The sequence below is a fragment of the Loxodonta africana genome, chromosome 3 (genome assembly GCF_030014295.1).
Source record: "Loxodonta africana isolate mLoxAfr1 chromosome 3, mLoxAfr1.hap2, whole genome shotgun sequence".
Taxonomy (NCBI): domain Eukaryota; kingdom Metazoa; phylum Chordata; class Mammalia; order Proboscidea; family Elephantidae; genus Loxodonta; species Loxodonta africana.
In genome coordinates, this window is record NC_087344.1 from 28,041,092 (window position 1) to 28,110,258 (window position 69,167).

A 69,167-nucleotide genomic window follows, 5' to 3' on the forward strand; every position below is an offset into this window, starting at 1 on the left:
ATGATAAATCTTAGCATAAATACTAGGGCAGGGTCAAGTGGTTGACTCAGGTATGTACTTGGGTCACTAACAACCACTTGATGGTCATAGATTGGCAGCCACAGTGGAGAAGGAAGTGTACAGTGCTGGGGGGAATAAGGGTCATAAAGGCTGAGGAACTAGCCATATTGTAGAGTCTCATCTTATGCGGGGGTTAGATTTCAAAATCTGAGTGCAGTGCAGTGGGTTTCTCTTTATATATGGCCTTTCTGGCCCTGGTTTGTAGTTCTACCAAGATGATTTGTTAGACAAAGGGATCAGACAGTTTACTATGCAAATAAGATGCATAAAATTACTATGCAAATTAGGTAAAATTCTGTATGCTAAGGGGATTGGTCAGTTTTGCCATCCTGCTAGGGTTCTAAAGGTCATCCATAGAGATTGGAGGTGGATCTCACTACCATCGAGAAGAATCTGGAGCAGAGCATGTCCTTTGGATGCAGGGTCCCTGCGCTGAGAACCTCATAGACCCAAAAGCCGGAGAGCTGTAACACTAAAGACAGCACAGGACCGTGCAAGACAGCACGAGATGGTAGTAGTATGAGCAGTGAGAACCTGGAAATCGGTGTGAGACAGCTGTGGTGGGCTTCTTGGCAACCCACGGAGCAAGACAGCTGAGCGCCTCCTGGCAGGAGGCATGCTGGCGTAGTGGGGTGCTTCTGGGCACTTGTCTGCAGAACTAAAGAGCTGTACCGCTTGCCCGAACAAGCATAGCCAAGAGAAGGACCTTCTAGCCCAGCTAAGAGGAGGCTAGCTGAGCCGAGGCGTGCAACCTGCCTGCAGGCATAGCTGAGTAGAAGCTGACAGCTGTCTTGGTTGGAAGCTGTTCTGATTGACAAACTGTGTCCTATCTCCAGAGCTGTGTCCTGTTACTTCCAAGTTGATGCTGGTCTTGAGTGGAGTGGTAGCCTGTTACTTCCCTAATAAATCCTGTAACTGTGAGTATGGTCTGTGAGTTCTGTGTGGGCATTGCAACCAGTTGTCAAAAGCCTGGCAGAGAAGTAGAGAGTATTGTGGGAGGGACAGCTGATGTCAGAATTGGTAAAAAAAAGTTGAAGAATGGAGTTATGTCTGACCTCCATGTCACAGGAGTCAGGTTTGTGCTGGTCCTGGTGGTCTTGATTCTTATCCCTCCCTCTGAAGTTAGAGGAGTTCTGATGCTAATATTTTACACAGAGCATGAGGTCGAAATCATACATATGTAAAATCTGATTACCTTTAAATTCCTTGAACTTGCCCATATAGCATATACCATCTCTCAGTAAGACCTATAGAGTCAGTTCCTTCTCCAACATTGGAACAGATTGCCCTTTCTTCAGCTGGGCACCAGCTAAAATGTTTAACTTGGGCTTAGGAGTTATGCTGAATTACAAGCTTAGAATCAGGCAGTGAGAAGTGTGTGGGAACTGAAACCAGTCAAGGGAGGGGCAGATTCACAACTCCCATCAACCTTAGCTCGCCTCATGCCCATGCTGGGTCTTATGCTCAGTTCAGCTTCCCTTCCTTTAACAGATAATTGTTGGCCACCTCCTGTGTGCCAGACAGTGCTAGGCACTGGGGGATAATGATGAAAAAAAAAAAAAAAAAACACAAAAAATCCCTGCCCTTATGGAATTTATATTCAGTGGGGGAGGCAGACAATAAACCAAATAAAATAGTTAGATGGGAGTACTATGGGAGACTAACAAAGCAAGGAAGGGGGTTAGGAAGTTCTGGAATAGTGGATTGCAAGTTTTGAATAGAGTAGCCAAGGAAGACCTACAGAGGTGTGATTTGGTTAGTGTTAGGGTTAGGAGGGTACCTGGCATATTTGAGGACAATGAGGATCCCAGAGTGGCTGGAGTGGAGTGAAGTTGGGGGCAGGCATGGGGATGAAGTCAGAAGCTGTAGGGACTGTAGGCCATTGTGATGACTTCTGCATTGAGAGGAGGCCACTGGAGAGTTTGGGGCAGGAGAGGGATAAAATATGTTTAATGAGATCAGCTAGTTTCTGTGTTGAGCCTGGAGAGGAGGGATGGGGGAGCCAGTTAGGAGACAATTGCAGTGGTCCTAGTGAGAGACAACAGTGACTTGAGCCAAGGTGGTGAAAATTCTGGACATATTGACGTTACAGGCACCATTGCATTTATTGTTGGACAAGATGTGGGATATGAAACAAGGGAATGAGTTCAAGGGAAACTCGTCCCTTGAATAGGCTGACTTGCCATTAATTGAGATGGGGAAGACTGTGGGAGGAGCTAGGGGTTGAGGGAGGTCAGGAGTTTGGTTTTGGAACACCGAGATCTTACAAGTTGAATATATGTGATTTACATATACCTCAAGGTAGACGTTCTGGCTGGAGATCTGTATTTAGGAGTCATCAGCATAGAGCTACTGTTGAAAACGTAGCCTGGAGAACTCCCGGGTCCATGGACTGAGCCTCAGGGCCGTCCCGCATGAGAAGGAAGCAGCCAAGGAGACTGGGAAGAAGTGGCTAAGGAGGTGGGAGGAGAGTCAGAGGGAATGTGACTTCCAGGCCACCGGGGTGGTTTTAAGGCCAAGGAGTGTGGTGAAAGATGCCTGCCCCGTTCTAATAGTCACTTCTCTTTCTGAGCATTGGTAGTTAGATTTGAGAATGTGAAATACACACCATGTGATTCCACAGTGCTGTCAGGTTTTTTTTTTTTTATTTTTATTGTGTTTTAAGTGCAAATTTACAAATCATGTCAGTCTCTCATATGAAAATTTATATACACCTTGCTGTATACTCCTAGTTGTTCTCCCCTTAATGAGACAACTCATTCCTTCTCTCCACCCTCTATTTTCGTTTCTGTTCAGTCAGCTACTGACCCCCTCTGCCTTCTCGTCTCCCCTCCAGACAGGAGCTGCTCATCTAGTTTCATGTGTCTACTTGATCCAAGAAGCTCACTCCTCACCAATATCATTTTCTATCCTACAGTCCAATCCCTGTCTAAAAGAGTTGGCTTTGGGAATGGTTCCTGTCTTGGGCTAACAGAAGGTCTGGGGACCATGACCTCTGGGGTCCTTCTAGGCTCAGTCAGACCATTAAGTCTGGCGTTTTTAGGAGAATTTGAGGTCTGCATCCCACTGCTGTCCTGCTCCCTCAGGGGCTCTCTATTGTGTTTCCTGTCAGGAAAGTCATTGGTTGTAGCCGGGCACCAGCTAGTTCTTCTGGTCTCAGGCTGATGTAGTCTCTGGTTTATGTGGCCATTTCTGTCTCTTAGGCTCATAATTACCTTGTGTCTTTGGTGTTCTTCATTCTCCTTTGCTCCAGGTGGGTTGAGACCAATTTAATGCATCTTAGATGGTCGCTTGCTAGCATTTAAGACCCCAGACGCCACTCTCCAAAGTGGGATGCAGAATGTTTTCTTCATAGATTTTATTATGCCAATTGTGCTGTCAGGTTTTGAAATGCACCGTTACAGCAATGTGGGAGAGTCCAGGAAAGGCAGCTGAAATCATACATGCTCCACTCAAAAATAGTCTGGGGATGGCGGCCCGGGCAAGGGAGGGCTTCTCTGAGAGGAACATGGCCCGGAGAGACATGGGGTGCATCCAGCCTCTGTAAGCCTGTTCCCCGGTCTGTAAAATGGAGTGCTAACCTATATCCTAGAGGTTTGTGAGGGTTCAGAGAAACTGCCCTTGGAATTCTTACTAAGCTCTCTGCAAATGTTCAAGATTCTGCCTATCACCAGGACTGTGCTGTGGGTCCAACAGTGTGGAAGTACAGATTCCTCTCCAAGTCAGAGCCTGGGCGGGAGGGTATCCTATGCAGGTCCACTCACCCTTTGCCCCCAGTGAATCACACCACTCTGGTCATTCCAAGAAATCTTAATTTCTTTATTGTTTGATTTTTTGACTCAACAATTTTTTTTTTAACTTTTTGTTTTTTTCTGAAACGTTCTTGTTGTTATGAGCCTTTTGTTCTCGTTAAATGCACTCGACCCAAAATTGGTTTGGCATATCGAAAAGGAGACCAAAGAGGGAGGGACCGGGGGAGTGGGAGAGGGGGAAGGAGGCCCAAATGGACAGAGATAAATTGAGGATGAGAGGAGAAAGAGGAACACAGAGATAGCGAGAAAGACAAAGGGAAGGAGAGGTGAAAACACAGAGAAAGGGAAGGCGAGGGGAAAAAAAAAAAATTCCAGAGAAAAACAAGATTTAAGAGCAAATGAATTTAGGAGCCCAAGGAAGGGAGTAGGAGAGGAAACCAAGACCCTTCTCTATACTGTCCCAGCTGGGGTGGGGCATCAAGGCACCAGATCTGGCTGAGGTGCGGGGGACACCTGGGTTCTTGGAATTGGCTTTGCGCTGGGCTGCAGTGGTGTCCGGCCCCACCAGGGGGCCCTGCCATGCAGCTCTGAGGCCTAGGAATCCACCTTGGTGGTTCCAGCTTGAATGGGAACCAAGGGACTTGCTATACCCTCTCCCCGTTGATTGTCCGAGCCTGGAAAGATAAAGGAGGGCTGAGCGGGGGAGAGGAAGCAGACTCCTTTCATTCCTTCAGTTCCTCCCCAGAACTCGCCCACCCCTGCCCCGATCTCCTAGCCCCCTTGTGGTGTCACAGGCAGCCCTCCATTGGGCACACCTAGGCAGGGCCAACTCATCTACCCTTGTCTCCGATCGGTTCTTCACAGACCTCTGCCACCCCTCCCCACCATGGAGCTCTTGGTCTAGTGAAGGTGAGGGAGGGCCAGAGAGCTAGCTCTCTCCTGCCCTCCTCACAAAGCTGTCCCCTTTCGCCTCCTCTGTCCAGCCCTCATGGCCCCCCCTCCACCCATGGTCTTCTGGTGAAATGGGTTAAGCCCTCCCAGGAAAAGCCAGAGATGGAGCCCAACCCTACCTTCTCCCCAAGACATTCTCCTACATGGGACAAACCACCATCTTTGGTCTGACCCCTTCTCCCCCGATTGATGGGAACACGCCAGCCCCAGCTCCCCAGGAGGAAGGAGGGGCTTTCTAGCAGCAAAAAAGGGTCCCACAGCCACCTACCTACCTGTCCCCTTCCCTTAATTCCTCCCTAGAGCTCCTCCACTTTAACCCAAAGAAGTTCATGGCAGCAGCAGGCTGAGACCCAGAGATGTTTGAAAACTCATGGCACTTGTGAGAAACGAGGGAGGGGCAAGAGATAGGGAGGGGCCACCCCTGGGGAAATGGCAATGAAGGGGATGGACCAGTGTAGCAATGGGGCTCTGCTACTCCCAAGATTGGGCGGGATCTGGGAAGTTGAGGGTAACAGGCTGGAGAAAAGGGGATCAGGAGATGATGGGAGAGGTACTCAGGAGGCACCCCAAACCTGGAGCTTCCAGGGTCTGAAGGTTTGGGGGCAGAGTCCCCAGACCCTCATACGTGGCTTTGCCTTCCCTGCAGGACCTCTTAACTGCCCCCTCCCCCCCTAGAGAATACAGCCTCACCATTCCCAACCCACCCTTCTCAGCCGTGCCCACCGCCATCAAACCCTGCTGCCCTCTCCTACCCCAGCTTCTTCCTGCCTTCATGCCCGCATCAACCTCTTTAGAGGGGAACCAAACCCCATCTCCCTGGCCCAGAGTCCCAGAAGCAATATACAAGAAGCAGGAACTCAAAGGGACAGACAGCACAGCCATCTTGGCAAAAGCATCTTTGGGTGTAAGGGTGTCTCCCCCCGGGCCAGTGGGGAGGGGAGGGGAGACAGGCCCCTGGTCCTGGGGCAGGCGGTGAGGTACAAGCCCCAGGAGGGCTGACTGATGCCTGGCAGGGGGCCAGGAGGAGAGGACAGACACGCGGTGCCAGGAAGGAGACAGGTTCTTTGTTTCACTGTTGCTTCTAGATTTTGTTTTCTGTCTCTGGGTTGTAAAAAGCTGCACTGGCGGCCTGCCCCGCCCCGGCGGGGGATGCGCACGTACATGGAGAAGTCCTGGCTGCCGGGTGCAGCAGGCGCTGCTCTGCTCCTGGAAAAGCCAGAGCTGGCCTGGGCCGCAGGCTCCCGGTGGCTTCAAGTGATGAGATTTTTTTTTTTTTTGTCTTTTTTTCTTTTCCATTTCGTTGAAATATTTACAGCAATGGGGAAGGAGGAGAGAGGGAGGGGTAAGAGGGCCCCCTAGGGGAAGATCCAAGTCCTGGACCCACTCCCCAGGGAGATCCAGACCCAAAATCTGCTCCCCAGATAGCCGAGCCCACAGGACTGGGAACTGCCCAAATATGGCCACCCCTGTGGGCTGGAGGCCCTGCAGGGAGTTGTGCTTCATCAGGAGTCACCCCAAGGGAGGGGGTCATTGGATGCAGTTGTGGAGGGCTAGGGGACAGGCTTGCTTGGAAGGCAGGAATGAAGAGCAAAGGGAAGGAGCTTCAGAGAAAGTTCCACCTTTAAACCACCAGCCACTGCCCTGGCCCTGGGGCTTTCTCATGGGCCAGAGGCCCCAGTCTCCAGGGAGCAGGGAACCATAGTCAGGAGGAACCTGTCCTTCTGTCCTTCTGCCCCCACTGCTTCCTCCTGGTGGCCGCAGCACTTCTGGCTGCAAAGGAGCAGCTGACAGGTTTGATGCAGCAGGGCCTTTGGCAACCTCAGATGACAGCTGCCCCTGGAGCCCAGGGAAGCCAAAGCATCATTTCTCTCCAAGGGGTGGGGGGTGGGGGGTAGGGGGGCCAGGAAGTGGACTGTGCTCTTCCACTGTCTCCCTCCTCACTCCCCTGGGGACCGCTGGGCTTCTCCTCACTGCACTTCCCCCAAAACAGAGCTGGTGCATGTGGCTGGTGGGAAACCCTGTCTGCGACCCTGCACCTCAGGCCTTCACATCAGAGTCCCCTGGAGGGCGCTGTAGGGTCCACAGCTGAGGGGTGCCTCTGGAGAGAGTGGCCCCCCCAGCCACTGCCTCCAGCAGTCCCCTTCCCTACCAGAGCCCTGCCCAGGGTTCCTTCTTGGCACTGGGCCACCAGCCCCTGGTTCGTGAAGTCCCTCAGAGACTGGTGACCAGCTGCATCTGCCCATCCCCATCGGGCCCTGGCCCCTCCAGGCCCGGGGCAGCCAGGTACCCCTCGTGGCTAGGCCGCCGCACCTGGTAGTAGCCCTGCAGGGGATTCCGGGCCACCAGGGCCGGCGGGCGAGAGGTGTAGTAGATTTCAGGGGGGCCAGGGGGCACGGGAGGGGGTGGGGGCAGGGCCTCGCCAGGCCCCTCAGGGCTGCTGTCCGGGTAGGAGGGCGAGTCCCGCAGGTTGGCCCCGCTGGCGTAGAGCGAGTCCCGGCCGGGAGGGGAGGAGAGAGGCCGGCTGGTGGCCCCATCCTCTGCTGTGCAGCTCTCCGACTCGTCCAGATCACTCTGGTACAGCACCGACTGGGCCCGGGGCAGCAGCAGAGGCTCCTCCAGGGCCTTGTAGAGAAGTTCGATCTCGGCCCGGTCAGCACCCCCGGGCCCTCCAGCCTCTTCCTCACCACTACCCCCTGGCACGGGTGGCACAGGGGGCTCGGGTGGTGGGGGGCCCTTGGCCACGCTGCTGCTCCCCCGTAGGTTGTTGTGAACCAGCTCGGAGATGATCATCTTCTCAAAGGCAGCAGCGTCGGCAAGGTTTCGGCCTCGGGGTGGCTCAGGGCCCCCATCCCCTGGAGGGAAATCCCCACTTCGCAAGGAGTAACTGTTGTTGAAGTTGCCGTTCAGGGGAAGGGTGTCCATGCCACAGGCCTCCCGGCCTCCCAAGGGGTGCTCTGCAGGTGGAAAGGGACTGGTCAGGAGGGGAGAGGGCCTGTTCCTGGGACAGCACAGAGCGGGGTACGGCCATATCTCTGGGCTTTCTCTGCACTGGCCCCTGCTCCCTGGGACTCTGCTGTCATGCTCCCTCTCTTCCTCTCTGGTAGTGGGGTTGCCAGGTCAGTAGCAGGCTGGCAGAAGAGGTGGTTGGGGACCTGTTCTCCCAGGGCTCCCTCCCAATGGGGGCTCAGGTTCTCAGCAGTGTGAGGAGGCCTGGGGTGACTGGGTCTGGAGAAATGGCTGCTTTTGCGCTCTGACTCTCGTCACCATCATTTCCCCACTGAAGGCCCAAACTCAAAGAATACCATCCATCTGGCTGCTAAGCCAGAGATGGATTGGAGGGGGGGCGGGAGGTGGGGGACTGCATCCTTGAGTTCTCCTTCTCGCTAAGTGAGGCTGTCTGAGTTAAGGCCACTACCTGTCCTAACTCAGCCTCAGAAATGTCATCAGAAAAGAACCACACTTACTGGGTTCCCGGAAGCTCCCTGCAGGTGCCAGCCAGGAGAGAAAACAGGGAAGGTTAAGAGTGAGCCTAGAAGGCAGAGTCCAGCCCCCAGACCCCATGATCCCAGCCACTGATGGCACACTCTCCCGGCACCATCGCGGCTGTCTCCCCAGAGTGCTTTTACCTGGGGAGTTGAAGACAGGGGGTGAGGAGGGATTGAAGCCCACAGACTCGGCAATGAGGGTGTTGTAGGGACTGGTGCCACCACGGGGCTGCAGGACAGGGTTGGTCAGCAGGTGGTTCCCCATGGTACCTGCCCAAGAGGTCAGAGATCACAAAGCAGCCCAGAGACGTGAATCCAAGAACTGTGAGGGAACTGGAGCTGAACAGAGGGACCCCTTCTCACCTCGGTTCAGGGTGGGGGTGCTGTTGATGTCACCCGCCATGAAGGAGGACTCCGTCTGTTTCCTCACGGTGTCGTTCCACATCCTCCGGATTCGGCTCTGGGGACACAGCCCAGACGTGAAAGGTCCTCAGCAGACCCTCCCCAAGCTTCCTCACTGGGTCAACCATCAGAGACTGGGACCAAGCACGCCCTGCCTCCAAGGCTCTCGTTCCACCCCCTCAGCCCATGGAGCCCTGCCTGTGCCCTGCCTGGCCTCCGTACCTGGGTCCCTGTGTAGTAGCGGGTGTTGCTTCGCATGGCTGAGGTCTTGAGGGAGCCATGCGTGCCCCCGGGCGGGGAGCGTATGCAGCAGTAGGAGTGACGCAGGCACTTGCTGTACTCCTTGTGCACCTGGGAGCGAGGAAGAACATCAGCGAGAGCAGACGCTGGCCTCCTTGATGACCCAGCCACCCGTAGAGTGAGTGCAGACGGGACCCCGATGGCATGTTCCCCGTGCCAGGATGGCAGGCCACCCGAACCTCACTGTCATCCTGTTCTCCCTGCCCCAATCAGTTAGTCTCGTTGTCATCTCATTTGGGCCCATCCCCTTCTCTGCCTCCACCGACAGCTGCTGATTCATTTGTTCGTCTGTCCACCAGATCTCGAATCAGCACCTGCTAGGTGCCAGGCACATTTTAGGCCCCAGGGTTAGAAGACAACAAAACAGCCACAAAGCCCTACCTCTGGGAACGTAGAGTTTAGTAGACAGAGACAGAACGTAAATAACAACATAAATGTCTATAGAGTGTCTGGTTGTGTTAAATATTGTGGAGAAAACAATGGCTGGGCAGGGGTCTGGGGAGTGCTGGTGGGTGGTCTGCAGTTTTGAATAGATCAAGGATGGCTCATTGGGAAGGAGACATTTTAGCAGAGATTTTGAAAGAAATATGTGAGATCTGCGGATATTGGGGAAAAGCATTTAGGCCAAGGACAGGGAGGTGCCAAGCGGAGAAGAGGGAGCACATGTCTAGCACGCCCAAAAGAACAGAGGTGAACAGGGCTGGAAGGACAGGAGGGAAGCAGGGTCCTGAGGGTGGTGGAAGCAGAGAGGAGCTTAGCCAGACTGTACACGGTGCGGGGGGGCCCTGCAAGGACATCGGCTGTACTGTGAGAGGTGGGAGCCTTGTGAGGATGTCAGCTGTACTGTGTGAGGTGGGGGGCCAGCGCAGACATTGGCTGTCACTGTGTGAGGTAGGGGCCCTGTGAGAACATCGGCCATACTGTGGGACGTGGGGGCCCTGTGAGAACATTGGCTGTCACTGGGAGTGGTGGGGGACCTGTGAGGACATTGGCTGTCACTGAGAGGTGGGGTCCATGGGATGGTTTTGAGCAGAGCAGCAGGGATACAGTCAACCTTACAACATGAATTTTTGTGATAGCCATTTCCTTTATCCCCTGCCTTAGTCTTACCCACCTTCCTGCTCCCAAGGCCAAGAACCTTTCTCAAACAAAAATCTGACCATGGTTCCTTGTTGCTTTTGGGATGAAGTCTAAAAATTCCTTAGCTTGGTTTCCCCAACTATAGTCTTAAGTGTTGTTGTTTTGCAGTCAAGTCAGCCCTGTGACTCATGGCAACCCCATGTGTTAGAGTAGAACTGCTCCATAGGGTTTTCTTGGCTGTAGTTTTTATGGGAGCAATTTGCCAAGCGTTTCTTCCATGGAGTTGCTGGGTGGGTTTGAATGGCCAACCTTTAGGTTAGCAGCCAACTGCAAACCGCTTGCGCCATCCAGATTCCTGTCAGGAGCGTACCTCCTAGTTACTTGTGCCCTCTCCATATTCCTCCACTATTGTTATTTCTTTCATACACACATTTTTAATTCAGCTTTTAACATATTTATTTAAGAGAAAAACTTTCTATCACCACAAAACTCACAGCTCTTCCCTAAATGCTCAGCTAGGAAACATCCTGTCTGGGAGACACCCCAAATCCTCTCCCCTCCCCCACACTTGATACTGTCCCCCACTTTGGAGAAGGTAGCGGCTTCTCTCAACACATCTCTGAACTGTACACTCCCACCCTTCCAGAACACTCCAATCTGGCATGCGTCCTCACACCTCCAGGCCACTCTGTCTTTTTGCCTAGAACCTTCTTCTCCCTCTAGCTGAGGCCTTCTTGACCCCGAGCCTGTGCCTCCCTGATGGTAGGACACAAGTCCTACCGCGGACCATGGGCCGGTCCTCACATGCTAGATCACCACTGCCTCCCTCTCCAGAAAAAAAAGTGCCTAGGAAATGTCTCCGAGAATCTGATCCAGGGCTGGGTATCTGGGATAAGGGCCACAGAGCCCCCACCCTGACCTTACCTTCTTCTGTAAGGCGCAGTGAAAGACAAAGATGAAGACCCCCTGGAAGGCGTTGAATGTGGTGAAGAGATAGGCCATGACCACGGATTCCTTGTTGATGAAGAGGAGGCCAAAAGCCCAGGTAAGACCCAGCAGGAAGAGCAGTGCGATGGCCCCCAGGGCCCAGGATCTGGGGGAACAAGGGGTGGGCACGTCAAAGAGCCAACCTGGGCCCAGTGTGCGGGATAGGGGATCCTCAGCTGGCTGGGGCTGTCTGCAGAGAGCCCACAGGCCCTACCTGGGGTTGAGCAGACCCTGGGGAAAGTGGCCCGCCCAGGGACACTCACTGGGCCTGGGCCTAGGGAGGTGTCGGGGGGGGGGGTGGAGGTGAGGGTGGCAGTTTTACTAAGGTGAGTCATTCATTCTCCTGCCATCTCTGTTTTTCCCTATTTCTAGACCACTTAACTATATTTTAACTGCCTACTCCTCTTTAAGTTGCCCTTAAAATGGACTCACCTTTTAAACGCAGCCTTTAAGCAATTATATCTGTAAACCACAGGTTTCGTGTGCTAATTATATTTTTTCTAATACCTGTTAAATAGATATATAACGATCTTTGTACTTAAATTCATACCATGGAGCACCAAAGGTACAAGGACAGTATTTAGGGGACTCTAGAAGAGGCCAAGCCCTGTGTGGTGGGCCAAGTCCTGGAGGAGGCACAGGGGGTGGGCGCGTGTATGTGCGCATGCATGCACGTATGCTCACTTGATGTTGTCGAGGCGGCTCGAGTCGGGCTTCAGCACGGAGGAGCTTCGGACCATCTTGTGCAGGGTCACCATGAGGAACACCAGGTTCACCTGGGGTGGGAGAAGGGAAGGAGGCTGGGCCGGGAGTGGCGTCTTCCACCCTCGAGGCCTCCTCTGTGGACGGCCCTCCTGGAGGGCCTGCACTTTTTATCAAGGCACCCATGCCACTGAAGTTAACCGGCTGGCACAGATCTGTGTGTGGTGTTGCTGTGAGAACAGGGACCAGGTTCGACCGTCACTGTCTAACGTGGAGCGGGGGCTCAGGCAGCAGCTCCTGAACACCTGGGCCTTCATTCTGGAGTTCCATAGACCCAATCTGCTTTCATTCTTAGATGGCTGCCCAGTTCTGATGGTGTTTTGAAACCAGTCCCTCTTGGGGCTCAGGGGTGAATGGAGTCTAGGCTAGCCTGAACAAAGGAAGGAGACGCAGCACTGAGGGTACTGCCTTCCGACTTACCACGATAACAAAAGAGACAGGGCCAATGAAACTCCAGATGAAGTAATTGTCCACTCGGAGCCAACAGCTGTAAAGGAAATGAGGTAGGGTAGAGAGGAGCAGAGACTTTTCCCTGCACCGGGAGGCCAGTGACTGAGGCTACAATCTTGGGGCCCGGGGAGGGAAGACACTGCTGAGAAGGGAGCCAGGCAGGAGAAGCAACTGGAGGGAAGGAGCAGGAGACACTCACGCCTTCTCAGTGCCATAGCTGCGGTAGTCAATGGCAGCTGCGATGCCCACCACCAGGGCCGGGAAGCAGTAGCCGCCCAGGTAGTAGTATTTGGTGCGGGAGTACTCGCTCTCAAACACCTCCACCAGCAGCAGATAGAGGTGCACGCCCTCCAGACACAGCCAGGAGAAGGCCGCCAGGAAGAAGTAGTGCAGCAAGCCGGCAAAGATGGGGCAGGCAATCTGGGGATGGAGCACCACAGGTGAGGGGAGCCCCACGGGCCTCCGCCTTCCTCTCCACTCAGGGGTGGCCTCTCCCTGTCCCCCAGTGCTGGCAGGCACCTGCCCCTTGTGCACCCACCCACCTCATACTGAGTCTTGTCTATCCCGACCAGGAAGAGCAGCTCGGCCAGGAAGAGGTTGATGCACAGGTTCTTGTGGATAGTGTTGCGGTCTGTCTGCAGCCCCCGCAGGAAGCAGAAGGTAGAGATGCAGATTGCCAGGCAGACCAGGGAGATCACGATGCCCACCCAGGTGATGACCGACAGCAGGAGCTCGTTGATGCGGCCCTGGTACTGGGGAAGGAGTGGCAAACTCAGGGCCTTGGGCTCGGACACAGCTGAGCTCGCTGCCTCCCCCCATCTGTTGGCCTTCTGCCCCCTTTGCAGTTGGGCTCACTTCTTCATGCTCTGGGAGGCTTGTGGGGAGAAGACAAAAGGGACACCTGCTTTTCTTCTCCAGAGCGCCCTAGAGAAGGTGGGACCACGACCAGAGAGGGCCTCATGCCCCAGGCAGACTGGCAGCGCCTGCGCGCGCAGAGCTGCCCCTCCCTCTGCTGCCCATGCTGTGTGCTCTGTGATGCCATGCAAAGCAGGCCAGCCAGCAGCCTGGCTGACGAGTGGCACTGGGCGCTTACAATCTCACGGTGAGCCATGAGCACGGCGAAATTGGTGAGGTGGCTGCAGGCGCAAGTGGTGTGTGTCTTGTTGGACTCCACCAGGCGGCAGCCCTGAGTCGACCAGTAGCCCAGCATGGACCGCTCAGAGTAGTTCCAGAAGGAGCAGTTGGCATTGAAGTGGTTCTTGGCCTGTTGTGTGGTGTGGCCAGGGGTCAGAACCAGGGAGTCCTGTCTGGCCCCACACCCAGTGACAGGGATAGTGACAAGCCAGAGAGAAGTGCCTGGGGCTTTCAGGCTCACAGTGACAGCCTGGGATCTTTGGGGACAAGTTGCTCAAGCTGGTGAAGGGGGAAGGTACACAGGGAGGGGTTGTATCTGAGCCACACGCTTGCCCCTGGGGCGGATGAAGCCTAGGGGCATATGAGCAGGATGCTGGGACTCCATGGTGGGTAAGACACCTCAGCTCACCTCCAGGTGGGCCACGGTAAAGATGACAGGGTCCATGAGGAAGACACGGCTGGACTCCTTGTTGATGGACGCAGCGATGACCTGCGAGTTCACCACCAGAGAAGCGCCCCCTGGGCCTCCTGCGCCTACTTCTCCTGCCAGCTTCACCGTGGCATTCTCCGTGGACAGAAAGAGGCCCAGGTTGTTGTAGAGGATAAAGACAACTTTGACCACCCCTGGGGGGACAGGCACACCATCAGTCCTCGGAAGTGCACCTCCACCTGGGCCCTCAGCCATGCTCGCCACTGGGACCTCTAACACCAGCCCAGGGGGACCCTTGGGGAGCCCTCCTACAGGACTGCTGCTCATTGGTAGGCAGTTTAAACAGCAGGGCAGTGGGCCCTCAATTCACCCCTTCCTTGCTGTGTGATCTTGAGCAAACCACTAAACTCTGAGCCTCAATCTCAAATGGGACAGACCTCCCCATGTGAGGACCAACTGCACTGTTCATAGGAGTGAGCACTGCACTCAGTAAGGCTGGGGGGACCTGCGGACCCCTGCAGTTTACACTAGCTGGAGCGGAGGAATGAATCTCTGTGCATTTTCATGGGTCCCAAACTGTGCCTGAATTCTCCAATCCAATAAAGGTTAACCGCTGCTTGCAGAGGTGGAGCAGAGAGTACCGGCTGAGGGGCTGTGTTTCTGCCTGAGGCACCACCGGGGGGCACTAACCGTTGCGGCTGTTCTGCTTGATGGTTCTGGCTGACAGCTGGATGGAGTTCTCGCTGGGGTACTCCTGGGGGAACACCAGCTCCTGCACCTGGCCCTCTGTGTTCAGGACCGTGACCTCCAGAACTGTGGGGACAGGGAATGGCAGGCCATGCAGGGTTGGGGTCTGTCCCTCATCCAGGGGCTTGGGCTTCAGAGTTGGGGCTATGTGGCAAGAGGCCCAAGGCTGAGGGTCAGGGTGCCAAGGATACCCCATAGTGTAGGGCCAGGTGTGCCCCTGTGGTCAAGATTTGTGTCTGAGCTTGTTCCTCAAGGCTGGAGACTGCCTGTGTGATGCGGCACGTACCCACGTTTTGCTTGGCAGCCAGGAATCGGGCAGGCTCCCGGACATTGTCGGCTAGCAGGAAGGCCCCCTCCTCTAGGACATCCAGGAGCATGGTGGCCGTATGCACCTGCTCCGTGGTGTTCATGTCCTTCCAGGACTCAAGAGCCTCTGGCCGCAGCAGATTATCCACCGTCTCCACCACAGCCTGCACAGGGTGGGTGGGGGTATGGCGCTGTGAGCCCCATTACCGAGTTCCTCAGGGGCCTGGCAGGAGGGCTGGCTCTGCCCCTCCTCTCAGCCTCCACCCCCAGTGCCGCCTGGACCTGCTCCCCTACCCTGCACCATCCACCTGAGCAGGTCTCACCTTAATATAGTCCTTGCAGGTTCTCTCTCGCTTGTGCATCTAGGGGATAAGATGGAGGTGGCATCAGGCCCAGCTTCCAGACACTGCTTCCCTAAACCCAACACGCACATCTAGGGCCCGATATCTCACTCTTTGGTATCAGTACCACCCACTGGGGCTAGGCCATCAGCAAGAGAGTTCTAAGAGCACTCCGGCACCCAGGACCATCCGAGGCAGCATAGGAGCAAAACCCAGTAGTCCTTGGAGCCTTTCCTCCTGCCTGACTGAGTGGTGTGCCAGCAGCTAGCCCAGCTCAGAGTACCAGGCCAGACACTGCCTGAGCCCTATGGGCAGGCACCTGCCCTGGGTCCCACTGCCCCACCGCCAGGCCCACCTTGTTGTAGTTCTTGCCAGCTGACTCTCGCTCAATGGGCCGCAAGGCCTGCAGCTGGGCGTCCAGGATGTCCAGCAGCTGCTCCATCAGCTTCACGGAGGAGGAGACGTCACCCGCGTAGATTGAGCCCCGGGTGTGACGAGCTAGCTCACTGGCGATGTTGGCTGCATTTTCCCCGCTCTTGATCTGTGTGAGGTGGGTTGCGCACCAGCTCTGTCAGGGACCATCCTGTTCTCCCCCACATCCACAGCCCTGTACACCCCCACCCAGCCCCTGCATCTCCTTCCCCTCCCCTGGTCCTCTTCTGCCTCCCCACCTGGCCCTGCTCCCTGTTTAGGCAGGGAGGGGACCGAGCAGTTCCAGTTCCGCCTTCTAGACTTTGGGCCCCGTTGTCTTCCCAGTTGCTCCCCCACCCTTGCTGTGTCCCGCGCATGGCCGTCCAGGCCTGGTGCTCAAGCAAATGTGTGTGTCTGTGAGGGGTGGCTGCTGCTGGTACCTTCTGGGCCACCTGGTTGACCCAGGGGGAGGTGCAGTTGCTGAGGTCAGGGCCCCGGGGGTTCCAGAGCCCCAGGGCTGGTAGACACTGGAAGGAGGCAATTCCTGCAGGGACAGACGAACAGGAAGAGAGAAGGAAGCCAAAGGAAAGGAGAGAAGGATGGGCCAGAGAAGGGGGAAGGAGACATCAGACAGAGAGGGATGGGTAGGCAAAGATGGAGGTGAGGGGAACACGGGAGGACAGGGGTGAAGCAGCCAGACAGTCAAGAGAAGCAGCACTTGGAGGCGACGTAAGCCACCCCTTGCTTCCCCTAGGTGCCACTTTCCCTCTTGGCTCCCCTTGCCTTTGCCTGCCAGGATGATGGCCCTCTAGCCAAGTCCCCCCAGGAAGCTCCTTCTTGGGGAAGCCTCTTCTGACTCACCCTCCCCTGACCTTAAAGTACATGGCTCCCACCCCACCCCCCCAGCACTTCAGCGGCTCCTAGGTTGTCCCGTATCTCTCAACTGAGCCAGGAGCCATGCTCTCTGCAGGTGCTCAGTGGGCATTTAGGGGAGGAGGGGAGTCACTGAGCTACTGCTGTCTCTGGAACTCTGCTAGACACGGGGGACACAGTCCCGGTAAGGAAGAGACAGGTTAAATGTGTTTACATTCAGCAGAAGAGTGGACATGTCCCCCATCCCTTCCCTGGCCCAACCAGCAGTGGCCAACCCCAAGCCAGTCACAGTGGACATGACCGTGGTCTCTGCCTGTTCCACTCACCTCGTGTCCCCTTGGGGCAAGGCCTTTCCACCAGCATCCCCTGCTGGGTGGCTGGCCACTGGACTCGCCGTACCTCCCGGGGTTCACAGAAGAGCTCAGGAGACACGTGCAGATTGGGGGCCAGGGGCCGCCGGGTGCTGGGGGCCGGGGCTGTGGCTGGAGGCAGGTCAGGTCCCAGCTGGTTGATGGCACCCACAGGGTGCGTGGTGAGGGGAGCCCGGCGGAGCGGGGTGGTGGCTGCGGGCGAGGCTGTGCTGGTGAGCGGAGTGGGCCGGGCTGTGGTGGTTGTGCTGAGGGATGGGGAAGTGGCTGGACCTGGAAGGGAGAAGAGATATGAAACAGGGTCACCCACCCCTGGGCACAGGGTTCCTGGTCCCCAAAGAGTCTGGGGTTGGATCTCTCTCCACAGTTTAATCCACGAAGAGAGGCAGAGGTCCCCTATACCCAAGGAACCATACAAAGTGTCAAAAGAGGCCATAAAAACCCTGAGGTCTGAGGGAATAGTTCAGAGAGGAGAAGCAGGAAGGAGGTGTCAGAGGGCCACTAAACCTAGTCACCTCCCATCCTGTTCTTGCTCCAACTCTGGTCTCTTTACCCCTGAACATATCCCTTCCTGCTGGGGGCATCACTTCGCCCTTCTACAAACTCGACTGGATTAGATCGGCGGCTTTCCAGCTGCTCCATGGGGCCCTGAGCTGCTTAGAGCTGGCTCTGGGCAGCTGAGGGGATAAAATGAGACTGTGGAGGGCCCTGCCCCATGTCAATGCCAGCAACTCTGCTCTGATCTGTTTATACATATTGGGTTCCCACCCAAGGTTTTGGCCCACGAGGGCTCTACACTGAAAAACCATGCTTGAGCCCTGGGTAGAGGCAGTGCGGTTTAATGGTTACGAACTCAGAGTCTTGGGTTCAAATTCTGATTTGGGTGAGTTAATCCCCCACCCGCCCAGGGCCTCAGTTTCCTCATCTGTAAAGTGGGGACAATGACAGTTCCTGTCTCATGGGTCACTGTGAGGATTAGATGAGTTAACAATTGTAAAGTGCTAACAACAGTGCCTGTCACATGCTGTGGCTTTCTCCTACGTAGGGTCCCCTGAGCCCAAAAACTCTAGGTCCCCAAGAGCTCTCAGGATGCTGCCCACCCTGGGGCCCATGGAAGGGACAGACTCCTGGCCTGGACATAAGCTGTCCTCACCAGCACTGGGGTCAGGTGGCCCAAACTCCAGGCTGTAGCGCACCACGAAATAGTTGTTCCAGACGTAGAGCTGGTTGTCACGTGGGTTGTAGTCAACAGAGGAGACAAACTGGTAGGGGTTGGGAAAGGCGAGGCTGACGGGTTCCTCACGGTTAGCATTGGTGTTGAAGGCGTAGTCCACTCGGTTGCCAGCTGCCTCGCTGTCATCGTCCACGTACACGGAGCGCAGCACATAGAGGACGCCGCACACCATGAAGGCGTTGGACGCTGAGCGCTTGTCGTAGCCCGTCTCCCAGGTGCCCTCAAAGCGCAGCGTGTAGGGGTTGAGCTGGCTCACCACCAGCCGCCCGTTGTTGCCCTCGGTGGCGTAGATGACCCACAGCCCATTCTCATCCACAGCCAGGTCAATGTCGGTCTTGCCCCCCCAGCGGTAGGGTGAAGTGTCGTGGTAGTTGGCCGTGTTGATGACTGTCTCCCCACTCTTGATGCGTGTCCGGAGGTCATACTTGACAATGTTGCGTGTCCGCTCCTTGTTGTAGAACACGGCTCCGTCATAGACCACAAAGCCCGTGCCGTCTACCCGATTGGGTAGGCGGTAGGTGGTGGTATGGCGGGCAGCCACATAGTCTTCCCACGAGGCATACTCGGTCAGTGTGTCTGTGCGGTATGGGATCCAGGGCATCACGTAGATGCGGTCACCAGCCTGCAGTGGGTCCTTGCACCATGCGCCAGACTGGTGCTCTGACTCGTGTGTTGAGGTGGGCTCCAGCACCTTCTGCAGAGTCCCTGGGCACACGAAGACTGGGCCAGGCGGGGTGGGGAGGAGACAGGAGAGGAGGAGCAAGGACGAGGGAGGGAGAGAGAAAGGCACGTTGGTCACGGGGGCCAGAGGGACCAGGCTCTCCCCTCCTGCAGCTGCAGTCACGGTTGCTTGGTAGGGCTGGTGATGGGGAGGGGGTTCTGGGCTGGGACCCCCCCTCCCCAGCTGCCCCTGTCCCTGGAGATGTCAACCCTGGAGGCCATTAAGAGCAGGGTTAGTGTGTGTGAGGGGGAAGGTGGTGCCCCTCTTTCCTTCCCTGGCTGCTTGAGACCCCACAGGCTGGGGAGAAGGGGTTTGGCAAGGTCCCTCCAGAGACATCCATGTGACTTAGATGGGCGGAAAGATTCCCCACTGCAGTGACTCCTGGATGCGTCCTTCCAGGGTCTCAATGTCTGCCCCTCCCCCTCTCCAAGAGCTAGGGTCAAGGGTCCCATCCTTCACCAACCACACCAGAACAGAGATTTTTTTTTTACTCCACTTTCTTCCTCCTGCAAAAATTGCAAGGTAGAGATATTTCCTTACCCTTGTGGGTATCAGAATGCCCCATTCCAGGATGGGGGAGGCATAGGGGAGTCAACTCTTCTAAAGGTCATGAAGGAGCCCGTGTCCCCCCTCCCCATTCCCACTCAATCAATAGCTGAGGAAGGGTTTCCTGAGGCTGGTCCCTGGCCAGCCCTCCCAGGGCCCCAGCCCTGCCCCAGCCAGCAGGGTCTCTCACGGCATTGCTCAGCAGCAGACACTGACACTGGTGCACATGGGGAGGGTAGGGACATGAGAGGGAGGGGCTCCCGTGAAGGGGGGTGGGGAAGGAGAGCTGCAGGGCATGAAGAAAGACAGAGGGGATGCGGCGAGGTCCTGGCTCCGAGTGCTGGAGACCACCTGGGAAGAAAGGGTTAGTGCTGGCAGAGGAGAGAGGGGGTGAGCAGAGAATTCACTCCAAGGCCCAGGCCCGACTCAGGGTCCCTCGGGGGGGCAGTCCCAGGTCCAGCTCGGAGGGGGCAAGGGAGGGAACCAGGTGCTAGGATAAAGACCCAGCCCGCCCCAGCCAGGCCCCCCACCTCCCCTGCCCCGGACCCCGATTTACCTGCAACCATCCCCGGCTCGGGAGGAGGGATCAAGGCAGCGCTGATGTCAGAAAGGTGGGGGGCCCCGCCCCACCCCCCCATTCCCTGAAAAGGAGGAAAACCTCAACTGCATCTCGTTGGCCGCCGCTGGCCTGCCCACCCCTGCCCGACACATCCCAGTACAACTTGCTCCTAGCCTCCCTGCAATGGGTGGTGTGGCTGGCCTCCCCGCCTCCTCTTCACAGAGAGGTGGCACCCACCGCCCCTCCACATAGGTGGGTGGGCCTCCCTCTCCCTGCTAGCAGAACCCACGGACAGGCCAGGGCGAGGGCTTGGGGGGTTGCAGTGAATTCTCTGCTCCTGCTTGGCCTGTTACCAAAGCAGCTGGCCTGGGTGGGACAGGGCAGGCTGGGGACCTGGCTCTAGCCTGGGGGCTGCCCCAGTGGCCAGATGGCTTGGACAGTAGCCAATGCTCATCCCCACTTCAGCCTTGCTCTTCCGCAGACTTTGGGGGCAGCCAGCCCTTCCACAGCCTCGTGGAGAGTCGACAAGTGGTCCCCAGGCACCAAGCAGCCAGGAGCATGGCCATTAGCAGGGGGAAGGGAGTCTGAGGCACAGAGGTGGGCAGGGACCAGAAAGCCTGTCCCCTAGGTCCTTCACTGCCCATCCCCATGGACCTTGAGGGCCTTGGGCCCCTGCCACCACCCTGTCCCGGCTGCCCTGAGGGCCAGCCTCCACCCTCTGCCCCTGGCCTCTGTGCCTGTCTCCCCTCTCCCCAGGCCCCCCTCCAGGCCCATGGTGTCTGAGTTGATGTGTGTGTGAAGGGGGCGGTGGAAGGTCTCAGAGCCTGTCCTGGTTAAGGGTTTGGGGGAGGAAAAACATGGTTAGAGGTTGCGGGGGAAGAGGGAGAGGACAAGGAAGGGTCGGTCTGGGGCCTTTGACAGCAAGGACCCCTCCCCAGCACCAAGGTCCCAACTCCTCTTCTCTCCCCTTTGCCCCGCCCCTCCCATCGAAGAAAAAAGAATCCAGGGCTGCGCATCCAAACAGGGCCTGCAAGAAGAGTGTCTGGTGCCGGGTGGGAGAGAGACTCCAGGAGAGAGTGGGGAGGGGTGCCTCTCAGAGGAGAGGGAGGGGTGGAGGGGGGAGGGGAGCAGCTCAGAGGGACCACACCCCACCTCCCTTGCAGGGGATGCTCCACAGACCGTAATTTCAAGGCCCAAGGGTTTCTGAAAGGCCACCCCATCCAGCCCTGCCCCCGGGGCCAGCCTGGGCTCTGTCAATTTCCCAAAACTTTCTGGGGAGAAAATGACAGCCCCCAACATCCCACCCACCAAGGTGTCTCTGTTTCTCTGCTAAAGGTTCGACAAGCAAGAAATTACGGTCCTCATGGAAGTCCCCAGACTCTCCTATGGCCCCCCAGGGGCCTCTCCCTTCCTCTAACCACAACAGCCCAGAAGAAACCCTGACTGCAGCTTCGCAAGTGTGAAAGAGACAGAGAACCCCACCCCCCCTGCGAGGCCCACCCCCGCCCCTCAGCCCCCCTTTTGGCACGCTGCCCTCCCAGGGCTGGGAAGAGCTTGAGACCCCTTCCCAGAACTGGACCCCCAGCTGGCAGGAATGGGGTTGGGGGTGGGCTGGTGCTCCGTGCTCCAAAACAGCTCTGGGCCTTGGAAACGCCAAACCAGAAGGAACTTAAGAAGCCACTAGCAGCCCAAGGAGAAATCTGCTCCCCAAAAGGAAAACATAAGTGTCCCCTTTATCCCACCTCCCTCGAACCAGAAACACAAAAGCTGGGGGAGGAGGAAGAGGAGAGAGCCAACTCCTCTAAAACCCCAGCTGGGAGCTGGGATAGGGTCCCTCCCCCACCCGCCCTGGATGCTTACACACTTCTCCTGAAGGAGGCAAAAGGAATATGAGAGGAGGCCAGGTCCCTGGCAAGGGCTGAGGACTAGGAAGGAGGTACAGGGAGAGGCCGAAAGAGAGGCAGAGAGAGAGAGACAGAGAAAGTCCTGCCCGTGCTCAGAGACGAGCTTCCGCGGGTGTCTGGACGGTGGAGATGCCCGTGGCTGCACCAGGGCTGACCCCACCAGGAGGACACCCGGGGTGGGGTCATCAACTGGACCAAGTTGGGAGGGGAGAAGAAAGGGCTGGGGAGGGGAGGGTGGGGTCACATTAAGTATGGGTACAGGTAGAACAAAGTGTGAGTTAGGGGTTAGCATTGGTAACAGTGCGTTTACCTTTCTGCTCCACTTCTACTTTAAGCATCGGAAGAGAGAGAGAAAACAAATTGAAAAAAAAAATGTGCAAGAAAAAAAGAGAAAAAAAAAAAAAAGAGATTAAATTGCTTTTGTTTCTTTTCTGGCAACATGCCCCCTTTTCCTTTCCTTCCTCACTCCTGTTTCCCCAACCCCATACGTAGCATCAGTTCAGCCCCCGCCCCCAAGTCCCTTCCTCTGGGAATAGGTTGGGGCAAGGGAGTGTTGGGGAGACGTCACAGAGAGGGGAGACACACAGGAGGACAGAGACAAAGAGAGACACAGAGGTGGGGGGAGGACAGGGCAGGCAGACAGAGCCCTCAGATCCGAGGGGAGACCCTCTGTACAGAGAGGGGGGCAGAGGGGCGGGGGAGTCCCAGCTGGGAGGTGGGCTCTGGTTAGGGGGGGCACCAGGGAGGGAGTGGGGTGGAGGAGCCACTCTGATCACCTCCCACCTGCTCAGGCCCTCCTGCTAGAATGGGGCCTGGGGGTAAGGGGGTTCAGTGCTGAGAGAGCACGCTGAACTCCGCATCCTCTGGCCTGGCCATGTCCAAGTCCAGCTGAGTTCCCCAGGCCCTCACCACCCCAAGAGCAAACACAGAGAGAAGGTGGCAGAATCAGACACTGTGATGAGGAGGCAGACAGGCAGTGTACCCCGGCCTCGGAGTGAGCCAGGGTGGGGAGACGGAGGCCAAGAGGTGAGAGGCAGGGGAGGACACAGACGGGGCCAGACAGCGGGCGGCGGGCACAGACACCCCTGCTCACGGGCAGTTCCAACTGGGTTTCTCCCCCAGCCCCCCTGGGCCCAGGAGCTGGGAGCTCTGCGCCTGCCCGCACCTGGGGGAGGAAGGGGCACGTTAGGCTGTGCTCAGCTGCAAGGCAAATCCAGTGTTAGTCGGGCTTGTCCAGGGTCCCAGACACCCACTTCCTCTTCCCCACAGTAGCCCCTACCACCCACCCCTGACTCACCCTCACCAGCACTGGGGTCACCCTCAGGGTAGGGGGCCCAGTCTCTAGAAGCCCAGGGCAAGATGGCTGCCAGATGTTCCCACAAGGCTCTGCTTCCCTGGCCTGGCCCCTCCTCTCTCTGGGTGGCCCTGCCCAGGTCCTCCAGGGGCCCTGGCCATCTCTTTGAAGACCTGAGCCTCAGCAGGGAGTTCACAGGGGCAGCGTTGGCCCCTAGCACCTCATCCAGGTCTGGCACACAGGAGGTGCTCAGCAAACGTTTGGGGGATAAGTTAGCCCTGGCTTCTTGTCCTCTGGCCTCACTTGCATTGCTCCTTCTTCCAGCCCACCTCCAGCTCTACCCACACACGTCTGCTTTGTGTGTCCATCCTGTCTCCCTGAAAGCTCTGGCCAGCTCTCTACCTTCAGACTGGGAGCTGCCCTGCCCTCTATCCCAGCCCATTCTGGACTCTGTGGCCCTACAGACACTCAGGGCTCGGCTCCTGGAGGTCTCTAAGCTCCTTCCCTCCCCAAGCCCTCTAGCTTTGTTCTGCCTCTTTACCTGCTTGGATATCTACTTGGGTTAGACGCCACTTGGACCAGGGAATTTTTCCTGCCCTTTATCATGCCTGCCTTGGGAAGAATTGGGTTAGTCACCTGCTGTTACTTTTATCTTGATTATTAAAAGCAATAATAATTGGTAGGAATCATAATGAGTAGTCACAACAAAAACAGAAACTACCAAGTGTACAGCACGTACTAGGTGCTGTGAGCTGTGCTGACACTGCCTTGGCCATAGATGGGGAAACTGAGGCTCGGGGAAGTGAAGCAGTAGGGCTGAGGCCACTTGGCTAGCAAATGCAGCACCGTTTCCTTCACACCTATTGCTGGGAGTGCCCACTAGGTGCTTTACGCACATATCTCTACTCCTTACAGTATCCCAGGGGAGACTTTACTCTCCCCCCATTACAGATAAAAGAACAGGCTCAGCTTGAAAGAGCATTTCAGAACGTTACGGAGCACATTCTGAACCAGGCTCAGGGCTGGGTGCTGGGGGTGAGTGGGCCTGAAGAAGCAGCCTCTGCCCTCAGGGAGTCTACATTCAATAGTCATAATTCAAGAACTTGGTTTCCAGCCCCAGGCCAAGTGCTTGACATGCATGATCTCATGGACTCTGCCTTCCGTGGCAGCCCAGAGGAATGAAGCCATTTGCTCAGGGTTTCAGCATCAGAAGGTTCAAGAGCCAAACCTCGAACCTAAGCCTGCCTGGCTTCCCTGCTGTGCTATACTTGCTGCCTTCTGCCCGACCCCCCGCTTCCCTGCTGTCCCAGCCGTGGGGTAGGCAGTGTCCCCAGTGCTGTGGGGAGGCTTCAAGGAGTAGATGGGCATCCCCCTCGGCCAGTGGCTGGAGGCCTCAGTTGCTGAAAGGAAAGGGTAAGGAGCAAAAAAAGAAAGTTATGGAAGCACATAAGCAATCCTGTTTCCCCCAGCGGAGTCACCTGCAAGGAGAAATCAAAGGTTGGGGGGAAGAGCAGGGTGGAAGGGGAGAGGCAGGAGAGTTACAGGGCTTTCTGCTCCCCCTGCCCCCCATGCTCACAGCCTGGTTGCCCTGCCTCCTCTCCCCTCCACCCTGAGGTGCTATCTCCAGGTTGGCTACGTGAAGCTGGGAGAGGAAAAGGGAAGGGGTGGTGGGGAAGAGGGAGGGAAGAGAGAAGGCAGGAAAGCAGGGTAATGTTCAGGGCAGGATGCTGAGGAGGAGAGACCCTGTCTTTGCTCCCCTTGGCCAGGTAGAAGACAACCAGGCTCCTGGCTCCCCAGATCACCTTTCTCAGGCTTCCCAGGGACCACTCACAGTAAAACATGTTGGCACTTCCTTTGCAGACAGGAAGTGCTATCATGGTAATGGACAAACCAACCAGGAGATATAAATCTACTGAAAATGCCCCCAGCCCTTCACACAGAATCTGTCACTAGGTCTCAGGGGGTGGTCTGCCTTGCTATGGCTGGCAAGAGACTGCTTGCTGTGTACAGTCCAGCTTCTGGGGCTAGGAGGGTATACAATAGGAAGCAGTGTCAGGGGGACAGGAATGGAGGTGTGTGGGGGTGGGGGGGGCAAGAGAGAAGAGAGAAAGTTGAGAGAGGAAGGGAGGTGAGTGACAGGGAAGAGCAGGCACGTGAGGGGGATCAGGAAGGAAAGGGCGTGAGAGGAAGAGGGAGGCAGAGGATTTAGAAGGCAGCAGTCCGAGTTCAAGGAAGATGTAAGTGTACAAATGGGAGTGGGAATGAGTGAGGGGAATGTGAACAAGAGTTTGAGAAGGTGCCCCGTGAAGGGGACAGAGTCTGTGAAAAGGGAGTACCAAGTGTGGATGAGGGTGTCTGGGAGAAGAGAGTGTGATAGAGGGAGCAGGCCCGGCCGTCCCCCGAGCGGCCAGTGCACGTGGCAGGTCAAGGTATCTCCTCCTCATGTGCTCACTTGGGGAAAGGGCCCACATTGCACAAAGAACAAGATGACTCACTGTAGGGAACACAGTCGTACTGCACCTCCAGGTACTTGTAGGTCCCTGGACAGGGGTCAGGAAAGGCATCAGAGCCAGCGACCACCACACACTGGGTGCGGTTGTTACACCTGTGGAAGAGAGACAGGGAGCTGAGAAATAGAACCTAGAATTGGGGGGCTGGCCCCTTTCTTTCCCAGCCTACAGGGTCAGGGGAGGAATAACCAAACCTGCTGCCGTTGAGTCACTTCTGACTCATGGTGACCCCATGTGTTTTAGAGTAGAACTGCTCCATAAGGTTTTCGATGGTTATGATTTTTCAGTAGATCACCAGGCCTTTTTTCCAAGGCACCTCTGGGTGGATTTCAACCACCAACCTTTTGGTTCGTAGTCAAGTACTTAACCATTTGTACCATTCAGGGACTGGCCTCAGGGGAGGAGTGAACACTCCCAAATTGGGAAGGAACAGTGGGGCCGAAAACCAAGAGCAGAGGCCTTGCATGGGCATTGTTTTCTGTTTCCTGCCTGCTTTCTCTTCCCCACCAGGGATCGCTCTTCTCCTTTCAGCCCAGTCTCAGCATCGAACACAGGGCTGGGCCAGAGGATGTGCCCTATGAACAAGCTGCCCTTTATCACTTTCTTCACACCTGAGTGTCACCAGTACTACTGCATCCTTGATATTTCTCTTTAACTTGACTTTAAAGCCCTTTCATTGTTCACTTAATTAGTACATATGAAGCCACACATGTCAGGTGGTATCTTTCTTCAGAATGAACACATCCTATTCACAAAATGTTCAGTGTCCACCTCAGAGTGTCTTGTGGTCTAATATGGCCCAAGAAGCACTCTTTGAGCAACGCTGCTGTAAGGATTTACAGCCAGAGACGAAAGGAGAGGGGGCAAGCCCTCACTTTGTGGAAAACCCATTCTTGATTGCCCACAGGGAACTCCTGAGCCCCTGTCAATTTTTTAAGAGTCTAGCTAACATTTATGAGAGACCTACTTAACAAAAAACAAGAACAAAAAAACAGACATCTGCTGTCTGTCCGTCTGTCATCACAGTCAGGGTCTCCATTCTTGGAGCAGGCCAGGTCTAGTCCAGACAGGATTACAACCCGGCCGCGGGCATGCAGAGAGTGCTTTGCGAGGCTTCGCAACAGGTATAGGCAGAGTGGGCCCTGTGTCTTCAATCCTGCCCTCAACCAATGAGTGCTCAAAGCTGAGGCAAAAGTGCAAGAAGGGTTAAGGGGCTGGCGGGGAGGGACAGATTAAGATGGGAGGCATGGGGGCATCCACCTATGTCCACCCATCCCACCCACTTCCTTACAAATAGAACACTTGCCTGAACAAGTTAAACATGGTGTTACCATACATCACAACAATTCCACTCCTAAGTATATACCCAATAGACTTGAAAGTAATGAATCCAACAAATACTTGTACCCCAGTGTTCATTGCACCATTATTTACAATAGCCACAAGGTGGAGACAGCCCTAATGTCTTAAACAGATGATGGATAAACACAATGTTGTCTATCTATACAATGGAATATAATTTGGCCATAAAAAGGAATCAAGTGCTGCTACACACTACCACATGGATGAACCCTGAAAATACTCTGCTCAGTGAAAGAAGCCAGACACAAAAGGCCACAGAGTATAAATTCCACTTATATGAAACCTCTAGGATCCAGAGGCAGAAAGTAGATGAGCAGTGGTTGGGCTGGGGGAGGGGAGTGGGGAGTGACTGCTGATGGGTACAGGGTTTCTCTCTAGGGTGATGAGAACATCCTGGAACTAGAAAGAGGCAGTGGTTGCAGAACATGGTGAACGTTCCAAATGCCACTGAGTCGTTTTTTGAAAATGGTGAATTTTATGCTATGTGAGCTTCACCTCCATAAACATAAAAACACACACAGAACAGCAGCCCTCAGCGGGAGACTCCACATCCCAGCCTCCCCTGCAGCTGGACGGGCACGTGACTGAGGAACCAGTGAGATGTGAGCAGGCAAGACTTATGCCTTTAAAGGGCGGGGTGAGGGGAGGTGCTGGGCACGCGCAAGCGAAAGACAGGAATCGCAGGAAAGACAGGAATCACAGGAAAGACAGGAATCACAGGAATCGTGGTCTTATGAACTCCGACCTATTTTGGTGTCTGTCACCTTTCAGCTCCTCCCCAGCCCCTCCATTGCTGGACGAGGTCTGTGACTCCTGCCCTCTCTCAGCCCACAGTCACAGCAGTGCTCAGTGTGGGCATCCCAGCTGGGCAAGGTGCTGAGGAATCGTGGGGAACAACTCAGACCCCGGAGACGGTGGTGACTGAGAGTGATGTGGGCAGGGTGAATCTGGAAAGGCAAGTGGGAGGAGGAAGGCAGTTTCCAGGGAGCAGGGCCACAGCCCAAGGAAAGGCTTGGAGACTGGACTGGGACCACCAGCACGGGGGTGCCAGGAGACAGCAAGTGGAGGTGAGGGCCAAGGTTGCCAGGCGGGGTGCAGTGGGCGTTTGAGAGAGAACAGGGGAGGGGCAGCCGAGGAAGGTGCCCAGAAGTTGGCTATACCCAGCCCAGCCCACTTGTCCAAGCGACCTGGCCATGCTCATCCCCTGCCCAAAACTCTCCGAGGCTCGTGGTGACCCCAGACACATTCTGGAATCCTCCACTGGCATTCAAGGTCTCCCCTTCTACCAGCCTAGGTTCCAGGCCCTGGAGTGAACCTGGCTCTCTCAGGCATTTGGCACAAACTCTGTGAGTGACTACTGTGCAACTGGCCATGTTCTGGGACGTGGCAGTGACAGACAAAACTCCATCTCCACGGGGCTGACAGCCCAGTGATGGCAGAAAGAAACCAGACACTAAGGAGGCAAAGTATCAGATGGAAATGTGGACGAAAATCAGGGCCAAGGAGAGAAATAAAGCAGGGAAGGGGGCTGGAGCTGGGGGGCAGGGGCCGCGAGTTTGGAGAGGGTGGTCTGGGGGCCCCGAGGAGGGGAAGGAGAAGCTATGTGGATGTCAAGAACAGCATTCCAGGGGGGGGAACAACTATTGTGGGGGCCCTGAGTGAGGAGACCCTGATGTGTGTAGGAACAGGCTGAGGTAGCCAGAGCTGAGGAAGCGAGGGGAGAGATGGGGAGACAAGGAAAGGAAGGTGACGAGGAAGCACATGCAGGGCCTGCTATGCCGTGGCGAGGACCTGGGCTCGTGCTCTGGGTGAGGTGGGAGTCACAGCTGAGCAGAGGAGGGTGTTCACAGGTGCACCTGGCCAGGAGAACAGGCTGTAGCAGGACAGAGGGGCAGCAGGAAGAACTGCTGTAACGGTGAGAGGTGGTGTGGAAGCGCTGGTCAGATTCTGGGCATAATTTGAAGGCAGAGCCAACGTTCTGCAGGTGGATGATATGAGCGTGCGTGAGGCTTCTACAGCTTTGTACACGTGGCGCCTCACCCTGGGATCCTCTCCTTCCACGCGTGCACATATTCACAGCCACACATACTCAAACACTCTCACGTTTACACTCACACACAAAGCCACACATACTCACTTAAACACACACTCATATGCTCACTCTCTCCTTCTTTTGTCTGGATGTAGGTGTCACCTCCTTAGGGAAGACTGACCTGACCTCTCATGTCTAGGATAAAGGGCCCCCCTTTGCTCTCATGACACCTTGACACTGTCCTGCCACTGCTTTTATTTTGCAAGGCCCTCTGCCCCCCACTAACCTTACAGTAAGCTTCTGGAGGGGGTGGGCTGGTGTGGGGAGGCTGGGCCGCTGTTGCAGAACAGGCTGGTGTTGGGGCTGGGTCTGATTTTCTGTCTGCAGGGGGCCGGCACCTGGCTGGCCCTCAGGAAACACCCAGCAAATGGATGGAAAAAAGGATGCGGTGAGTGGCCTGCCTTTAAAGCTGGGGAAGGGGAAGCAGCTCACCTCTGCGACATGATCTTGAAGGCGTCTGGCAGGTAGCACTGCACATTCTCCATCTGGAAGGGGTCGGCGTCGCAGATCTTGTCGTCCGTGCGCCCATAGTTGGCGTTCTCCACCATGATGACGTCGCTGCCGGGGCACCGCAGCTCAATGGGGTAGCCCTCGCATGCCAGCTCCCGCCGCATCAGCCCAAATGGGAGCCCGGCCCGGCTCAGGCCTGCAGGGAGGGGTGGTGTCACAGATGACAGAGAAGGGGCCACTGAGCATGGCTTTTGCCAGCTAGGGATGGCTCCACCTCCAGCTCTGCTGTGTCAGGAACCTCAGTTTATTTAGCTGTAAAATGGGCTTCTCACATGCCCACCTGTGCAGTAAAGAATTTAACCTTTCCCAAAGACATGTCTGGCCTTGGCCCTTGGCTCCCGGGAGGAGATCCCTAAGCCCTTGAATCATCCTGCCTGTTAGGAGCGTCTTTGCCTACCTGGGGACCTTGCGCCATGCCACTAGTCTAACGATGTGATTTAGGTTGGACACCTTGGGTCACATGGTATCAGCTCGACCTCTGAGGGGTTTGGAGGCTGAGGTCGGTCAGACATGGTGGCCAACCATATCAATGTGCCCGAGCCCAGTAACAATCTTGGTCACATCACTGTCAGAGGGGTCAGTGCTGTCCATGACTCCAGGAGCAGAGGACACCTAGAAGCACTGCGTTTAGGGTCCCCCAGGACCTTGCCCTGTGCCTCCTCCCCGGCTGACTTTCACCTGTGTCCCCTCCCTGTCATAAACCGCAGCCCACAGTGTAAAAGGTCTTAGTGGGTCATTTCAGTGAATTAAAGAACCCGAGGGTGGTCTTGGGGACCCCTGAGATGGCAGCTGGTGTCAGAAATGAGGGTGGTCTGTGGCCTGTTCCCTAACCTCCCAGCACCCTATGAAGGAGCAGAAGGGAGTAGCATGTACTCCTGCCTTGGAAGAGGAACCGCAGACCTGCTCTGCCACTGCCCAGCTGACAGAGAATGTGTCCTTTAAGCCAGGGCTCTGCCATGCGGCCTGGGGACAAGCAGCATTGGCACTGAGCAGGGGTTGGTTCAAAATGCAGATTCTGGCCCCCACCCGGAACCTGCTAAATCAGAACCTCGGGGGTGAGGCCAGGAGCCTCCTTCACTAGGTCAGCCTGATATACACTCAGGTTCAGGCAACCACTGCTCTAACCTCCCTAGCCTCAATTTTCTGGTCTGTAAAATGGGGTACCCAAAGCTATGCCAAGAAGAGTCCACGCACAAAGAGAATGCTCTTGAACGAGGCACTGAGCGTTACCATCCAGGGTTGCCATGGAGAGAAGGAACATGCCCTGGGCAGGCCCAGCACCTAGTAGGGCACTGTCACATGGCAGAACCCATCCTGGTTGTGCGGGGTAGACGGCCTGAGTTCAAATCCCCACCCAGCCACTCCCTGGGGGTGACTCCTCTAAGTCACTGACAGTCCCTGGGCCCTGGCTCCTCCTCTGAGGTGCAGTGCAAGGAATTCAGCATGCCACACGGGCCGAGCGCTTGGAGGGTCTCTGGCCTTCAGCGAGATGGTAAGTGCAAGCTGCTGCTATCATTAATGTTGCTCAAGCAGCCAGTTTGGACTGGACAGGGAGCTCGGGCCTGCTCTGCTGCTGAGGCAGCCACCTTCTCCAACACTGGTCCCCGCCATGCCTTGCAGGGTAGAGGCGGGAGTGCTGATGCAGAGTGGCCCAGAGGTGCCAACTTGGGGACTGTCTCTTGCAGTTGCAGGGGATGACCACCTGGGCTCCCAGACTGCATGAGGGCACAAGGGCAGGAGGGGAGACAGAGCAAAGCAGCCCCACCCGGAGGCCGGGCTCTCCAGCACGGGCCAGGGTGCCCAGGGCATGGCAGCCAGAACATGGGGTTTCTTGGGGTGAGTCGAGTCTCAGTCGGGGAAGTTTTACATGTGCTCCTCTCAACACCATCTGCTTCCCCAGCTAATTTTAGCCCTTCCCAGGCTGGGAGGGAGGCTGGGGGTGGAGGGCTGGCTCAGACAGGCCTGGGGGTGTGAGCAAGGCTTCCTCCCTGCCCAGCTGGGGCTGCAGGGCAGAACCCTGATGGGCAGAGAACATGGGGTGCTGGGGTGCTGCTGATCAGGCTGTGCCAAGGAAGGCCCTGGAACTCTGCTCAACACTGCCACCTCCACCTTCAGGCCCACGTGGAGGGTGCTAGGGAAGAGGGCCGTGGCTGATGGTGTTCACACAGTGCCGGGTAGGTTGGCCAGGCAGGCCAGGGCAAGGGGTGCGGCCAGCAGGCCCCTTCTCTTGGTCTGTCTCTGCGCCCATGCCCGTTGGCTGCCATCGGAAGCATAATTGAATAATCGGGGTGGGTGGGTGGTGGCTTGGGGCGCTAATTGTGGCCTGTGCAGGATCCCAGGGCCGGCACAGGGCCGAGCCGGGTAATTAGTTGTTTTTAAATAAACGTCAGCGGGCATGCTTTAATTAAGCCTTCTTCCCAGTGAGAGCCTGAGAGATGTAATCACAGAGAGAGAGACATAAGACGGAAGCACGCTGGCTCACCAGGGCGACCTGTCCACGTCCCAGGGGGCCACAGCCACATCCCCAGCTCTGGGACCCCTGGCAGGATAGCACCTGGCACCCTGGCCAGGCAACTTGTTGGAGTGCGGGAATGATCCAGGGGCTCCTGAGAGGGGGCAGGGTGGGATGCGATCCCCAAATCATTCTCAGGCTGGCTCCTGCACCCTTGGGTGCTTGGGAGTCACTTCGGTGCTTTCACAGCCCGCCCTGCTGCTGCAGGCTGCCCTGCTGGAGGGTTTTAGAGATGTGGTCTGTCCCCAGCCCCGGCAACACCTACCTTGGGTGGCCGATGTGACCAGGACGGCAGTGACGCAGAGGCTCCAGAGTACAGCGGCCAGGCGGGCCATGGCGATAGTGGCCAAAGGCGTGCGCGGAGCAGTCAATGGCCTGCTTGGGGGGCCTTGCCCCACATCACCAGGCAGGCACCAAGGCCTGGCCCACCAGCCTGGGGAAGAACAGGAAAGTGAGGTGCCACATGGCCAGGGCCAGGCAGCCAGCAGCATCCCGCCAGGCTCAGGACGGTTCCCTCTCCTCCTGTGAGTGCTTCGGCTTCCATCCTGCTGCAGTGGCGCCCAGCACCTCCCTTGGGCCAGCTACATCTGACAGAAGCTGCAACCTCACCTCTCCCAGGCCTCTAGCACTCCCCTGCCTTCCAGGGACAGACCTCCATTCTTTCCCCACGGGAACCTCCAGGAGGCAAGGCTGCATCCAGTGGCAGAGCAGCTAGCTCATCAGGACATCGCAGCTACAGAGGGCCCACCTGTATCCAGGCATGCCTCAGCACCCCCACCAGAAGCCTCTCTCCTCCATCCCTAATCCCACCTTGTCACCCCACTGGGCACCCTCACCAGCTAGGAGGAGAATGGAACTGATCCTGGGTGGGGACCCAGGTGTCCGGCTCGTAGCCTCTGGTCCTGGGCAGGAATCCAGCTGCCTGCCCCCAGCCCCTGCTTCCTGTCTCTTGTGCTCTGGTAACTAATTAGAATCCTGCTGGCTGGCGCCATGGATGGGGACCAGGGAGGCCTGAGTCCCCTCTTTCCCCGCTGGGGGACCCTTGGGGTAAAGCTGGAGACAGGCAGGCGGGGTGGGGGGGTACTGCCTGGGGTGGGACCGGGAAGCTGGTGGAGGGGCTGGTGATCCTCCCCACTCCCGCTTGCTCTTTCCTGGCAGAGGCAGCGGCTCCTTAGGCACACTGGCTTGGGGGTCAAAGAGCTCAGCTCCAACCCAGTTTCTTCCTCCCTGGCGGCTGTTCTTCTCACCTCTCTCCCTGGCTTGGTCTCCCCATTACTCTCAAGGTTGCAGCCCTGGAACTCTGCCCTGGGCTCTTGGCTTTATCTAAGCCCTAGTCTTCCAAGTGTGGTTCCTGCCCAGAGACTGCAGCATCACAGGCAACTGCTCAAAACCCACATTCCCTGGGGAGGCCTAGAGCCCCGTGTTTCAATGGGCCTCCTGGTGCGTAAACCACTGCTGTCCTCTCCCTCCCGAAGCAATTCCAGCCTGCCCCCCCTCACACTCAGCACCACCGAGGAGCTAAGACTTTTCAGACCTCCTCTTCCCAGCCTGGAACCTCTCAACAGACTTCAACCAACTCTGACTCGTGGTGACCCCATGCGAGTCAGAGTAAAATTGTGCTCCACAGGGTTTTCAGTGGGTGACTTTTCAAAAGTAGATCACAAGGCCTTTCTTCTGAGGCACCTCTGGCTGAGCTTGAACCTTCAACTTCTCAGTTAGCAGCCAAGTGTGTTCACTGTTGCACCACCCAGGGACTCCCAACAGCTCAAGCTAGTGTCCTTCCCCCCACCCTCCAAGATGTTGCAGCAGCCTTCAAGGTCTTACTTGAATCGGCCCATTAGCTCCCGGGCCCATTTCTACTCTACCACTCTGCTGTTCCTCGACCACACCAGGCTCTGCCCCAGGACCTTTGCACATGTCACTTCCTCTGGGCTTTTGTTCAAATGTAACTTCTTTTGTTTAGTTTTGTTGAAACAGAATTAACAAACCATACAATTCACCCATTTAAGTGTACAATTCAGTAGTTTTTAGTACATTCACAGATATGTGCAACCAGCACCACAGTTAATTTTAGAACATTTTCATCACCTCAACAAGAGATCCTGTACCCTTTAGCTATCACCCCAGTCCCCCAGCCCCTGGCAACCACTAATCTGCTTCAGTTTCTCTCTGTAGATTTACCTATTCTAGATGTTCCATATAAATGGAATCATACTACATGTGACCTTTTGTGGCTGACTTACTTCACTGAGCGTCATGGTTTTGAGGTTCATCCACATTGTAGCATGTGTCAGTACTTCACTCCTTTTTATAGCTGAGTAATATTCCACTGTACAGCTGGACCAGTGTCCTGGGGTGGTGCAAATGGTTGATGCACTTACTGCTAAACAAAAGGTTACCACCCAGAGGTACCTTGGAAGAAAGGCCTGGTGATCTCTTTCCAAAAAAATCAGCCATTGAAAACACTATGGAGCAGAATTCTACTCTGATGCACATGGGGTCACCATGAGTTGGGGTCAACTTGATGGCAACTGTGTTTTTTTTTTTTTAAATAGACGGATCACATTCCGTTTGTCCATCTGTTGACGGACAGGAAATGTAACCATATCTCTCGTGCATGGTGTGTCCCCGCCACAAGGCAGGGATCGATCCTGGATCATGTTCACTGCTATATCCTCAGCTTCTAGAACAGGGCCTGGCACATGGCAATAAGCATTTGTCAAAAATGAATCTCAGACCCCAGACCCAGGAATCCACCTCGGATCCTCACTTCTTTTCACATATAAGATCCATTGGCAAGTCCTGTGGACTCTGCCTCTAAAACAACTCACTCATCTGCCCACTTCTGGCCCTAGTGCCACCACTCACCACCATCAGCTGTGGCTGGGCCATGGTCCCAGCCTCTTCCTCCCCCTGGGGCTTTCCACCTCCATGCCTACCCCCAATCCAACCTCTCCCCAAGGCTAAGGGGTTATTTAAATATGCAAATCGGATCACAGCCTCCCCTCAGCTCTCCAACTTTCTGCTCCTCACCTGGGTTTAGATGGCTGCTCCTGACCCAGCCCTACCAAGCTCTCCAAACTCCTCTCCCTCCCTCTCTCCTCCCTACCCTTCCCTCCTTGCCACTTAGGCTGTTCCCTCTGCCCTAAGATTTAAACAGTCTGCTGAGGCTTCTCATTGCTCAGGGCTCAACTCCAAGGTGGCCCCAGCAGAGACCTCCCCTGACCAACCCTACTGTCTATCATGTTGCCTGATTTTTTTTTCCTTTATAGCTCTGAAGTCACCTGAAGTCATCTTTTTATACTGGCAGGACTGTCGGCAGCCTTTCCCAGCAGACTGTAAGCTCCTTGAGGGCAGGGACTCGACCTAGGCCAGGCCCATGACGGGCCCTCAATAAAAAGAGATGGGAGGGGACACTGACTGGGCAAAGCGCCCCCCCCATGCCCACCTGGGAAAATAGTATCAGCTCTGCAGCCCTGTGCCCCTCCCCTGCTCTCCTCCTTCAGCAGCTCCCCCCCAACCACTGCCAGCCTGAAGCCATCTCCCCCCACAACCCTGACCCTTGACCCCTGATGGGAGGCACTGACCCCAGGCCGATGGAGGTTCCCCTTCCCAACTCTCCCCAAGGGCTTTCTTTCTGGATATAAGAGACATCCAAGGCAAGAGGCAGTTAAACTTGTTACTGACTGGTTAATGCCAGGGAAGGCGCTGGGTGCTAGTCTCTGGGGGCTGCTGGCCATGTGGGTCTGGCTCCCGACTCTGCCATTTACGTGCTGTATGACCTTTTTTTTTTTTTATGACCTTAAGCCGGTCCCCTCAGCCCCCTCAGGCCACAGTCCCTCGGCTCCGGCAAGTCTGCAGTGTTCTGGTCAGGACACGGAGGCCAGTGCAAGGCCTGGCAGAGGTGCTATCCACAGCATGGCCAGTGTCCATCTGAAGGTTGCACCTCTCCTCCTCCCAGGTAGAGTCCCCAGCCCTCTTCCCACCCACACACCCCTCCTGGAGATGCCAACCAGCCTCCTGAATTTCGTTACCATCTACACTGATGACAGCCGCCCTCACACTCCAGCCCTACCTCTCTCCTGACCTGACAGTCTGTATGTACCTCCCTCTCGTCTCCACGGCATCTTCAGCCCGACTGGACCAAGTACCCTCCCCCACCCCTTCTCAGCCAGCAGCCCCACCATCCTCCCCAGTCCTTAGCCAAACCCCACAGGTCCAGATCCTTGATTCTTATTGGCCTCACCACCACATCCAGGTCAGAGTAAATCCTCGAGGTGGTACCTCCAGAATACCCCAGCATCCGCCCTTCCTTGGCAGTTGCCCCCAGTCCCAGCTGAAATCCCTCCCCCGGCTCCATTCCACTACCCACGGGCCCCCCTACCTCCCCCCCCCACCACCGCAGCCGGGTCCCCAACAGGCCACCTTGGCGTATGCAGCCCCATGCCTGTGCGTGCTCTCCTCAGAGAGGCAGACTTGGGCCCCATATGACACCGGCCTTCGTTTACCACCTGCCTGACTGACTGGGGTCAGGTCCACCGCCACTTGTTCTTTTTCTTCTTGGTAAAATACGATACTGCATAGGTTTTGTGTTACATGTATGAACCTATATAAAATAAGACAATTTTACATAGGTTGATCTACATGTATGAATCCAGAAGAACTAGACAAATCATACATGTACAGTGCTGGGAGCAGGGGCTGGCACATAGCAAGTGAGAACTGTCCCCCATCACTATCCTCATGGCACCCACCATAACCATCCTCACTGTCCCTGTCTCTACCATCTTCATCCTCACCATCCCCACCATATTGTTACTGTCCCTGCCTCCGTCTCCATCCTCAGTGTCCCCACTATGTCCCACCATCCCCACCCTCACTGTCCCTACCGTCCCCACTGTCCCCATCTTCACCATCCCACCATCCCTGTCTTCACCAGCCCTGTCCTCACCCTCCCACCATCCCCACCGATACTCCATACACCTGCTCACTTGCCCGCTCCTTGATTCTCTTTCTACCCCAGGAGGAGGTAAGCTCCTGAGCTGGGGCGTGGTCTCCCTGACCATGGTCTCCAGCACCCAGGCACACAAGAATAATTCCTGGATAAGCACAGCCAAGTGCCCAAGGACACCGTGGGAGCAGCTGCCTGGCTAGGCTGGGCACCACTGCCTGCGGGTGCAGAGAGTTCCCGTGGGCTGCTGGCCACTCCCTGAACCCCTCTCCCCAAGTGCCTTCCAAATCCCCAGGCACTCCAGCTTCTGTCTGCCTCCATCCAGGGTCTGGCTACATTCCACCCCACCCAGGTGAACCTGCACACCTGATGCCACCGAGGCAGAAGCAAGGTCATATGTGGGAAAGTGGGTACCACCACAGGAGACCCAAGTCGGACCATCCCTGAGGCCCAGAGGATGTCACAGCACATGGCAGGGTTGGAGGCAGAGACAGAGACAGGGCCCCACAACTCCAGGGGTGCACAAAGGTCACAAACTATGGGTGTGGACAGCCAAGATGTCCAGCACCACCCCTCACTCCCCCATGATGCCATGGTCAGCAACGACACATGCACACCTGGTCTGAGCATGCCGCACAGGCACCCCACCTAACCTTCACAGTAACTTAGCGAAGGCAGTGTTCTACCCACGTCTCCAAGAGGAGGAGACCAAGGGCCTGGAGGTGAAAGCACAGGCCCAGGGGTACCCAATGGGCAAGTGGGCTTTGAACCCAGGCAGCGTGGCCCCCCAGCTGGGCTCAGTGAGGCTAGGGACCTGGGGCCTGGGGCCCTCCGGCTCCCATTCCCCTAGCCCTTATGCGTCTGCCCCCACCCTATGCCTCAGTGGTCTTGGGCACACCCCTTTATACCTGCAGGATATAGGACCAGCTGCCTTACCCTGGGGGGGCTTGGCCCCAGGCATACCAGACTCCACAGCCAGGGGCTGCCCACCAGCTATGCAGCTCCTATGTTTGTGTCCAAGCCAATGTCAGCCTCCATAGAGGGCGGGAACAGCAGGGTGGGTGGAGCTCAGGGGCAGGGGCCCAGGATCTGTCCTCGGGTGCCCCGGGATGGGAAGGGGAGGGTGACAGGAGGGGAATCGGCTGCCGGAGGAGTGGGGGTGCCTCTAGCCTGCCCTAGAGTGCGGTTGCCATAGCAACCCTCTATGCTCGTGTGGGTGGGCGTCTGCATGCCTTTGGGGTACTGAGAGGGGTGCTCTGGGCCTCCCACAGCCTCACCCCTTCCCCAAAGGCGAAGGCAGCCAACCCCACCTGCCTGGCCGGGTCCCTCCACACCCACCCCCCGGCCCCATCTCCTGCCTCTTGCCTGGTTCCTTCCTGGTATGGGTTAAAAAGCACCTCCCCCAAATTTATATTGAAGTCCTAATCCTGGGTTCCTGTGAACCTTGTTTGGAAATAGGGTACCTGAACATGTTACCAACTAAGTTAACGTGAGGCCATACCGGAGTAGGGTGGGTTCTAATTTTATCTGAGTGGCGTCCTTCTGAAAGAAAAGACACAAACACAGACAGGAGGAAGACGGCCATGTGATGATGGAGTTATGCTGCTGCTGCCAAGTCAAGGAAGGCCTCTGGCTACCAGGAGCTGGGAGAGACGAGGAAGAATCTGCCCCTAGATCTGACGCAGGGAGAGCTTAGCCCTGCCAACACCTCCAGACCTGTGAGACAACAAATGCATGTCCTTATAAATCACTCACTTTGTAGACCTTTGTTACGGCAGCCCTAAGATGCTCATCCACCTGCCAGCACACTATTCCTCCCCAAACCTGTGGCCTGGGGGCCCTGCTCCACGGGCCACCTCCTCCTGAAAGCCCTCGGGCATTCTCGCCATCTGTGTACACCCGCAGGGCAGAGCTGGGAACCAGCAGCCCTTTGGGAGGTTTGAGGATCCGTAGGAGTCGGGGGCTCCAGGCTTGGAGTCTGCAGTGGCTCAGCCCAGATTCCTGACCTCTCTAAGCTGTTTCCTGTCCCTAAGCAGGACTAACAGACCAATCTCACAGTTGCGGTGAGCTCACAGGGCGCCCAGCACATGGTTCTCGAGGAAGGGGCCTGTGGGGAGGCCCCTGATCCCCCCAAGCCCCCACCCCCATCTTCCTCATCTCAGCAGATGGGGCCCAGTCTTTCCTGGTGCTCAGAAAACACACAGCCATCCTGGGGCCTCTCCTCCTCTCACTCCCATATCCAAACCACCAGCAGTTCCTGCGGCCCCACCTGCAGAATCCACCCCCTTCTTCTACCTTTCCGGTCCCGCCCCCCTGCCTCCCCCCCCCTCCCCGCCCCGGTCATCACCCACCAGGACCAGCTTCTGCCCTTGCCTCCCAGTCTGTCCTCCCCAGAGAGGCCAGCGGGCGCCTGTGAGCGCCTGAGTCAGGGCAGTCCATCTGCTCAGAGCCCTCTAGGGCTCCCACCTTCTTGATAGTAACAGCCTAAGTCCTCCTGGCAGCCCACCAGGCCCTGTACTTTCTGTCCCATTCCCTCCCTGCTCTCACCTCCTCCCACTCTCCCCTTCCTCACTCAGTACCAGTTTTCCTGGAGGAAAACACCAGGCACAGTCTCACCCCAGAGCCTTTGCCTGTGCTTCAAGCCTTTGCTCAAACAATCCCCTCCCCAAGGAGGCCCTGGCAGGCATTATTTCTTTCTGGAGTCATCACACCATGCATTTTACTGACTTGCTTATCATCTCTCTCCCACTAGATGTCAGCCCCACGAGAGTGGGGTTTGTGTCTGTCTTGTCTGTGGCTGTGTCCCATCCCCTCCCTGTCCTCACCTTTTTCCTCTCTCCCTCGGCTCAGTCCCTAAGCAGGGCTAACAGAGCAAGCCTGCTGCGTCTGGCACAAGTAGGAACTCAACACATACTTGACGGAGATCACTCTGGCCACCAGACTGCACTGGGCTGCAGAGGGGTAACGGCAGTTCAAAGCGCCCCCTCCCCCATGATGGCTGAACTAGCCTCTCCCTTCTCCCTCATCTATCTGCCATCCCCACCCCACCCAATCTCTGCCTGCGGCCAGAGTAATCTTTCCAAAATGAAATCCTGATCACGTCCCTCCTTGCCCACAACCTTCCATGGCTCCCTATTGCTGCATCAGTGGCCCTAATACGGCCTCTCACCTACCCTGCACACCCCCCAACACCTGCAGCCTCACACATTGTGGGAGCTCTGCTCTGATGCCCTACCCCATCTCCGCCTTTCAGCCCCCCAGGGCGTGGTGCTCCCCTCTCCCTCCAAAAGGCTCTGTGTGCCATGCTACGTTGGTATTTCTCGCATCCACCCGCACAGCAGACGGGGCCTCCACTTTTTGCTCTCCAGTTGGGCTTAAAATTAACTGTTGCACATCTGTGTCTTCCACCAAACAGGAACTCTGCAGGGAAAGTTCCATCATGGATCTGTCTGGTTCTTGTGGCATGCCCAGCCCTGGGTATGAAGTGGGCACTTTGACTTAATGAACAAAAACGAAAGGGAACCAAAGAACAGGCCATCTATTCAGGAGATGGTTATCTGCCTGGTCACAAGTGCTATGGAGGAAAATATGCCTGCAAGGGAAGAGGTTGTGGGGGTGGGTCAGCTGGAGACGGGGAGGTCAGGAACACCTCACCAAGTAGGTGATACCTGGGCAGAGGTCTCTAAGAGGTGAGCATCCAGGCTCCTGGGGAAAGAGCAACCCAGGCAGAGGGAACAGAACGTGCAAAGGCCCTGGGGCAGAGCAGGCCTGGTGTGCTCAGATCAGTGAGGAGGCCCAGGTTGCTGGCGGGACGGAGCAAGGGGAGACAAGGGCAGGGAGATGACAGAGCAGAATGTGCAGGGCCTATGGGCCTCAGAACTTAGCTTTTTACCCTGAGTGAGGTGGGAGCCTCAGAGGGTTCTGAACAGAGGAGGGATGTGACCTGACTCAGGCACTCACAGGCACCCTCTGGTCACTATGGGGAGGATGGACTATGTGCATGTGTGTGGGGGACTGTTAGAGGGTGTTCCTCACCTTGCCCTCCTCCGGTGTCAAAGCCAGAAACCTGCAGTTTTCCCCTGTCCCCATTTAACCTATCCTCCCAGCCAATCAGCCACCAAAACATGTCAATTCCAACTCTCACACCAATCTCTAACATCTCAAGACCCCCACCAGGGCCCACCAGTTCTCACCCTCCTCCTAGCCTCCGTTCCTGCCCTATGGGACCCTCTCTCACACAGCAGCCAGAGAAAGTTCATGCTATACAATCTGGCCCTATCGCTGTCACCACCACCCCTCCCAACTCATGGCAACCCCATGTGCATAAGAGTACAACTGTGTTCCGTAAGGTTTTCAATGGCTGATTTTTTGGAACTAGATTGCCAGGCCTTTCTTCTGAGGTGCCTCTGGGTAGATATGAGCCCTTAATCTTCTACAAGTCTTTCAGCCCCATAGCAAGCAGAATGCAAACAGGACTCCTGCGCCCCCCACCCCGGCCTCAGGATGGCACCTTTGCTGGCTCTCTCCACGCCCAGACAGATGGAGTATTCCTTGCCCCCTTTGAGCCATCACCTTCTTTCTGGCATCAGGGCTGGCCCCTCCCCCTCCAGGAAGCTTGCAGGCTGGCCAGGCGCCTCCTCTATGCTTCCCACCACCATGGTCAGTTGTCAGCTTCTACCCCAGGGTGTTCACTGCCCAGCCCAGCCCAGCCCAGAGCCTGGCACTGCAGTGTTCCAGAGGCCAGGGCCATGGTAGAGGGGCAGAAGGAGGCTCTGGCCCCTCTGCCACCTTCAGGCGTGGACGGTGAAGGGGTGGAGGTAGGGGGCGGTGCCTTGCAGGACAGGAGGGAAGAGGGCATTGGGCATAGCACCCCTAAGTCCCAGGTGCTGCAGCCCAAGGGCTCTAGGCTCAAATCCCTGCTTCGTCCACTTGAGGCTACGTGATGGGGCCCCCACGTAGCCCCTCGGAAATCTCTTTCTCTACAGGGGAAACAGGAATGAAAACCTCACAGCGTGGCTGTAGGGATTAGAAATGATAGTCAGCTCCTCCACATGTCTTTTTGAGCACTACTATGTGCCAGGCACTGTTCTAGGTGCTAGAGATATAGCCTGAATGAGCCAGGAAAAAGCCCTGCCCATGTGGAGCTGGGAGAGGATACAAAGCACACAAAATCCATCCATTCAACAGTGTGTTAATGCCGTGGGAGACAGTATGGTGGGCAGGTGGGCAAGAGGAGTGTGTATGTAAAAGTGGGGGTGTTATGTGCATGCAATTTTAAATAGGGTGGTTGGGAAAGGCCACCCTGCCCTGAAAAGATGACGTTTCAAAAGAGCCCTGCGAAGGTGAGGGCAGAGCCGCGAAGGTGTCCAGGGAAGGAGATCAGTCCAGGCAGAGGGCCTGTGCAAAGGCCCTGAGGCCAGATCAAGCCTGCAAGTTTGAGGAGAGGCGAGGAGGCCAGCATGCATGGAGGAGAGGGTGCATGGGGGTAAGTGGGGAGAATTGAGGGCAGGCAAGGGATGGGTAGATAGTACAGGGCTTGGCAGGCACTCAAGGGCACAAGTGCTCCCCAAATGGGGCTGTCCCTCTGTTGAGGGCAAATACCCTGGTACCCCATCACCCACCACCAGAAACCACTGGGGGGTACCCTCGAGCAGGGGTTGGCAAACTATGGCCCAGGTCTCTACCTGATTCTGTACAGCCAAATTGTTGTTTTATATTTTTAAAAGGCTGTGGAGAAGAAGAAAGAAGACAAAGGGCTGGAAAAAGAGGACGAATGTGCAACAGGGCTGGAACATGGCCACAGAACCTACATGGGTTTGCTATCTGGCCCTTTACAGAAGTCGGCCGACCTTTCCTCCAGAGCAGTGGTTCTTGTCAGGGGCTGATTTTGCCCCATCCTGGGGACACTGGGCAATGTCTGCAGACATTTTTGGTTGTCACAAACTGAGAGCCCTACTGGCATCTAGTGGGTCAAGGCCAGGGATGCTGTCCATCACCCTACAATGCAGAGGATGGTTCCCCATAGCAGAGAATGACCCAGCCCCAGATGTCGGCAGTGCCATGGTGGGGACACCCTGCCCTGGGGAGCCAGCCACTGGGGCCATCGCCTGCCTGCACCACCTATGCCTGCCTTCCTAGCCTCCTGGCCTGCTATTTATGACATGTCGGGTATTTTTAGCACCTGGGAGAGGGGTACCAGCTATTTTTAGCTTTAGGGGGGCATGGCTATTTTTAGCCTTTGTACGAGATGTGCATTTTCCCAAATTATTGAGTTGGCGGGCAGAGGGGCTTTCTGTTTGGCCAGTTCCCCAGGGCCAGGGTAGACCTGAAGGGTGAGGGACCCAGGAGCTCTGACCCATTGACAGGAAGCAAGGACAGTGGCCCCCACATGTCCCCCAGGCTCCACACACACACACACACACACACACAGGTGGGGGAGTATGGGGGCAAGCCGCCTGCCCACACATACAACCTCACGCACCCAAGCATCTCCCAGGCCGCAGAATCGCACCTGAATCTGCACAGGTGTGCATGCAGGGACAGATACAGAGCTGGCCTGGCCCAGGTCCTGGGGGTGGTGGGTATCTCTCACTCCCCCAGAGGGCTGGGTGAAAACGGGCCCTCTCTGAGAGCCCCCATTCATTCAAGAAAGATTTATTTTATTATTATTATTACTTTTAACTGTGCTTTAAATGGAAGCTTACAAATCAAGTCAGTCTCTCATATAAAAATTTACATAAGAAAGATTTCTTGAACACCTGGGATCCAAAACCAAACAAAGTCAACAGAATCCTGCCTCCCCCCACCCCCCACCTGCCTGGGTCCTGGATTGGAGACAGACAACACACCAGGAGGCACAAGCAATCTGTGAAAGGAGACAGGCTCTGGGGAAAGACTGAGCAGAACCAGGGGTGGGAGGGGTGTGGGGAGGGGAAGGAGCTGCAACTTAAATGGGGTGGGGGGACAACAGAGGTTACTGGGGAGGTGACATCTGAAGGGGGTAAGGGAGAATCCTAGCAGGTGTCTGGCGGAGGGTCCCAGGTGGAAGGAGCAGCCAGAGCAAAGGCCCTGAGGTGGGAGTGTGCCTAGCACGCTGGAGGGATAGGGCTGGAAGCTCGTGCAGGGTCCACCCCACGATGCCCCTCCTGGGAGTGATGGTGCAACAGGAAGCAGGGGCTGCTGTGTTTAGTCTGGGCTGCCTGTCCCCATTAGGGAGCCTGGCTCCTCTGGAGGAGAAGATTCAAGCCTTCCCCCTACTCCCATGAGATAAGTGAACCCCTTTAACAAGATCACTTTGTGTTGTGAGACTGTGAGTATCATGAGGTGAGGGCTCCGCCATTACGGTGTCCCCAGCATGGCTTCTAGCAAGGAAGGTACTTGCCAAGCGTTCGAAGATTGGATGAAGAGGCACACCCAGCCTAGTGCCCAGTAGCCCCATTTACACACCTGAGCACACCTGTAGGTGCACAGCAGATACAGACAGCTGCTCATCTGAGCAGCCACGTGCACCCACAGCCACCCTCTTAGGAAAATGAAAACACCAGCATTAAAAGACCCTGTGAACAAACAGCAGGCGGCCACACGTGGCCACAGGCCGCTCAGCCAGGGTCACCATCCAACCACCCACAGAAAAAGTACACACAGGTGCAGACAGACACTTGACAGAGAACTGGATGGGAGTTGGCAGTGGGACACCCCCCCATTCCCACTGCCTAGCGCCCTGTCCTGGGACCCTGCTTTCCTCTTCCATCAGCACAGTCAATACTGTAGCTGGTCCATACCCAGGGCCCTGGCGGAACACCGGTTCCTTCAGGCACCTCCAGGGTCCCACAGTTGGCTTCCAGATCCAGGGAACCCTCACCTCGGGAGCTCCTCCCCTGCCTCCCGGTAGAGGGGCCCTGAGGAGGGAAGTGTCTGGCGTCTGGAAATTGCTTCCGGGAGAGAAGCCCACAGAGAAACCAGAGCCTTCGGTGTCCTTGGCCACACGTTTGGCTGGCAAGGTGGAGGGAGACCCATGAGCCCCAGCTCCCCACCACCCCAGACGGGCGGCTCCGCCTCCTCTTCGGGGGTACCTGCCCCTGAGCTGAGCAGTATACCAGTCTCCTGGGACGCTGCCCCCACAAAGATGCCCATGCTCGGGCTGAAGCCCACACGCTCTCTCACCAGCCAGGCGCACAGAGACCACGCAGACGACTCAGAAGCAGCCAGAGCAGGTAGAGACACCAACCAACGGCAAGAAGCCCAGACAGCTTGATGCAAACAGAGTCTCAACCGAGGCACCCGCAGGTCCCCTCCCCCACAGGCCCGCAGGGTCCTCCTCAGCCCCCCAGGAGACAGGGGGCTCCCCAGGGCAGGCTGGGAATAGAAGCCGGCTTGAGTCTCCTGCCTTCCACCTCCTCCCTGCAGGCCCCACAGCCCAGGTGTGCTGGTCCCCAGCTCCCCACCCTCCCCCAACCCTGCGCAGTATCCACACTCAAGGGAGGGCATGGCACCTAGAGATGGTGGGGTTCATGGGTCCCCCACACCCCCCAAGTGAGGGGTTGGGACGGGCTGCTCTGGGGAAGGAATGAGGGCCTAGTTGGGCATTGGAGAGCAGGGGTGACACACATGGGGTGGGACAAGGCACAGTGGGAGGCCGCGAAGGGGATAAAGAAGAAGGCAGGGAGCCAGGGGGAGGGCCAGCTATCACAAGGGAGCGCACACTATGTGACAGCGGCCTGCTCTCAGTGCGATCGCCTCCGGCAAGGGATCGAATTAGTGCCTTTTTCCTCTTTCCAGATGATTTTTCATCTCTGTAATTAATGGGCAAGTCAGTTCTGAACGGCGTGGCAGGCAAATTGCTAGTTAGGAAAATCACGGATAATTTTCTCGATATGATAATGAAGGTTGTATTCCTTCTCTTATTCTCCCTGTTTTCATCCTACTTTTAAGTAATAAATTCGGCATTAGTGGAAGGGGAGTGGGGAGGAAGGAGAAGTCACCTGATCCTGGAGCTGGGACCTGACCCAGGCCCAAGCAGGGTGAGACAAGACAATGCCAGATGGGGAGCCTCAATGGGACATCCTGACACCCCAGTGATCAATTCCAGTGCCAGGCCTGGGAAAGCAGATGGAGGGCAGGGAGGCCCTGGACTGTCGCTTGGGGTGAAGGGATCAGAACCTAGGGTTGGGAAGAAGTGGGGATTCCTGATTCATGTCCCACCTTTGGGGTGCTGGAGAGGGGAGCAGAGACCACCAGCTTCTCCCCAACCAGCATCCAGGTCAAGAGGCCCAGAGAAGGTCAGGTGTCCCTGCACCTGTGCCCACACAGTCCAGCCCCCGCCCTGCAATGAACCCCAAAGCAGCTAAGGGAGCAGGGTGAGGAGAAACAGAAAAGAGGAAGAAAGAGAGACAGAGAGAAGCAGAGAGCGAACAGCCATCTTGGCAGCCATCTTGAACCCCTCCCCCTGCTCCCCAGGCACACCACATGTTTGGATGTGGGCAGACAAGCCAGGCCGTGGGTCCTGCAGAAGCCAGGAGGCAAGGGGCCCCTGCCTCCAGACAGGGATGGAAGAACAACCACGCACGATCCACTACGGGGGGAGGGGCTCAGGTCTGGAGGGAAGGGACCAGGCAGTGGTAGGGCTGGGGCAGTGTGCTGACCTAGACTGAAGTGTAGGGACAGGGATGTGCGGGGAGGCTGGCGGGGGGGTGAGGGGGAGGGGGATGCTGCGAGCAGACAGGGTGCTGTCTTCAGATGGGTACCAGGGGTGCTGAAGTGATGCCTACAAGGGCACACACAGCACCTCCCCGTTCAGGCTCAGACTCCTAGCCCAAGGTCCTCGGATGGCAGAATGACAATACACCAGTGCACACCCGGAGAGAGGGCTGGGCGAACCCGGGTGGGTCAAACCCGACAGCCCCCCATGCCTAAGCCGGCACCACCGAGGAGATGCTGCCGGGCAGCACCCCTCCTAATGACAGCGGCAGCCCCGAGGCTGCCTCCGGTCCGACACCCAGACAGGCCCCCGCCCCGCGCCGCCACCTCCCAGAGGAAAAACAACCCCCAACCCAACCTCCTGCGGAGCCAGCCCCCGACACTGCTCCTCCAGGGCCGGGGCCCGCGCGGCGCGCACACGCACCCTCTCCGCTCACACCCAGACACCTACACAAACAGGGCGCCAAGCACCCGCGCGCACACGCACCGGGGACACGCAGGCACCGCCGCACCGCTTCCCCACAAAGGCTGGCGCGCGCGCGGGCACACGCAGCCACGCGCGGGCACACTCGCCGTCCCCTCCCCCCGCAGGGCGTCCCGCGGCCGCCCATCCGCACCCCCCGCACCCCGGCGCTCCGTGAGACCGTCCCTCCCGGCTCCCTAGCCGGCGGGGGTGCGGAGCTAGCCGCCCCCAACACCCCTCCTGGCTCAGGTGCGGTGACCAGCGACTCCAGCATCCCCTCCCCCTCCGAGGCTCGGACAGGCCCCGGATCCCATCCCCCACGCCCCGCACACCTGGCCCAGGTACGGCGTCCCCTCGCCCTAGGCCCGCAGACACTCACCGGTCCGGCGCCGCTCCGGGGTCGGCCCTCCGCGCCTCTCCTGCGGCTCCGCGAACCCGGGCCCCCCGCCCGGCACATCTCCCGGAGCCGGGGCGGGGGGTAAGTGGGTGGAGGGTGGCGGGTTGAGGGAGGCCTCCGTGTCCCCTCCTACCCCCGGTCCAGCACCTCGGCCACCGGCCAAAAATGTACCAGAAAAAAATGCAAAAAAAGCGGATTACACAGATCCAATGGCGGCCCACTCGGCGGCGGCGGCTCCGGGCTGGGGGCGCGCGGGTCTGCGCCCCTCCCGGGGAGGGAGGCGGGGGAGACAGCGGGCGGGGGCGGTGTCACAGCTCCGGGGGCTGGGGCGAGGCGGAGCCCCCCCAGGCGGCGCCGGCAGCGGGCCACATCTCCCCCGCAGCTCGCCGCCCCGACGGAGGCGGCACGTGCGCGCCCAGGCGACTTCCCAGCCCCCTCCGACGGCGGCCACCACGGACTTAGCGGGGCAGCCGGAACGACCCTGCAGTCCCCCGCTGTCCGGCAGCGCCGCTCGGGGGCCCGCGCTGCCCCATCGGCCGGGGCCTCCTCGGCAGACGGCGGGCGGGGGCGCCGCAGCGCCGACAGCTCCCGCGCCGACGGCTCGGGCTCCCCGCAGTGGCCGGGGGGCTCGGGGCTGGAGGGGGGCGGCGCGGAGCAGGAGCAGCGGCCGGAGGCGGGCACCGCGGCGTCGCGCCCCGGGGAGGCCGGAGGGGGACCGCCGGGCGGTGGGCACCGCAGGACGCGCAGACCAAGCCGGCGCCGGGCACCAGCAATGACAAGCCGCCTGCTCGCCCCGCTCCCCGGCGCACCCGCTCCGGGAGGGGGCGCGGGCGCGCGCAAAACCCGGCCCGGAACCACCGACCGGGACCGGCCGCTGCAACCTGCCTGGGCGCACCGGGGGCAGCCCGAAAACCCGGGCTGGATGTTGTGTGCCTTTGCCTCCTCTTGCCCCCTTGGAAAACGGGGAGAGGAAGGACGACGTGCAGGATCCTCGCGACAGAACGGGGAGTGGGGGAGGGGAGGCGGGCGCACGAAAAACCGGGAGCGAATTGAATGAAGTCAAGGAAAGGTGCCGATCCGGGGTGGGGGACTGTGGAGATGTGGAAGGGATATGCAAAACCCGGATCGGATTACACCAAGGTGGTGGTAGTCGGGGGAAGCTACGACAAGGCCAAATGCACCCGGGGCACGCAAATTTCGGGCCAGATTCTTCCTCGGGAGACGGAGTAATGCGTCATGCCTAATGCAGTGGGAACAAGTAAGACCCGGCCTTGCATTCTCCGGACCTGGGTTCTCAGGGGGCCAGGGGAGGGGGCTGCATAGTGGCTGAGGCGGCGTGGGCTGCCCCCATCTTCCTGGCAGCGACGTGCAAGCGGGACGGCAAAAAGAGGGCTGGAATCTGGCACGAACGGATCCGGAGCTACCGGCTGCATCAGGAGCGGCCAGGTAAAAGCGGTGTCTGGATTCCAGGGGCGATGCGCAGGGAATGCAATGAGAAGGCTGCTACCCTGGGAGACAAGACCTACAATAAAAGAGAGGGAAGGACGTAAAGCCAGGACTGGATTACACGGGATGGGATGAGGCCCAGCAGAAGATTCCGTCCAACCGGACAGAGACTTGGAGCTGACCGCGTAGCAGGGGCGGTGGGGGTGGGTGAGTGTTAGGGGGAGGATAGTATCTATGAAAGTCTCAAACGTCTAGCTTCGGGCGGGGGGGAGGGGAGAGAAAAAAATGAATTTTACGTTCTCAGCAAGAGCAAAAACCCGGTGTGGATTTTCACTGCCCAGCAAATACACAGCAGCTGGTGGACTTGCAGAAGTAGGCCACGGAACCGGCTTAGATACTAGGCATGTGGCCGAGTGTGGCAAGGGGCAGGTTTCGGGCTGAGGATGGATGCAGAGGTAGCCCTGCACCCCTCTCTGGTACGGGGAAGGCTGTCCGACTTGGCTTGGATCCCCAGAGCCACGGCTATGACTGCCAAGACCCACAATGGGGGATATGAAACCGAAAATAGGCACTTCTGCAGAACAGACAACTCAGTGCAGGGATGTGGGTGGGGGCTGGGGAAAATGGGAGGAGGTAGAATCAGGGAGGAGGGGGAAGGGAAAAGGCGCTGAGAGGTAAGATCTGGTTAGGATCTCCAGAGATCGGACCTGGAAGCCAAGCTGCTAGCTCCAGGTTATGGAAGACAGATGGAACTCTAAGATTGATGTATGGGGAGGAGCAAAACCCGGGCTTGGATCTCCCGGGAAGGGAGCCAGTCCAAATGAGGCCTAAATATTAAAGATGCCAGCACAGGCAAAGTCTGGTCTGAATCTTTGCAAGCTAGGAACTAGCACTTGGTGCAATGTGGCAGGGGAGTAGGGCAGAGACAAATCCTGATGTGGATTCTAGAGGAAGGGGATGGGGTGAGGATGGGGGGGTGGGGGGGGCAAAACGCGTCTCTGTCTCCAGGGAAGAGAATCCACTGCCACCCAAGCTTGGCTCTTGTTAGAATGGGTGAGGAATAGGGAAAGGGTGCGGGAGTAGGGCTGGGAGGCATTGAGGTGGTCAATACACAAAGCTAGGGGCAGGCTTGGATGTGGACTGTGAGCATCTAAGAAAGCCTGGATTGAATATCTGCAAGGAAATTAAACTGGCATCCAAGAATCCCTGTCTGGACTCCAAGGGAGCTAGGGAAGAGGACTGAATAGTGTCTGAGATGGCATTGACTGCCCTCTTCTTGCTTGTCCCGGTGGCTGGACCCAGAGAAGAGGTGAGGACACCAGACTTCCTGGCAGCCTCCCTCGCAGGCTATGGTCGACTATCGAATTCAGGACACGACCCAGAGCCCAGAATCTGCGCCAAATCTGGCCCTAAGACCTCAAGGCTGAGGGGGCGAATGGGCCACCTTGGTTCCCCCATCAAAGCCAGGACTTGATGGCCGCAGAGCTCGGGGCTTGAATTCGGGTGACCAGGCTCAGGTGACCAGGGCCTGGGAATGGAGAGGCGTATGAAGTGGAGGTTGATGGGTGCAGAAAGGATTTCACTGTTGACTGCGGGTGGACTGGGCATGGAGGATCCCACCTCTCCACGCCTTGGTTTCCCACTGAGATATCAAGAGCACCCGGTAGGACCCCCAGAGGGTTTTCAGGTGCTGGGGAATTGGGGGCGGTGCCTTGAGGGTAACCAGGACCCCTGTCCCCCGCCCCCAACATCCAAGCAGCCAACTTCTTAAAAACCAAGCAGGAGTGAAAGGGAGAGGAAACCCAGGGAAAGTTGGAGAAGGCAGTTTCGCACCGTCCCAAGGGTCCTCTGGCCCCAAGCCTCCTTCCCCCAAACTTAGAGCTATGAGCCACTCACCCAACTATCCTGGCCCCAGAGCGGCCTAGGAACGGGTTCCTTTACTTACATTAGAGGGAGGTGGGGGCGTCATATAAGGGACCCCGGCTCAGTTTCGAAAAATACCGGCCAGCCTACTCCTCCCCGACCCGGGCGGGTCCAAGTGACCTCCTTCTCTCAGTGCAAGTGACCATAGCAGCGCCCCTGCCCTTAGGTGCAGGGCTGCAGGGGAGTGATTCGTTAGCCCCCAGCCCAGCCCGGTCTCCTGTTATCACAGGCGGAGGGTGGGGGCGATTCACGAGGCAAAGGGTGAGAAGATGCTGGGGACGTGAAAAGGACCCCGGTGCGGGCCATAGGAGCGCACTCGGACCTCTGTCAGCCTCCGGTGCCCCGCAAGCCCCTCGGCTGCGCAGCCGCAGTAGAAATCGAGCCTGCAGCCGGGCTCCCGGAGCCAACGCGTCCACGCGCGCAGGCTCGCCCGGGCGCCCCGCGTCCAGCATCTCGCCGGTTGTTTCCCTCGCCTGGGATACTCTACCCTGAGCCTCGGGACCCCCACGTCCATAGCGTCCTGCGCCTCAGGCACCCACGTTCAGTGCACCCTGCGTCTCGGGCACTCTACCCTGTGCCTCGGGATCCCCACACCCAGAGTGCCCCGCGCTCGGGAACCCACGTTCTGTGCACCCTGGGCCTCAGGCACGCTGTGCTCACCTTTGCCCTCTGCCCCCGCCCTCTGTCCTCCGTGTCTTGAGCCTGCTGTCTGGGGCCCCCACGCTTTGCTTCCTTTGCCTCAGGCCCAGCACCCTTGGTCCAGGGTGCCCTGCCTCGGGGTACTTACTTCCTTGGCTGAGAGGTTGGGATGAAATCTGGACTCACAGAGAAGCAGATCTCCTGTCCACTGAGGCGCCCCCGCCCCTACCTTTCTTAGAGCCCACTGTGTACACTGCTGGCACACGCTGCCATTCGTTCATTTATTCATTCCTTCCATTTATTCCTCGCACACGAAGTACCCCTTACCCACCCTTACCTGGCCCCTGCAATGCTAGGCATTAATTTTTTTTTTTTTTTTAGGGAGCAGGAAGGAGTCTCTGGGTGGTGCAGAGGGTTAACGTGCTTGGCTGTTAAGGGAAAGATTGGCAATTCAAGCTCACCCAGAAGTGCCTCAGAAGAAAGCCTGACGATCTACTTCTGAAAAATGAGCCACTGAAAACCCTATGGAGCACAGTTGTACTGTGACACACATGGGGTTTCCGTAAGTCAGAATGGATGGCAACTCATAAAACAGGGCCCCCTCTGGTGAAGCTACCCAGACTACATGGTGGAATTTGCCCTTGGAAAATGAGCAAGAGGCTATAGGAATGGATGAAGGACCTTCCTGAGCCTTGAGGAGCTGGGTGAGTGGGGCTCTGTGTGCCCCTGAGCCCCATCCAGTGTCTCCCACACCCAAGTGAAAAACAAGGTAAAGAGGTCCCAGAGTTGGGCTGCGAAAATAGGGTAGGAGTGGGGTGGGAACAATTCAGTTAGTCAACAAACATTTATTGAGCACCTACTGTGTGCCAGGCACTGTGCTAGGTGTTGGGGACACGGAGATAAACAAGGCAGACAAGATTCTTTGTCCTGGGGTGAGGGTTGACATTCTCATTAGGAAATGCACAAGGAATCAGTCAAATAAAAGATACAAGATGTCGGAGAATGACAAGTGCTCTGGAAGAAAAGGAAGGAAGTCGGGGGAAAGGTGGGAGGTTGGTGGCTACAGTTTTATTTATTTATTTTTTATTGTGCTTTAGATGAAAGTTTACAGCTCAAGTTAATTTCTCATACAAAAATTTATACACATATTGTTATGTGACACTATTTGCAATCCGTATAATGTGTCAGCACACTCCTCCTTTTCGCCTCGGGTTGGGTTTAGGGTTTCATGTCCCTCCAGTCAGCTCCTATTCTTTCTTGCCTTCTCATCCTGCCTCCAGGCGGGAGCCGCCCATCTGGTCTCCTCTCTCTGCCTGAACTCGATGGCACTGGGTTTGGGTTATCTGCTCGAACTAAGAAGCACACTCTTCACAAGTATTATTTTATGTTTTATAGTCCGGTCTAATCTTATCTGAAGAGTGGGGTTCAGAAATGGTTTTAGTTCTGAGTTAACAGAGCATCCAGCGGCCATGGCTTTGGGGGTTCCTCCAGTCTCAGTCAGACCATTAACTGTGGTCTTTTGAGCTGAATTTGAGTTCTGCACCCCACTTTTCTCCCGCTCTGTCAGGGACTCTCTGTTGTGTTCCCTGTCAGGGCAGTCATTGGCGGTAGCCAGACACTGTCTAGTTCTTCTGGTCTCAGGCTGATGGAGTCTCTGGTTTATGTGGCCCTTTTGTCTCTTGGGCTAATATTTTCCTTGTGTCTTTGGTGTTCTTCATTCTCCTTTGCTCCAGGTGGGTTGGGATGCATCTTGGATGGCTGGCAGCTGCAATTTTAGATAGGTGAGGTTAGAGAAGGCCTTCCTGAGAAATAATATTTGAGCAGAGACCTGAAGGCAATGAGGGAGGGAGCCATGCAGGAATTTAGGGAACAAGGATCCAGGCAGGGAGAACAGCCCCTGCAAAGGTCCAGAGGTGAGAATGTGTTAGGGTGGTCAGTGGATCAGTGAGAGGACCAGTGTGGCTGGAGTGGAGTGAGTAAGGGGGAGAGACAGGGGAGACAAGGGCAGGAGGTGATGGAGCAGGCTGTGCTGGGCCTTGTGGACCACAGGGAGGACTTAGACTTTTGTTCTAAGTGAAGTGAGAGCCATAGAGAGTTCTGAGCAGAGGAGGGAAGTGACCTGACTCAGGTGCTCATAGGCACCCCCTGGCCATTGTGGGGTAACAGACTATAGGGGCCAAGGGTGGAAGCTGGGCGACCAGGGAAGAGGCTTGGGCTCTGGTCCAGGTGATCAGTGCTGGGGCTGGACCAGGTGAAGACAGTGAATGTGAGATGTGGGCAGATTCTGAGTGTATTTTGAAGGTGAACAGATGGATTGGTAAGTTCAAGTTTGTGGCTTGAGTACCTGGAAGAGGGGAGAAGATGGACGGAGGCACCGTTTGGGGATTAGATTCAGGAGTTCCATTTGGTTTGAGAAGCCCACAAGAAATCCAAATGGAAGTGTCCAGTTGAAGACTGGGGAGAGGCTCAGGCTGCTGAGAAAATGGCTCGAGTTAACACTTGTTTGAGAGTCTTCTTTACTCTTTATGGTGACTCTGTGAAGTAGGCTCCTCTACTTAGGCAGAGCTGAACAGAAGATTTCAAAGGTTGCTCAAGAAGTCAAAGTAAATTATTATAATGACATGTGCAAAGACCTGGAGATGAAAAACCAAAAGGGAAGAACACGCTCTGCATTTCTCAAGCTGAGAGAACTGAAGAAAAAATTCAAGCCTTGAGTTGCAATAGTGAAGGATTCTATGGGGAAAATATTAAACAACTCAGGAAGCATCAAAAGAAGATGGAAGGAATACACGGCATCACTATACCAAAAAGAAGTGGTTGACTTTCAACCATTTCAGGAGGCACCACATGAGCAGAAGCCAATAGTACTGAAGGAAGAAGTCCAAGCTGCTCTGAAGGCATTGGCAAAAAACAAGGCTCCAGAAACTGACAGAATACCAGTTGAGATGTTTCAACAAACAGATGCAGCACTGGAGGTGCTCACTCATCTATGCCTAGAAGACAGCTACCTGGCCAACCAACTGAAAGAGATCTATATTTATGCCTATTCCCAAGAAAAGTGATTGCATCGAATGTGGAAATTATCAAACAATATCATTAATACCACACGCAAGTAAAAGCAAGGATGGTGAGACTACATCTCACATACTTTGGACAAGTCGTCAGGAGGAATCAGTCCCTAGAGAAGGACATCATGCTTGTAGAGGGTCAGCAAAAAAGAGGAAGACCTACAATGAGATGGATTGACACAGTGGCTGCAACAATGGACCTACGCATAACAAGGATTGTGAGGATGGTGCAGGACGGGGCAGTGTTTCCTTCTGTTGTACATAGGGTCGCTATGAGTTGGAACCAACTCAACAGCACCTAACAACAACACCAACAGTGAAGTAGGCACTACCTTTTCTCTCTGGCTTACAGAAGGGACAACTGAGGCTCCACAACTCACCTAAGTAGTATGAAATGGACTGAGGTTTTGAGCCAGGCCTATCTGACTCAGGGACCCGGTTTGGAGCTATTGTTGGGCTGTGCGGGTGATGAGGAGAGGGGCTATGAGGTTGGCGATTGCAGGGCTGGCTTTGTGCTGCCCAGGACTCCCAGCCCTTGAAGCCATAAACATCCTGGCCCCAGCTTCCCTCCGACTCATCAATTCACCCTCAAACGCTGGACAGAGGAACAGAATGTCTACTGGGCTCCAGGTACCGCCACCTGGGGCTAGGGTGAGGCAAGTGAGGCACTCACCTCGGGCACAAAATGTAAGGCAGTGCCCCAAAACTTAGTCATCAAGATAAATAACACTTTAATGTAATATTAAAACAAACAAACCCAAATTCATGTGGAAAAAATCCATGATGAGTAAAATATCAAAATTTTAAATAAAGACATGATCAGTAACAGTGCCAAGACATTTTGGAGCCTGGGGAAAAAGAAAAAATCAGGAACACCAATGCTGTCTTTAGTGAAGATTTTCATCCTGAAATTTTGCATGAATTTGGTTTTTTAAAAAGATTGCATTAAAGTTTATTTACCTTAATGATTGAGTTTTTGGGTGCTTCCTTAAATTTTGTGCCGGAGGCAAGTGCCTCACTCTAGTCCTGGTTCTGGTTCCAGGCCCTGTTCTGGGAGCTGAGGGTATGACAGTGAGTAAAACAGACAAAATCACTGCCCTGAGTTAGGAGGCAGGTGTGGGTGAGTATGATTTAGGTGAAGGTGACTGTCCTGGCGTGTGGGGAAGGCTCTCAGAGGAGGGGAGATTGGAGCTGAGACCTGAAAACTGAGAAGGAGCCCATCAGGTGAGATCTGGAGGAAGGATGTTCCGAGAGGAGGGAACAGCAAGTGCAAAGGCCATGGGGTTGGAGCCAGCAAGTACTATGTGAAGAGCAGAAGGGCTGGCCTGGCTGGACCACCATGCACAGCATCACGGGTTGTGGGGAGGGTCTGGATTATATTCTTGGTGACATGGGAAGCCACGGGAAGGCTTTGAACAGGGGAATGACATGGTCTTATCTGCATGTTTAAAAAATTATAGGGGTAGGTCCTCAAAAATTTAAACAGAATTATCGGCCCATTGCTGTCAACTCAATTCTGACTCATAGCGACCCTATAGGATACATTAGAACTGCCCCTTAGGGTTCAAACCTCCATCCTTTCAGTTAGCAGCCCAGTACTTTAACCACTGTGCCACCAGGGCTCCTTAAAAAACAAACAAACAAACTTGTTGCCATTGAGTTGATTTTAACTCATAGTGACCCTATAGGACAGAGTAGAACTGCCCCATAGGGTTCTAAGGAGCAGCTGGTGGATTCAAACTGCCAACCTTTTGGTTAGCAGCTGAGTTCTTAACCACTGCACCACCAGGGCTCCAGGGTGCCTTAGATTCACTATAAAACAAAACCAAAACCAAACCCATTGCCACTGACTTAATTGCGACTCACGGCGGCCCTATAGGACAGAGTAGGACTGCCCCATAGGGTTTCCAAGGCTGTAAATCTTTACAGAAGCAAAATGCCACATCTTTCTCCCAAGTAGCTGCTGGTAGTTTTGAACCCTGACCTTTCAGTTAGCAGCCAAACGATTAACCACTGTGCCACCAGGACTTCTTAGAATCACTAAATGACCCAGCAATTCTACCCCTAGGTATACACCCCAAAGAATTGAAAGCAAGGACTCAAACAGATACTTACACAGCAATGTCCACCGCAGCACTATTCACAGTAGCCAAAACCCATGTGTCCGTCAACAGATGAATGGATAAACGAAATGGTATTTGGCCAAAAAAAAAAAAATCCTTTTTATGGCCGAATAATATGCATACGACGGAATATTATTGGGCAATAAAAAGGAATGAAGTCCTGATACATGCTACTGCAGGGATGGACCTTGAAAATATTATGCTCAGTGAACGAAGCCAGACACAAAAGGTCACATACTATGTGATTCCATTTATTTGAAATATCCAGAATGGAGAAATCCATAGAGGTAGAAAGCAGGTTAGTGGTGGTGGAGGGGAGATTGGGGGAGGGAGAAATTGGGGAGTGACTTCGTAGTGGGTACAGGAGTTTCCTTCTGGGGTGGTGTGAACGTTCTGGAACTAGACGGGGTGGAGCATGCATAAAAAAAAATAGCACAGTGAATACACTAAATGCCACTGAATCAGTTGACTTTAAATGGCTAATTTTACGTTATGTGAATATCACCTCAATAAATAGTTTTTTGAATAAAAGATTATGGGGAGAGAGGGCTTGAGAGCCGAGTCAGAGGTCTGGAGAGGCAGCCTGCCCTGTCTAGTTCAGGGGCTGGTGGAGGCCTGGCCCTGGGCGATAGGGAGAAGCTGTCAGGTTTGATGCTGATTTTAGGGACATAGCTGACTGGGCCCCTTAATCTTTGCACCCATCTCACCTTCTTCACTCCCTAACCCCCTTCTCCCTGCCCCCAGAAGCATTTTCCGCCTCGGAAAACACCACACCCATACCTACTTTTTGTAAATTACTGGTTTGTCTCACCCACTAGAATATTAGCTCAAAGAGGGCAGAATTTTTTGTCTCTTAGTCACTGCTGTATTCCCAGCGCCTAGAACAGTTCCTGGCACATAGTAGGCCGTCAGGAGAAAGTGGGGGTGCGGAGGAAAGCGAAAGTCTAAGAAGATGCTGCTCGGTTTTCAGCCACAGCTGGAGGGGAGTGCGAACGTCGATGTGGTTCCCAGTTACGTGGCCGGACTGAGATGGGGGGGCCCAGCTGGGCTGCGCTTCCCTCCCCGGCCGCTAGGGGCTGCTGCCCCGCTGCTCTGCGGCCACCAGGTGAGGGGGCCCCCCCCCCGCCCTTCTCCCCACAGGTGCACGGGAGGCGCGGCCTCCGGGGCTGGGAAGGGCGATGAGAACAGAGCTGGGGTTTGAGTTGGGGTGTGAGAGCGCAAAGTGGGGGTAAAGGGAGAGAGCTGAGCGTGTCTGAGGTACGGATGCCGAAAGGGACGTTGGGATAAGCAGTAAAAAGCCGTCGGGAGGTTGGAGGTGCCAAGGAGGAAACAGCCTAGGGCTTGGGAGAAAGGTGTGAGAAGGGGAGAGCTGACAGGGTGAGGCCAATGAGGCACTCACCTCAGCACAGAATTTAAGGAAACAATTGGAGGGTCAAGGGCAGGTGAGCAGGTGAAGGAAGGGTCATAGAGAGTTAGGGCTTGAATGGTGGATATTTGGACAGTGAATTGGAAGAGGTGGGATATTGGCACTGATGGGGGGAGTCTGGGCCTCTGCAGAGTTGAGGACCCCAGGGAAGGGACCCTGCATGTTGCCACCCTTGGGCAGGTGTAGACTGTGGGAAGGGGGGCGGGGTTGGGGGGAAGGGCGTAGTTTCTTGGGCCCTAACTACCCTTGGATCAGCAATGGGGATGGAGCTTCTTAGGAGTGAAATGTGCCTGCCAAGCCCATCCTAGGAGCCCAGCTTGCTTCTGCAGAAGGCACGGCCAGGTAAGTGGTTTGTCCAAGAGGGCACAGGCTCTCCCTGCCCTCTTGGATACCCCATGGCCAATACTCATTGCGCATTGACCTGGGTGGTGGGGAAACAGTGTGAACGAGGCAGACACAGGTCCATCTGGCTAGGGCTGACATGGAATAGTCAGTCAATGCAAGGGTGACGGGTGGAGGACAGGTAGGGGCCTGTGAGAGTGTACGACTGGGAGGCCTCCCCTGGGCAGAGGGCTCAGAGAAGGCTCCCCCCGGGGAGGTGACATGTAAGCTGAGAGCAGGAGCTGACTGCTCAGAAAAGAGGCCAGGGGATCTGAGCTGAGAAGACCATGCATAGGAAAGCTCTGAAGATGTGGCCAAGGTAAAAGCCAACAGGGACCAGACTGGAATAGGTGATAGGAGTGGCGGGGCCTGGAGCAACCCGGAAATGCACACCGGTCACAAGGGGACCCTGTCTTTGGGGTTGAGGTGGGGGCTGCAGGCTCTGCCAAATGGAGAGGGATTGGAAAGGGGGATTGGGTTAGAAGATGAGGGGGTGTGGATGGGTCCTGGGAAGGTCCATGCCACGGCCACGAGAAGCTAAAAGGTGATGTCTGACCTTGCATGGGGCCAGGTGTCACAAAGCCAAATGCCAGCTGACCGGGAAATGACAATGCAGAAACTGGACAGGTATGAGGCAGGGCAGAGCTGGAGATGTACCCCCTTGTAAAGCAGGCAGCCTCTTACTACCACTCAGCTCCAGCTGAGTGCTACTACATAGGAATTCAGGCCCAGGGTTTCCAGGATGGATCTTCAAGAGAAGCCAGAAATCAGGATTTTTTGTACAAAATTGCTTGAGTTTCAAACATCATGCAAGGATCTACTGGAGTTAAATTGCTACAACCCAGAAGTTCCTTTCCTGGGTTTATTTCCAACAGGAATGAGAGCTTATGTCTGCCAAAAGAGATGCATGCAGATGTTCACAGCAGCTTCATTCACAATCACCAATGCTGAACACCACCCAGCTGGCCAGGGACTGGCAAATGGAAAACAAATTGCAGTATATCTTATGCTGGAATACAACGAAGCAACGAAAAAGAGCAAACTACTAATGCGTGCATCACGTGGATGAATCCCGAAGATGTAATGCTGAGCAAAGGAAGCCAGACATACACACACACACATACACAGAGAGGATGCATGATTCCATCTCTGTTGTGGTCAAAAACAGGCAGAACTAACTATGGAGAGAGCAGTCAGAGGAGCCCAGGACTCCCCAACCACAGCCCTGCTGACAACTGGGGCTGGAAGATATTTTGCTGTGGGAGGCTGTTATGGATTAAATTGTCTCCCCCTCCCCCAAAATATGTGCTGTAATTCCTAACCTCTGTGCCTGTTTTTTTTTTGTGTGTGTGTGCCTGTAGTTATAATCCCATTTGGGAATGGATTGTCTTTATTACGTTAATGAGATAGGATTAGTGTAGGGTGTATCTTGAGTCAATCTCTTTTGAGATATAAAAGAGACTAAATGCAAACTAGCAAGCAGAGATGGGGGGGAAGAGAGATGCCAAGCCACATGAAGATTGCCCAGGAGCAGAAGCTCAGAAGAGGCAAGGACCTCCCTCCAGAACCAACAAAGAGAAAGCGTTCGCCTAGAGCCGGCACCCTGAATTCGGACTTCTAGCCCTCTAAACTGTGAGAAAATAAATTTCTGTTTGTTAAAGCCACCTACCTGTGGTATTTCTGTTATAGTAGCATTGGATAACTAAGATAGAGGCTGTCCCTCGCCTTGTAGGATGTTGAGCACCATCTCTGGCCTCTACCCACTTGATGTCAGTAGCACCCCACCCCAGTTGTGAGCAAGGTCCAGGGAGGGGGGACAGTTGTTCCTGGGCGACAACCACTGGGATGATGACTACTTTGGGGCAGGACGCTGACTGAGAAATGGCCCTAGAGAGGCTTCTGGGAGACTAGAATGTTCTATATCTTGAGCCAAGGGGTGGTAACAAGGGTGGACACCTACTGTGACAAGGATGATATACCAGTGTTCATGGCAACATCATTCATAATAGCCAAAAGGTGGAAACAACCCAAGTGTCCAACCGATAAATGGATAAACAATGGAATATTACTTAGTCATAAAGAGAAATGAAGTTCTGAACTATGCTACAACACAGATGAGCCTTGAAAACACTATGCTAAGTGAACTAAGTCAGACTCAGAAGGACAAATACTGTATGATCCCACTCATATGAGGTATCTGTTTTTGTTAGGTATCCAGTCAATTCCTACACGTAACGACCCAGTGAGACAGCATAGAGCTGCCCCTTAGGATTTTCTAGGCTGTAGTCTTTACTTTCTCCTTTGGAGCTGCTCGGTGGGTTTCAACTGCCAACATTTCAGTTAGCAGCGAAGCACTTAACCATTGCACCACCAGAGCTCCTTGTGAGGTATCTACCCGCTGCCATTAAGTCGATTCCAACTCCTAGTGACACTGTGGGACAGAGTAGAACTGCCCGTAGGGTTTCCAAGGCTATAATCTTTATAGAGGCAGACTGCCATATCTTTCTCCCCAGGAACATCTGATGGGTTTGAGCTGCAAATCTTTTGGTTAGCAGCTGAGCGCTTTAACCACTGTGCCACCAGGGCTCCTGTGAGATATCTAGGACAGGTAAATTCCTAGAGACAAAAAGTAAATTAGAGGTTACCTGGGGCTGGGGAGGGGATATGGAGGAGGTAATACATAATGGGTACTGAGTTTCTGTTTGGGGTAAAGAGAAAGTCTTCAAACTAGATCGTGGTGATGGCTATACAGCACTGTGAATCTAATAAGTAGCACTGAACTGTACACTTAAAAATGTTTAAGGGGCAAATTTTATGTTATATATGTTACCAAAATAAAAAAAAAAGGACAAAAAAATTAATCAAGCTGCACTGTCACAGAAAATAGCCCTTGATGAACCTTGAAAACATTATGTTGAGTGAGAGAAGCCAGACTCAAAAGACCACAGAGTATATGATTCCACTTATATGAAATGTCTAGAACAGGCAAATCCACAGAGACAGAAAGCCGATTAGTGGTGGCCGGGGGGCTGGGGAGGGGAATGGAGAGGGACAGCTAATGGGTACAGGGTTTCTGTTTGGGGTGATGAAAAAAGTTACGGAACCAGATAGAGGTGGCGGTTGTACAACATTGTGAATGTACTAAACCCCGCTGAGTTGTACGCTTTAAAATGGGTAATTTTATGTTAGGTGAATTTTACTTCAGTTAAAAAAAAACAAAAGGAACCTAGGCCCACAGGCTGACAAAACTGTGGCCATTTTGCCATGAACGGAGGAGAAGAGGAAGTGATGCCTGACACCGAGAAAGTGCAGAGCCAAGCTGTGGGCTTCCTTGGTGAGGGGAGGGCTCAAGCAAGTTGGAGGGAAGAAAGTGTGTCTTGGCTCAGGGGAGCACTCCCTCTTAACCCAACCTGTCAGCCCAAGAAAGAAAGCTGCAGCAGGTCAGAGGCCAGCCGGGAACTGTTGAAGGGAATGCGAACTTCTGACAGGTGGAAGAGAAATGACAGCCAATCAGTCCAGCCCGCTGCCTGCCACGATGATGGAATGGGGCTGGCAGGGGTGTTCTCTGCGAGCTGGGCAGAAAGCAGGGGTCCTCACCCCAGTTCTTCAGCAGGCACAGGGGAGCAGCATCAGAGGGCGAATGGATTCGCATTTGCGCCTGTCCCTCCCTCCTGGCATGGAGGCAGGGAGGACAGATGGGAGGCTTCTGTGGGGCAGGACCGGGGTCCAGGGTCTGGACCGCAACTGGCTTGGCAAACAGTTGGATGAGTTAAGAGAGACAGAAAGCCAAGACCCCAGAATGCTGTGGAGGTCCTGTGGTGAGTTGAATGGTGGCCCCTCAAAAGATATGTTTGCCCAGAACCTGGGAATGTGACCTGATTTGGAAATAGGGCCTCTGCAGATGTGATTAAATTAAGGATCTCCCAATGGGATTATCCTGGATTACTGGGGTAGGCCCTAAATCCAGTGACTGTCGTTATAAGAGATGGAAGAGGAGTAGACACGGACACAGAGGAGAAGGCCATCCGAAGACTGAGGCAGAGATTGGAGTGATGCTGCCACAAGCCAAGGAATGCCTGGAGCCACCAGGAGCTGGAGGAGGCAAGAGAGGATACTGCCCTAGAGCTTCTGGGGTGAGGGCGACCCTGCCAACACTTTGATTTTGGACTTCTGGCCTCCAGAACTGGGAGAAAATACATTTCTGGGTTTTTTTTAAGCCACTGAGGTTGTGGTGCATCATTTCGGCAGCCCTGGGAAATTGATACAGGCCCTGCTGTTCAGTTCCGTGAACATCAGTGAAGCCCCAGCAGGACTCGCAGTACAGTGAGGAGGCAAACATGCCAATGGGTCATCCAATACGGGCAGGTCATTATAAATGTGGGGGAGCTCTGAGGAATGGATGTGCAGTGGGGTAGAGGGCTGACTGGGAATGCTTCACGGATGTGACAACATGGTGCTGGGCCTGGAGCAGGTCACACACCTATAGGGGACAGCAGATGTTATGAGTTGAATTGTGTCCCCTGAAAAGATATACTGAAGTTCTAACTTCTGGTGCCTGTGAATGTGACCTTGTTTGGAAATAGGGTCTTTGAAGGTGTTATCAGTGAAGTTCACCAGTTTCCACTGAGTCGATTTGGACTCATAGTGACCCTACAGGACAGAATAGAACTGCCATATAGGGTTTCCAAGGCTGTAATCTTTACTGAAGCAGACTGCCACATCTTTCTCCTATGGAGCAACTGATGGGTTCAAACCGCTGACCTTTTGGTTAGCAGCCGAGCGTTTAACCACTGAGCCACCAGGGCTCCCTTCAGTTAAATTAACATGAGCTTATACTGGAGTAGAGTGGGTCCCTATGTTTGGAACCTGTGTAAGGTGGAAACCTGTCAGAGAAGGAAAACACAAACATTTCCCACTAAAACGAGCAATAGAAAAGTGGTAAACCTGCACCCTGTCAGAGGTGGAAAACTTTCAAGACTTGGAAAAACAAGGCAGTCCCATTCGGTTCCGGCTCTCACAGGTTTTGCGTAGTTGCCAATGTTTATTAGCACTTGCTAAGCCCTTTACTTACACAGTATTTACTCATTCAATCCTCACATCAACTCTTCGAGCAGATACTACCATTTTCCCATTTACTGATCAGATGTATTAACTGAGGCATAGAGACTGTATCATTCAGGCCCCTGAAAGGAAACAGATGGTGCATTCAAATTGGGTAATTTGAGTAGCGTTTAATGAAGGGACAAACTTACAAAAGCAGGGACAGGTGTACGGAACCACAAGGAACAATGCAGTGCTCTGCGCTAGTAACCTCAGCCAGAGAGGGCAAGAGGAGGGAGAAGTTTCCAGAATCTGGAGACAGAGCAGGCTCTGTGGATCCGTGAGGCTCCCCAATGGCTGAACCAAATGGCATGGAAGCCTATTGATGAGAGCCACGCAGGCCAGCCCCCTGGGCACCTGGCTAGGTGGAGAAGTCTCCAGCCTTGGAGGTCTGTCACCTTTACCACCTGTGCCCTCTGCAGGGGGAGGGGAAAACCCTTGCTGAGCCCCAGCCCCTGCTGGGCCCATGGTCCCAGCCTTGCAGAGTCTTTGACTTTTGATATAGAACCAGAAATCCAGATTTTGATGCAAAGTTCACCTGGTATTTAAATGCTGATGACTAACTAAAACATTTTAAAATCCTGCATGGTCCAAACAAGTGAGCTGGACTTAGCTTTGGGTGCCAAATCTCCAGCTCAAAAGGTAAACAAGGAGGGCATGGCCGGCATCCAGGTGGGGGAAACAGGATGTTCAAAGAGCTCAAAGCATCATGGGTAAGATGGGGAGCCACAGCCAGGCTAGTGGGCTTGACTAAGAAGGTGCCTTGGGCAGGAGCAGGTGGGGAAGGGGCTGGGGGGCATGAATCAAGCATGTGGTTTGGGTCTAGATCGTGGAGGGCCTTTGGCTTCAAGTTTGGAGGAGAGAAGACACTGGAGTGGCTTTTTACCAGCCCAGTGACTCAGTCATGTTTCTCCCTCTCTCCCAGAAAGCTAGCTGTGAGTCAGGCTTTCTTTGGGGTGAAGAGACCATGAATCCATAATTGAAAGAAACAGCCCCCTACTTGCAGAGGGTGCACAACTCTGTGGGGAGGGCATAAGTAATGATATCAGGGTCTGGTGAGAGTCGTCCTGGGGAAGCCTGTGCCAGAACGTCTGGTAGCGACTACAGATATTTGAGCAACTGCTCCGTGTCAGTGTTGGGGTTGCAGGCCTGCTGTCATGACGAAGGATATACAGCAAGAAGATAAGTCTCAGTGGTGATAAGAAAATGGAAGAAGGAAAAGAAGGTGGGTTTTTTTTTTTTTAGAGGAAAGGGCTCAGACCAGGTGGCCCAAGGGCTGGGGCAGGAGGACAGGGCCCTGGGTGGTTCCCAGCCATCCCTGTCCCCCGGGGCCCAACAGCCTGGCCAGGCCTCCTTCTCCCCATAGTCGCCTCCGTCACACCACAGAGAACAAACCGGCAGCTGACATAGGAATCCTGACGCGGAGCGGAGCAGGGGGAGAAAGGGGCGAGAAGGCATCCATCTGTTTTCCCGGTGATGGAATGCGACTTTTCACCCAGTGCTTAAACCCACTCCTCTCCTCCCATTTCCTCTCAGCAGCCTCAGTGACGCGATATAAATCGCTGCAAATGGTTTTTCCCGGCCGGTCGCCGTGTTGTTTTAATAATGGTTCATTTTCTGCCCTGCAAAAAAATACTCAGTCAAGAACTTGGGTGCGGGGGTGCTCGTTTTGGAGAGATGCCTGTGTGCGCGTGTGCGTGCTGCGTGTGTACACTGGTGTCCCTGACACCCCGAGAAGATCCTGGTGCATCCTGCTGAGACACCAGGTGGCCTGTTGGGTTGGGTGTTTGTAAGGGGTTGAATAGCCTTCCCCCAATGCGTGTTCACCTGGGACCTCAGAACGAGACCTGATTTGGAAATAGGGTGTTTACAGATGTAATTAGTTAAGGATCTTCAGATGAAATCATCCTGGATTCAGGACCCCAAACCAAACTCATTGCCCTTGAGTCAATTCCAACTCATAGCAACCCTATAGGACAAAGTAGAAGTCCCCCATGGAGTTTCCAAGTAGCGGATGGTGGATTCTAACTGCCTGCAGACCTTTTCAGTTAGCAGACAAGCTCTTAACCACTGTGCCACCAGGGCTCCCCTGGATTCAGGGTGGGCCCTAAATGCAAAGATTGGTGTCCTTATAAAAGGAAGACACACAGAGAAGAAGGCCATGTGACAGAGGCAAAGATGGGAGTGATGTGGCCACAAGACAAGGAATTGGGAGCCACCAGAAGCTAGAAGAGACAAGGGAGGAGCCTCCCCTAGAGCATTCTGAGGGATTCTGCCCTGCTGACACCTTGATTTAAGACTTTTGGCCCCCAGAACTGTGAGATAATAATTCCTGTTGTCTTAAGCCAACCGGTGTGTGGTAATTTGCTAGGGCAGCCCAGGACGTTAACAGTGTTGCTGGTCAGAGGCCTAGTGGTGTCATCCTTACTCGGATAAAGGGATTTGTTTGAAAACCTCTTGGGCAAGCTTACTGAGCACTTATGTGTGCTGTACCTGAGTTGGGCGTGGGGGATGTAGCAGCGAAGACATCTCCAGGGCCCCGCCCTCCCTCCTTGCACCATCCTTCTTCCGCCCCTCCCCTAGACTCCCATTTTAGACTGGGAGAGTGACCTTAAAAAGAATTCCCTAAAATGACATTATTACATCACAACCCACTAGGAGGGCTATGATAAAAAGAAAAAGGAAAATAACAAGTGTTGGCTAGGATGTGGAGAAGCTGGAGCCCTTGTGCATTACTGGTAGGAACGTAAATGTTGCAGCTGCTGTGGAAGACAGTTTGGTGGTTCCTCAAAGAGTTAACAGAATTATCCTATGACCCAACAATCCCACTCCTAGGGACATACCCAAAAGAATTGAAAGCAGCAACTCAGACACTTGTGCATCAATATTCATAGCAGTATTATTCATAATAGTCAAAAGGTGGAAACCACCCAAGCGTCCATCAACTGATGAATGGGAAACACAGTGTGGTCCATCCGCACAATGTAATATTATGCAGTCATAAAGAGAATGAGGATTCCCTGTGGCAAAGTGGTTTAAGAGCTCAGCTGCTAACCAAAAGGTTGGCAGTTCAAATCTACCATCCACTTCTTGGAAACCCTATGGAGTAGTTCTTTTCTGTCCTTTTAGGGTCACTATGAATCAGAATCGACTCGATGGGAATGGATTTTTTTTTTTTTTTAAAGGAAAATGAAGCACTGATACATGCTAGGACATGTATAAACCTCAAAACCATTATGCTCAATGAGATAAGCCAGACCACATGTTGTATGATTCCATTTATATGAGATGTCCAGAGCGGGCAAATTCATAGAGAGAGAAAGCAGATTGGTGGTTGCCAGAGACTAGAAAGATGCGGGTGGGTGATGGGGTGTGATCATTTAATGGGTATGGGGTCTCCTTTGAGAGTGATAAAAATGTCTTGGAACTAGATAATAGGGGTGGTTACACAACATTGTGAATGGACTTAATGCCACCACTGAGTTGTATACTTCAAATGGTTATAAGGGCAAATTTGATATTATGTATATTTTACCACAGTAGTTTTTAAAACTACATAATTATGATTGTGGAAACTGCCCTAGGAAAAAGCACAGGGTGCAAGGGGAACAGATGAGAGGGATTTGACATAACCGGGGCCCCTGTGGCAGGGACCCTCAAGCTGAAACTCAGAGGAGGGACAGAGTTGGAGGAGGGAATTCATGCAGGTGTCCCTTGAAGGGATGTGGTGCAGGTTCAGGTCTGAGCGAAGGCAAGGCCAGGATAGTTGGGGTGTGAGGGATGGCAGTGTCTGAGGTGGGGAGCAGCCTGAGACCAGGGGAGCTTCTGCCCTGTTTCTGGGCAGACATGGGGCCTTCTGCATTGACACTTGGCTGTGAATATCCCTTTAGCCTCAAAGCTAGTGACGGCCCTTACTCAGCTGGGGAGAGAACAGAAGCCCTGGGAGGCCATATTGCTCCCTTCCATCTGCTGCCCTGTTCCTTTCCTACTGTGGTGGGTTGAATTGTGTCCCCCCAAAAGATATGTTCCAGTCCTAACCCACAGTACCTGTGAATGGGGCCTTATTTGGAAATAGGGTCTTTGCAGACATAATCAAGTTAAGATGAGAACATACTGGATTAGGGAGCGCCCTGAATCCAATGACTAGTGTCTTTATAAGAGAAAGGAGAGGAAGATTTGGACCCAGAGACACAGAGGAAGGAAGGCCATGTGATGATGGAGGCAGAGATGGGAGGGATGCATCTACAAGCCAAGAAACGCCAAAGATTGCCAGCAGCCACCAGAAGCTAGAGAAGCAAGGAACAGATTCTCCCTCAGAGCCTCGAGAAGGAACCAACCTTGATGACACCTTGATATCAGACATCTAGCCTCTTGAGCAGTAAGAGAATAAAGTTCCATTGTTCTAAGCCACCCAGTTTGTGGTCATTTGTTTGAGCATACCAGGAAACTCATACACTCTGCTTCCCAGCAAAACGTCCCAAAAGTTTTCACTCCTCCCTGGCCCCAGGTCCTCTCCTCCTGTCCTCTTTCTGTCCCTTTCCGCCAGGCTATCGTCTGTACACAGCCCTTGAAAGGGCTCCATCCTGCCAAATCTGATGGTTGTTTTTCAGTCCTTGTTGTGCATGGTGGATATACCCTCCTGTGCCATCTCCAGGACCCCACACTCCCCAGGTTCTCCTCCCAGATGCTCCTGCATAGTCTGCTCCTCTGGTTCCTCCTCACCTCCTCTAATGTTGCAGAGAGAGCCCTGGGTTCCCCCTCTTCTCTCCTGCATCTATGCTTACCATTCTGGTGATCCCAGTCACTTCCACCTGACGCCTCCCAAAGGCCATGTCAGCCCGGACCCCTCTGCTAACCTTCAGCTGCCCCCCCAAGACATCTCCACTGGATACCTGTGGGTATAGACAAGTATTGTGCCTAAAACAGAACTCCCAACCCCAAATCTGTGCCTTGCCTGCCTCCCCTATCTCAGTAATGACACCAGAAGTGCACTCTAAGACAAGGATTTGAGTACAAGTGGTTCACCTGGGAGGTGCTTGAAGAAAGCACTGGTAGGGGAGAGGGTAGTGAGGCTGGAAGGGAGGGCAAGGAGTAAGGAGTGTGTTAACAAGCAGATTGTTCTGGGATATGTAGAGTCTAATGCTTCTGGGGAGGTCTGGGACACGCACCTCAAAGTCATCTCATGCGAGGGGTGGGAAAGCTGGGGTGTTTATCCACCAACACCCAGCCTTCATTGGTTGAGGTATGCCAGAAGGGGGTATGAATTCTCCAGAACTTCTGTCTGCCCTCCAGGCTGGCCAGAGCAGCCTCTGCAGCTGGACAAAGCTGTCAGAGTTGTAGGTGCTGGTGGTATAAAAGTCACTGGATTGACGGGCATGGTATGGTGACAGCTTGTAAGATGGCCCCCAGTGGTCCTGCCTCCTGGTCTTCACACCCTTCAGTAATCCTCTCTTCTTGAGAGTGGGCAGGGC

General features: G+C 55.1%; 2 protein-coding genes across 5 annotated transcripts; one reads left to right on the top strand and one right to left on the bottom strand.

Moving 5' to 3' along the window:
- Window positions 1-5,259: 5,259 nt before the first annotated feature.
- Window positions 5,260-47,910, bottom strand: ADGRL1 (adhesion G protein-coupled receptor L1). Of its 4 annotated transcripts, none has more exons than XM_064280802.1 (23): window positions 47,573-47,909; window positions 32,349-32,516; window positions 29,494-29,707; window positions 25,593-25,702; window positions 17,993-18,793; window positions 16,798-17,112; window positions 16,039-16,142; window positions 15,543-15,728; window positions 15,170-15,208; window positions 14,827-15,010; window positions 14,484-14,606; window positions 13,773-13,987; window positions 13,323-13,493; window positions 12,772-12,981; window positions 12,429-12,649; window positions 12,200-12,266; window positions 11,702-11,793; window positions 10,955-11,123; window positions 8,873-9,001; window positions 8,612-8,708; window positions 8,390-8,518; window positions 8,228-8,245; window positions 5,260-7,717 (listed from the first exon to the last, which is right to left on the bottom strand). In XM_064280802.1, exons 2-23 carry the CDS (start codon window positions 32,416-32,418, stop codon window positions 6,975-6,977), a joined length of 4,407 nt encoding a protein of 1,468 aa, XP_064136872.1. In that variant the 5' UTR covers window positions 32,419-32,516; window positions 47,573-47,909; the 3' UTR covers window positions 5,260-6,974. The 4 variants fall into 4 exon arrangements, with proteins under 4 accessions (XP_064136872.1, XP_064136873.1, XP_064136874.1 ...); XM_064280803.1 differs by lacking the exon at window positions 47,573-47,909 and adding an exon at window positions 34,327-35,550; XM_064280804.1 differs by lacking the exon at window positions 8,228-8,245 and having other exon boundaries at window positions 47,573-47,910.
- LOC135230531 (collagen alpha-1(III) chain-like) lies at window positions 45,049-51,659 on the top strand. The gene is made up of 6 exons (XM_064279898.1): window positions 45,049-45,247; window positions 45,441-45,566; window positions 46,948-47,671; window positions 47,735-48,598; window positions 48,897-49,036; window positions 51,268-51,659. Exons 1-6 carry the CDS (start codon window positions 45,049-45,051, stop codon window positions 51,657-51,659), a joined length of 2,445 nt encoding a protein of 814 aa, XP_064135968.1.
- Window positions 51,660-69,167: the final 17,508 nt, after the last annotated feature.

What these genes read in the sequence shown, in the direction of transcription:
- ADGRL1 (XM_064280802.1), bottom strand. Translation starts at nt 32,418, where the DNA reads ATGGCCCGCCTGGCCGCTGTACTCTGGAGCCTCTGCGTCACTGCCGTC. An exon ending in TTCAAGATCATGTCGCAGAG is followed by an intron (nt 25,703 to 29,493) that starts GTGAGCTGCTTC and finishes TCTCTTCCACAG; the next exon opens with GTGTAACAACCGCACCCAGT. An exon ending in TCATGGCTCACCGTGAGATT is followed by an intron (nt 12,982 to 13,322) that starts GTAAGCGCCCAG and finishes CTCCTTCCCCAG; the next exon opens with TACCAGGGCCGCATCAACGA.
- LOC135230531 (XM_064279898.1), top strand. Translation starts at nt 45,049, where the DNA reads ATGAGCCCCAGCTCCCCACCACCCCAGACGGGCGGCTCCGCCTCCTCT. An exon ending in TCCTCGCGACAGAACGGGGA is followed by an intron (nt 48,599 to 48,896) that starts GTGGGGGAGGGG and finishes TCAGGGGGCCAG; the next exon opens with GGGAGGGGGCTGCATAGTGG. An exon ending in GCTGCATCAGGAGCGGCCAG is followed by an intron (nt 49,037 to 51,267) that starts GTAAAAGCGGTG and finishes TGCGGGCCATAG; the next exon opens with GAGCGCACTCGGACCTCTGT.